Source organism: Diceros bicornis, chromosome 32 (genome assembly GCF_020826845.1).
Source record: "Diceros bicornis minor isolate mBicDic1 chromosome 32, mDicBic1.mat.cur, whole genome shotgun sequence".
NCBI lineage: Eukaryota > Metazoa > Chordata > Mammalia > Perissodactyla > Rhinocerotidae > Diceros > Diceros bicornis.
Genome location: NC_080771.1, coordinates 34,673,555 through 34,744,863, shown reverse-complemented (window position 1 = coordinate 34,744,863; position 71,309 = coordinate 34,673,555). Strand labels below are relative to the sequence as shown.

The 71,309-nt window shown below is 50.6% G+C and overlaps 1 protein-coding gene across 3 annotated transcripts; it reads right to left on the bottom strand.

Moving 5' to 3' along the window:
* Window positions 1–29,238: 29,238 nt before the first annotated feature.
* IRF8 (interferon regulatory factor 8) lies at window positions 29,239–53,048 on the bottom strand. Of its 3 annotated transcripts, none has more exons than XM_058528422.1 (9): window positions 52,996–53,048; window positions 49,378–49,552; window positions 43,783–43,966; window positions 41,211–41,299; window positions 39,635–39,740; window positions 38,400–38,450; window positions 33,074–33,460; window positions 32,167–32,282; window positions 29,239–31,573 (listed from the first exon to the last, which is right to left on the bottom strand). In XM_058528422.1, exons 2-9 carry the CDS (start codon window positions 49,549–49,551, stop codon window positions 31,397–31,399), a joined length of 1,284 nt encoding a protein of 427 aa, XP_058384405.1. In that variant the 5' UTR covers window position 49,552; window positions 52,996–53,048; the 3' UTR covers window positions 29,239–31,396. The 3 variants fall into 3 exon arrangements, with proteins under 3 accessions (XP_058384405.1, XP_058384406.1, XP_058384407.1); XM_058528423.1 differs by having other exon boundaries at window positions 38,400–38,447; XM_058528424.1 differs by lacking the exons at window positions 49,378–49,552; window positions 52,996–53,048 and adding an exon at window positions 44,117–44,272.
* Window positions 53,049–71,309: the final 18,261 nt, after the last annotated feature.

Here is a 71,309-nt window from a genome sequence, read left to right as displayed (position 1 = left end):
CCCCCCACCGACGTTTCGGGTTCTCTCACCACGGCCTTCTGGAACCCAGCCAGCCTAGGGACGCTGTGCCCAGCCCCAACCCGCCACATGGATCCTTAGGAATGCGAGAATCCTGCCCCCGAGCAGCCGCCTTGCCCGGTGTGTAACCAGATGTCTAGAATGGGGGGAGAGGGGCACGTGTCTGAAAAAACCTCGCCCCCAAACACCTCCCTGGCTTCGACCTGAAATCCCACTATGTGAGACTCATTTGGTCCCAGGGCTTTCCTCCTAACCCCTAATGGAGGTAATCCGCCTCTCCCTCATGTCCCCTATTCAGTAGATGTGAGGCCAGGCCTAGGTCCAGCCCGAGGTCCCTGCTCGCTGTCTCTGACCCCGATGAGTTAAACAGGGTCCCAGCCGCTCTCCTGCCATCCCCAGGCTCACAGGCAAACTAGAGGCTGCTGTGTCCCTGCACACGCCCTGTGAGCCTGCCCACTGCCCTCAGCACTGGGCGCAAGGCCCTGAAGGGATTCACAGGGAGTCTTGTCCCCTCTCCCAGACCTCCCCCCTCCCACAGGAACCTGCTGACCCAGCTAGCTGCTGTTTCTTAAATGACGTGCTGCGCCCTGAGCTCAAAGCATCCTGCCTGCCCAGCTCTGTGCTTGGCTGAGCCCTGACTTTCAGCTCAGACATCCCTTCCTCCAAGCAGACTCTCCTGACTTCACACATCCCAACGTGGATCAGGAGCTGTCCTGGGTCCTTCCACCCTCCCCGGGACCCACCACAGCAAGCCACATGCCCCCACCCCACGTCCCCTTCCCCCTGGGAGCAATGGCACAGAGTGGTGATGCTTAATGCACCCAGGCTGGACCAAGAAGGGAGCAGACAGGGTGGGGCCCCTCAGGGACAGATGAGGGGCCCAAAAGGAGCTGGGGTCCCCGAGCAGGCCCCTGCTGGGAAAGCCAAGGTGTCATGGGCTGGAGTGCAGTCACCAGGCCGGGCTTGCTGGGGAGAAGCCCCTCTGGCAGCCAGGAGCACAGGAAGGCAGTAGGAGTCCCCAAAGCCACCAGGGGGATGAGCCAGGCAGACCCCAGCCCAGGCCCCTACTACTGAGAGTCTCTTCGCCTTCCACATCCCCGTGGGGCATGACATCCACCAGCGGGGAAGGGCCCTGGCATTTGCTAAGTGAGCCCCCCAGAAACGGCATCATCTGAGCCTGCGCTGGCTAACCAGCTCCCCCGTGGGGCCTGTGCGCCCAGCCTGAGGGCCGTGTCGGCAGCTGCGGAAGAGACGGGTTTCCTGGACCGGCCTTCACACACAGGCGTCCATATGACAAGAGTCTGGGCTTTTTTTTTGTTTCAGTGAAAATCGTATATAAATTGTGTCCTCCTGTTATTTAGAAAATTGCTTAGTGAAAAAATAAATTCAGAACACACGGAAAAAAATACAGATGAAACCCAAAATTGGACTCATCCTACACCCACCCTCGGAAGGATCTAGAAATTTTAAAGAGAACTTTAAAGGGAGATTCTCAGCCATGGACGCACGTTACAATCACCCGGGGAGCTTTTTAAACCACAGATGTCCTGGCCCTGCGGCCAACAACAGACTCGAGTGCAGCAGGGGCCTTAGGACTTGAGCTTCCTAGGTACGAGGACCGGGGAGGCGTGCTGGGCATTGCTGACGGGCTCCCAGGTTCAGCTTCCCAGTAAGGCCCTCGAGAGGGGGGATCTCAGGTGACCCAGTGTTTCCACCTTCAAGGGTTTGCTTTCCACCCATGCTGGAGTCTTGGGAGGGGAAGCACGGCTTCCAGAGAGAAGTCCCTGAGAGAGGAAAGGGGAGACTGGAGGGCGACTCTTCTGAGACATGTCACAAGGCTGGCTAGGTCCCCCGCAAGAGGCACGGCTGTTGTGAAGCCGCGGAGGAAAGGGTTCGGGTCTCAGGGACCACCCCTCCCTGCGTGGCCTGGGCGGGCAGGGCCCCTGGGGTCTCCCTGTCCTGACAGACGCCCGGAGGTGGGGGCTCCAGGGTCTGTCTCTAACGAGCCTTCCAGCCCGAGATTCTGCTTCACTTTCTATTTTCCTGACTCCCTAGATGTCGACACAGCACAAACACAAATCATCTTCGGTGGAAACGCCACCTCATTGAAGATTTTGCTCTAGAATTTCAGCTCACTGCCTCTAGACCTCACCCCTCACCCAGAATGCTGCGTGAATATTGACCCCCTAGCTTTCACTCCCAAACCCACCTCAGATGGACCCACAGATGGAAAACCAGTCATCAAGGAGGCGAGGGCTTCTAATTAGTGAATCTCCAAAATTAAAAATAAAAAGCATCGAGAACCATTCCGGCTAGGTTCCGGAGTCTTAACGGTTTCTTATTTTTGCCTCCCTCTATGTTCCCAGCTGGTCTCAACTCAACACGCAGCGGGTCCAATTAAATGAACAGAAACTGACTTGGAAAGGGTGTGGCGAGGTGTTTGGTTGAAGCCCATCTGTGCAGCAAGGGGACTGGGAATGGGGGGGAGTGAGGGGCCCCTCCCCCGCCTCGAGTGTGGTTTCTGCATCTGCTCAGGCTACAGGAATGGGATGAGCCTCTCTGTCATGGAGAACGAAAATGCGGAAGTACATAGCCCGAGTTAGGCCTGCAAAGGCTGAAGATAGAGGAGGGTGGTCCCCTGACCTCCACACGAAGGGTCCAGGAAACTTGCTAGAGCCCTCACTCACTGTGTGGTCATAGGCCACTTGGCCACTCTGAGCCTCAGTTTCTTTATCTATGAAATGGGAACCTTGAGTAAAAAGTAGAGTGGTAGGCAGTGGTCCTCTCAAAGATGTCCACATCCTCATCCCCAGTACCTGTGGATATGTTAGGTTACATGGCAAAGGGGAATCACTGTTGAGGACAGAATTAACCTTGCTAATCAGCTGACTTAAAGATGGAGAAATTATCTTGGGTTACCCAGGTGGGTCCAGTGTAATCACAGAGGTTCTTAAGAGTGGAAGAGGGAGGCAGAAGAGAGAAGGACTCAAGCTGCCATTGCTGGCTTTGCGGAAGGAGAGAGGGGCCGTGAGCCAGGGAACGCAGGCACCTCTAGGAGCTGGAAAAGGACAGAAGGTGGGTTCTCCCCTAGAACCTTGAGAAGGAACACAGCTCTGCCAACACCTTGTTTTAGCCCAGACGGCTGATCTCCAGAACCGTAAGAGAATACATTTGTGTTGTTCTAAGCCACCAAGTTTGTGATAATTGGTTACAATAGCAATTGGAAACTAATTCAGGTACCTCGCAGGGTTGTGGGTATGAAACAATGTATGCACAAGCAGTGCTCAGCATACTGGAAGCACTCAACAACTGTTAGCTATTTTCATGTGGAGAGTGATTCAAGGTTTGATGCCGACCGCCTCCCTACGATGCCCTCGGTTCCCGGGCTTCCGGGCAGCCCTGGGAGCAGCCAGCTGGGTGCACCTTCTAGAGATGGCCCTGGTCCCCATGAACAGATGGTCAGAACCATCCGTTCTCACTCTTTCAGCAGAGCTGTGTAGATTTAAGTGGGAGGGAAGCCATGTCCTGCTTTTCTCGGCACCAGGTCGAGAACAGCTGCTCTCAGCCCTGGCAGCACCAACTCATTCCTAACCTCAGGGTGGGGTCTGGGCATCGGTACTTTTTAAAGTTCCCCGGGTGGTTCCCATGGGCAGCCAGGGCTGAGAACTTAATCTAATCTAGAAAGATTGCTGACCGAAGATCTCCAGAATGGACCATTATTATTCAGATAATAATAGCAATGACAGCAACAGCAATGGCGGTCACCGTTTGCTGACGGGGCCCTGGGCCAAACACTTTACACATGCTGTCTATTAAATCCTTAAAAGTGAGTTGTGGGTGCTAACAGCACCCCCACTTTACAGATGAGAAAACTGAGGTTCAGGAATGTTAAGAAAGTCACCCCAAGTCACCCAGTTATTGAGGGATGGAGCCCGCATCTGAATCGTAACCACCGCCATCCCCGTGCTTCCCCCTAGCCAAGGACTCGTCCATCCTCACCCAGCTCTGCCCCGAGCTGCAGGGCGGGGCCGGCCCTCCGCCTCCTCTAGGCCCCACTGCAGACGTGGACTGTATGGAAGAAGCTCCCCTCGGGTTTAGAGAGACCTGGGTTTAAGTTCGGACTTGGGGAGCGGGGAGTAGAATCTTTCTATCACTCATTGTGTATGACTTTTTGGTCTGTGGCTTGCTTTGAAAACACAGTCACTCTGAGTCGAGCCTCATCACAATGAATATCTTTGCAAAATAAATTCCATGTATTTTCAAAAGGATGCTTCAGTTATGAAGGAAAGGAAATATGTTTAGTTCAGAGGACTATTTTTAGAGTGTCAGGGCCCTCCAGCCAAGACCCCCAGGAGTGCGCCCGCGGGGAAACGATTGGGTTTGGTCCTGTTGCCGTGAGGGCGGGGGGTTAGAGGATGGGGGTCAGAGGAGCCTGCTGCGGGGTTGGGGTTTGGGTGGCCGTGTGGAGAGTGTCTGGGAGAAAGTGGGGTTCCCTCTCGATTGGGTGCCGTCAGAAAGGGGGGCACTTCTCTGATGGGGGATCTCAGCCAGTCTCATCCACAGGGCAGGGGGCACACCGGGATGAAGCTGTAATGGGTAAAGATGGTTTTAGCTCCTTGAGGGGAAAGCTTGGCACTGCGTGGGTGGCACAGTGACCTTTCTCATCTCACTTTCTCGTGGTCTCGGGGGGACCTTATCTGAGGCTGGCGTTCTGTGAGGTGGGTTACACCCCATAGGAGGACGGCGCAGCCCAGCTAGGCGCCCGGACAGCGCCCAGGCGTCAGGGGGCTTTTTGTTTCCTCAAGAGTAGTAAGAGTGGACCCTCTGAACAAATATTCTACAATTCCTGCTTGTCACACTGGCCTTCCTCTGTGCAGGCCTGCTGGGTGTCTTAGACGTTTCCCCGCCCCACATCTCAGCTGGCTCGTTTGCAGGATAAAGCCGTGTTTTCCAAAGCATTTTCCACACAACACTAGTTTCATGGGAGTAATGGAATAAAAGTGTTCCCTGGACTAGTGAGTTTGGGAAGCACTGGGTTCTTTGCCACAGGACTTCTCAGAGCCTTTAAACGGCCCCTGTGCCTTGTAAACTCCACAGACAGAACTGGGGTACTTTCAAAACTTCTTTGACTACAAAACTTTTGGGGGATTTTTGTTCTGTTTTTCGGGGGGGGGAGGCAGTGTTCTATGGGACAGAGTTTATAAAATGCTGAAATAAAGGGAAAGCTAAAACAGTGGTGTCCAACTGGTAGGACATGGACTCCTGAGCAGCCCAGGGAGTCCTCACAAGGGGTTCCCATCGCAGATACTCTTTCTTCACACCTGTACACGGTTACTATTAATCAAGGACAAACCTGTTGGCTGAAGCGTGTTAGAGAATTAGGGCAGCGTCTGATAATTGTGGAGGTCCCCAGTGCATGGAGACCAAAACGTTGACCCCTCTACGAGCCCCTCATGGTCTGATCTCACCCCACACACCCCCGTGGGCTTGTCTCTGCCCTCCCTCACTTCCCTCCAGCTGAAAATGGGCCTTTTGCCAGTCCTGCCATGGAGCAAGCTCCTTCCCGGCAGGGCCTGCCCACGTGCTGTCCCCTCTGTCCGGGGCACTCCCATCACCACTTCACCTGCAGACGCCTGCCCCACTCCCTGGGCGAGGTGAGGCCCTGCTGCATTCCCTAGTGGCTCCTTCCTAGTCTCTTTTCTAGCACCTTCCATGCTGTCATCTACATGGACTCCTCCCAGGGTGCTATTAGGTCTGTTTCCACCCCTAGAAATAGGTCTGTTGCAGCCACAGCTCCTGGTACCAGGCTTGGCACACTGTAGGTGCTCAGTAAACATGTGTTGAGTGAATAAATGACGGTGAGGCCTCTGCAGAGTATTTTAATACTTAAAAGGGTCCCCAATACTCAAAAACGTTGGAAACCACAGGTCAAAACGTGTAAAAGTATTAACAGTCCAAAAAAAGGTATTAAATAGGTGAGAGGTGACAGCCAAAGTGTTTTCTGGGGAGAGAGAGTAATGAAAACATCCTAAAAGTGGCTGTGGTGCTGGTTGCACAGCTCTGTGAATACACTAACGGCCAGTGACTTGTACACTCTAGATGAGTGAATTGTGTGCTATGTGAATTACATCCCAACCAAACCGTTAACAAAAAATAGGTGAGTCTGGGTAAAAAGTATGAGAGTGTTCTTTGCACTCATCAATTTTCTGTACATTCAAAATTATTTCCCAGTAAGTTTTTCAGATGGACATATCAGATCCCTCTGTTTTAAGTGAGCAGGATTTTAAGAATCTTTCCTTTCCTCATTCAGTAAACATTTACTTTGTGTTTATTCTGTGCCACCCTTGTCACTATGATGAGCACTGTACATCATTAATTCACTCATCCCAGCAGCCCCCCTGAGAGGTAGGTCCTATCAACTGACCCACTGTATATATGGGTAAACTGAGGCCCATGGAGCAGAGGAGCTTGCTGAGATAACCCAGCCAGTAAGTAGAGGAGGCAGGACCCGAACCCAAGATGTCTGACCAGAGTCTAGACTCTTTGCTTTTCAACTGGCCAGACCCAAGGGCCAGATTCAGGCTCGGGAGTCAGTTATGGGGTGTGGGTCCAGAAATGAGCCCTGCAGAAAAACAGGCTGGGTGGGGTTTTTTTCCAAGGGGGTCTAATTCGGTCTCTGGCACATGTCTTGCCCACAGCACCTGGGCTGCCTCCTGACCGGAGGGGCCACAGAAACCTCAGGGGCTCGTGTTGCAACAGCGTGGCCCAGCCACACGGCAAAGACAGCAGCTGCTCAGGAAGATGCAGCCTCTGGCTGCCCAAACAGGTGCCCGCGAGAGGGACAGGGCCACCCCAGCAAAGCGCAGCGTGGACTCCGGCCTCGGGGCCCCGGGCAGCAAGATGCTCCCGCGGGTGAGGGGGGGACCCTCCCTGAGCCCTCACCGGCAGTGAGGTGAGATCCTGAAACCAAACCAGTTCCCCCTCCGTCGCCAGCGAAACGTGGGACTTCCACTAACGATTCCTTTTTGGGAGGCGCTCGTTCCTTAGGGCAGGACGTGGAGAACTGGATTCAGGAAGTTGCAGGGTGTCTTCAGTTTTCAACTTCGCGTTTTCACTTTTCTTATCAGAAAGGTGTGTGACTAATCCCGTGAGCCAGGCACCTTGTCACTGTGGAACCACCTCGATGTGCAGGGTCCCCGAAACTTCGCTCGTGTCTCATATGTGTGTCAAGGTAGCGCCCTGAGGCGAAACGAAATTCAGATTGAGAAGAGCTGGAACAGAAACCAGAAGAGTTGGGCAGAGCAGCCGGTCACATGGTTCCCGAGGCTGATGCTGTCCCTCTGGGCAGGGTCTCTGCACAGGGCCAGGCGTGCTGCATGCAGAATCCAGTCTCAGCGGTCTCACTGGGGAACAGCACTGTCCCCGAAACGACCCAGCTTCTGAGCCACGCAGACCTGGCTCCACCAGCGGGCTGCTGCCTGACACACGAATTCACTTCTCATCTCTCAACCTCAGTTTCCACATCTGTAAAATGGAGCAACAATAACACCCACCCACCAGGTTACGGAGGACTAGGTCTGCACACCCACAAATTGGCACTATTAATTCTAATAATAACTATGATTTATTGAGCACCTATTTATTCTATCAATCAAACGATATTGTCCAACACTGAGGAATTCCACCCCATCACGCTCCAGGTATTATGCTGAAAACTGCCCCATTTCCTTATGTGATCATTACAGAGATCCAGTGAGGTAGGTCTTATTAGTCCTATTTTAAAGATGAGTTTATGAGGGCCAAGTAGCCCGCCCAGAGTGGAACTTGGTTCGTGGGCCTGCTGCTGAAACAACTTAGGGTCCGTCTTCAGGATAAAGAGAGCAGAATTCAGCACACAGCCCAGTAACAGACCAGTGTAAGAGCGGAACGCAGGGGCTTAACCTGCCTCATCCCATGGTGCATCTGTACCTGAGCCAGGACCCCCCAAGACGGGGTGACCCAGCACCTGGGCCTCAACCTCCTCCACGTGCAAGAGAAGAACGCTCACGGTGCTGAGCGCCAGCAGAGGACGAAGGGCTGTCTTCCTGGGGCAACCAGCAAATATGTCACCCTGGGGCCTCGCAGGAGGAGTAAGGGAGGGGAGAGGATAGAGGAGGACACCATGCAGGTGTGGAGGTGTCGAGGGAATAGCACGGCAGGGGCGTGGGGTTGAGGGCAAGGTATGCGGGAGGGAGGCAGGGAGAAGGAGGCCAGAAAAGTGAATGAGTGGCGGCTGGGAGTGTGAGCCACAGAGTGCGGCAGCCACTGATAGTCAAGCAGAAGGTGGGAGTTGAGCACTGGCTCCATGACAGCCAGGTTCTAGAACATTCTCTCTGCCTCTCGTGTGGATGATGGAGCAAAGCAGGCAGACTGGAGACCAGCTGGGAGACTATCACAACTTAATTTTAATTTAAATTTATATGGCTACATGGGGCTAGTGGCCGCCATACTGGACAGTACAGCACTGAGTCATGATAGGGTTTAGGGTGGGGAATTGTGACATGATCAGATTTGTGCGGCTAGATGATGGCTCTGTCTGCTGGGAAGAGAGCAGATTAGAAGGCAGGCCAAAAGTGTGCAGGGAAAATAGTTACCCCACTGTGGCAATAATCTAGGCAAGAGATGATGGTGGCCCAGAGGGAGCAAGTTGGCAATGGTGGCACTCAGTGTTCTAGTCTCTGCAGCTGTCCTTACCCAAGAAATAGAAGCCAAGAGGGGGAGCCAGCTTTGGGGGTGAGGGCAGAGGTTGAAATAAGGAATTTGGGTTAAGGCACTGAGTTTGAGGTGCCTCTGGGCCATCTTGGCAGAGAAGTCAAGAGGGTGTTCCTTAGACAGTTCCAGAATCTATTGCATCAGTGCCAAAGATGTGGGTTTAGAAGTCGTCAGCCAGTGGTGGTGGCTTCATCATGGGAGTAGACGTGGTCACGTGAGAACACCCGGACCTGACCTGGGGAAACACAACCCTAAGGGATGGCGGACAAAGTAACAAATTCTCATCTGGAAATGCCGACCACACAACCGAGAATGCCTGAGCACCATGAAGATCGCTTCTCCTGAACCCGGGGTGCTGTCCTAGACACCCTGTAGCAGTCTGGGGGCCCCCACACCCGCTCTCACCCCTCCAGGGCCAGCTGGGCCCCTGCATTTCTTCACCTGACAGCTTTCTCCAGCCACCTGCGTCTGCTTTGCTGCCTGGGCCAGAAGTGCCAGGGAACTCATGCCCCCTGGGAATAGCTCTTGTATCTGTGAGCACCCCTCTTACCCTTAGAATAACCCCGAGAAATGGGTGCCATCAGAATCATCCCTCATTTACAAATGAGGAAGCTGGAGCACAGAGAGATGGAGCCCTTGCCCAAAGTCACACAGCTGGTAGGTGGCAGAGCCAGGGTTCCAGCCAGGCCACATGTCACTGAGTGGCATGTTGCCCCCATGTTCCTGCTCCTTATGTCACCCCTCGATTGTGACACCAGCAACATGCTCAGGATAGCCAGGCTGCATTATTGAGCTATGTCTCTGCTGGACCCTGCCCAGGCTTTCTGCGGGCATTCCATCCCCACTGCCCTACTCCGAGGGGCCCCTCATCCCCACCTCCCGCTGCAGGCCCAGGGCTGAGGCTGCCACTTTGCTGGAGGAAGCTTCTCTCTTCTCACTCTAGACTCAGTGTTTAAAAATAAAGAAAAATAAAGCTGGGTTCAAAATTAGCACAAGACTCGCTACAAAGAACACAAGACACGGTTTCCTGTGTGTTTTTTTCTTCAGTTTTTTTAAGACTTCCAGAAAAGTTTCCTCTGCAAAACTGAGACCAAAAGGGTAAAAAATGCAAATGTGATGGTCCAACCTTGAACCATCATCTGTACCCAGCCCAGGGCAGCCACAGAGAGACTCAGGAGAGAGAGATCCAAGACCTAAAGTCTCAGAAGCTCCAAACTGGAGCCTGCTGGAGTTGTGTGGGGTCAGCAAGGCTGTGGGCTCCTTTGGGCAGGGGTGACTCCTTTGACCCTGTGTCCCGAGCCTGGCACCATGCTTGGCTCAATGCGTGGATGGGCGGAGTGATGATGGGTGGGTAGACGGAAGATAGATGAGTGGGTGGATGGATGAGTGGAAGGATGATGAGTGAATGGGTGATGGATAGGTGGGTGAATGAACAAGTGGATGAACAAACTGTGGTTCTGGAAACTCCATCACTTGATGGCTAGCAGAACTAATTTGAAAGGAAATGTAGCCAAATGCTTATCATTTCAGATTCAGAACTCACACAGACCCAAACCTAGAGGTGAGCTTCACTCTGCCCTCAGCTGGAGGGTGACCTTTGGAAAGAGCTCGACCTGCCGAGCCCCTGTGACCTACACCCACAGAATGGAACTGCTAATCCCGGTAGTTCCTACCCCATGAAGCCGAGAGAACACGTGCAACCTGAGGGCACAGGGGCCCTGTGCGAGACTCGAGACACGTAGAGGTTGTAATTAGTGAAGAGAGTTCAGGTGAGGAAGGGTTCCAAATGGCCGTCCTGGGGAAGAGAAGGCAGCGTCTGTGGGACTCAGGAGGACAGGCCCAGACAAGCTTGTGGGACAGCAGGGCGGCAGGAATCCACTCGACAGAAAAGACAGACTCTTCAACATCCACGTCTCCCTGCGACAGGACAAGCAGCTCTGCATAAAATAGCGAGCTCCACATCGCTTCAAGCATTCAAGGACGTGAATGGCCAACTGTGGATTAAAGATGACCACAGATTCTCTGACACCCATCCAATAAGTGTTGGGGTCTAGGTCCTCTCCTTCAATCCCGTGGGCGCTGCGCCTGCTTTGACTAGTAGATTAAGAAGTGATGACGCTGTGTCCACTTCCCGGCCCGAGCTTAAGAATCTGGAGCTTCCTCTTGCTGTCCCTCGGAACACTTGTTAAGGTGTTCTAGAGCCGCCCCGCAAGAAGTCCATCTGCCTTCCTGGAGACACCGCATGGAGAGGCCCTGAGGCTGCAAGGAGACAGAGAGGGCCCAGCAGAGCCAGCTTTCCTGTGTCCCCGTCCATGACGCAGGCGAGTGCGTGAAGCCACCTGGGGGCCTCAGCAGCCTCCCATCGGCCAGCTGAGTCCACTGAGGGCCCCTAGGTGATGCCACGTGGAACAGAAGACCCGGCCAGCCGGGCCCTGCCCGGCCCCTGACCCCCAGAGTGACGGGTCAGGGTAAAGTAGTGGCGCTTTCACACCACTGAGCTGGCGTGGGGAGGGGTGTGTTTACAGCAGGAGAGAGCCGGCACGCCGACTGCCGGACACGCCCGGGAAGCGAGTTCTTCCAGGGAGAGGAGAAGGCCGACCATGCGGTCCATGAGGCACTGCGAATCTGTGTTGAGGATCAAGCCCTTCAAATTTTGCTCTCACTTTGATAAAACCCAGACTGAGGAGGCTGGGACACAGGCTGAAGACTGGAAATCCCAAACGTGTTGACTCAAAAATGTCGTTTCATCCCATTTGAAATGTACTCGCAAATGCTCCCCAAGGGAAAGAAGAGGGGAGAGAAAGACAATGTGGACTCTGACGGTGAGACTTGTCCTTCCGGGGTGTCCAAGACCGCCGAGGGCCAAGGCTTCCTCCTCCACTCACTTCATCCAAGAGAGATTTACCGAGCCGAGCACCAGCTGGATGCCAGGTGCTCCGAGACACAGGCTCTGGGGATGCAGCCGCGAACACAGACAGAGTCCCGTTCTCCTTGAACTTAGTGTCCTGTGGAGGAGACATGCTAGTGAAAAAGAAAAACTAGCACATGACTGTGTAGGTGCTAACTGAGGTGGTGTGCTCTGTGAGTGTGTGGGGGGGGAACAGTCCCTAACCTGGAGGGGGGTCAGGAAGGGTCTTCAAGGAGTGGTCCTTAAGAGGGAGTCTGAAGGAAGCAGGAGTTAATTAGTTCAGGAGGAGAGGAAGCAGATTCCAGGCAGACGAAATGGCCTGTGCAAAGGCCCTGGGGTAGATGAAAGGTGGTGGGACATGCTGGAGAAAGTCCAGTGTAACTGGAGCTTGGTCGTCAAGGGGGAGCATGGACGGAATAGGGCTCGGTGGTTGGCAGGGCCAGAGCACTCAGAGCTTTACAGACCACACAGAGAGTTTGGGTCCTTCCCTGGGAGCAACAGGAAGCCACAGAAGGGATTTAAGTAATGGAGCGACAAGCTCCTTGGCTTCTGAAAAGATCGCTCAGATCAACTTTCTAATGAATAGCTGCTAAATGAAGGGCATCTTGTCTACATCAAACCCCTGGAAGGCCAGTGCTGAAGGGCCGTAGAGACTGTCTTGGCCGCTGCCAGTTCCCAAGGTGGGGAGGCCAGGGCCGAAGCCCCTCCACCACTTCCTGTCTCTGTTACCGTGGGAAAGCCCCTTAGCACATCTGGGCCTCAGTTTTCTTCCAGAGCACAGGATAGAAAGGGGGTGGGGGGAGAGAAACCGTGCAGTGGAGAAGCCTGAAAACCCCACCTCAGCCAGCTGATCAAGGTCAACGCCAACAGAGAGAGGTCCTGGTGAGAGCACGCACCCTTGACGTGACATGATGAGAAGGGTACCTCACCTCTCTGGTCTTCCTCCGCAGACCCGTGACCCTAGTCTCGCCATGACAGAAACAGCAGACAAACCAAAACCCAGGGCCAGGCTACACAACACCCGACCTGTGCTCCTCAGACTTCAGTGTCATCAGAAACAAGGAAAGTCTGAGACTCTGGCACAGCTAGGAGGTGCCTCAGGAGACACAGTGACTAACGTGGGATCCTGGGTGGGATCCTGGGGCAGAAAAAGGACCCAGGTGAAAACAGAGGAAATCTAAGTTTGGACTTGAGTTTATGATAACGTATCAACATTGGTTCATTGATTGTAACAAACGTACCCCACTAGTGGAAGATGTTAACAATAGGGGAAACGGTACGGGGTACATGGGAGCTCCCTGTACCGTCTTCCCAATTTTTCTGCAAATCTAAAACAGCTCTAAAAAGTAAAGTCTTTTTAAAAAAATTTGGATGTCCGGGCCCCATCCCGAGAGACCGACTCTGGCCTGGATGGGGCACAGGTCTGGATGAGTTTTGAAGCACCCTGCCGTGCAGCCGGGGCTAAGCAGCCCCACTTTGTCAGGTGGACGTCGGTGGTCCAGCCTCAGGAGAAGGCACAGCCATCCCGGGCTGGGTCCCTGACAGGGCTGAGCTAAGCGGCGCTGGGCCCGCGAAGACTCTGAGTAACCGTTAGTCACGGCGCTGTGGTCGGGATCCCTGCCCCCAGGGGAAGTCGGAGCTCTATGCTCTGAGGTCCCTGTCAACTGCACGCTTCTATGGCTCTAGAAGGAAAAGGCCACCGGGTTCAGGAGACCTCGATTCTAGAGCAAGAGACGTGTCCTTGGCTTAGTGATGTCCCGGCTCATTTCCGACTCTGCGGAGGGAGAGGGCTGGGCTGGCTTGCTGCCAGCTCTGCTCCCCAAACAGAGCAGCATGACAGGCTAGCACCTCTCCCGGGAGGGGGCACGCTGCCAAATTTTGACCCATGTTAAGTTTAATACATATATAGCATATGCTATAACAGCAGTACATTCTGCAGTGAGCATCAGAGGAGATAAAGGTTAGCACAGGAGCCCTACATTCTGATGGCTGTGCCATGGAGGAGCAAGCTGTGTGACCTTGAGCAAGCTGCCTAACCTCTCAGTACCTGGGTTTCCTCATCTGTAAAAGGGGAATGACAATAAAAATGACCCCACAGCATAGTTGTACAACTAGAGAAGATGATACAGGAAATCCTCCAAAGATGATAACTGTTGTCCACAAGCCGTGGACCCAGGCTTCGCACATGGGTATTTAGCAAACATCCATGGGATTGTTAAATAATTAACCAAATATCTGTAAGATAAGACAATGAGTGTTCTGTAGGGGAACATGGTGTGATTAGCTATAAGACATAGAAAGAAAGGAAAGAAGGTGTATTTCCTGGATTTGGGGAGAGTTTTGCCTTGTCGAGTGTGGTAGGCAGAATAGCAATACCCTTTCACTACCCTAAGACACCTATATCCTAACCCCAGAACCTGTGGATGTGTTAGGTTGTGTGGCAAAGGGCAATCAAGGTTGCAGGTGAAATTAAGGTTGATAATCAGCTGACTTTAAAACTGGGAGATTATTTGGGACTACCCAGGTGGGCCCAATGTCATCATGAGAGTCCTTAAAAGTGGAATTGGGAGGCAGGAGAGTGGAGTGACGGGACATGAGGACTCAACTGGCCATTGCTGGATTTGAAGATGGAGGAGGGGCCACAAGCCAAGGACTGTGGTGCCTCCAGAAGCTGGAAAAAGCAAGGAAACATTCTCCCCTGGAGCCTCCAGAAGGAACCAGCCCTGCTGACACCTCAACTTTAGCCCCGTGGGACCTGATATTGGACTCTGCCTCCAGAACTACAGGAGAATCAGCTCGTGCTGTGTTAAGCCACTCGGTTTGTAGTCATTTGTTTCTGCAGCTGTGGGAAACTCATCCAGGCGTGCGAGGAGTACGGTCAGCGTCCGGAGCCTTCCGCTCAACCGTGACGGGGACGAAAGATGAGCAAAGGGGCTGGAGATGTTTTTTGGACAAACAGAAGGACTGTTGCCACTCGATGCTCTTTTGACCAACGTATTCGCTGTTGTTTTGAGGCTTTTCGTCCTTCAGGTGATTGGCCACAAATTCCAGCGTTCAAAAGCAGAGAGAGAGAAAAACCAAGAGAGAAACACCAAAACCCCTGATCTGAGTTTCTTTCTGACCCCTACAGTCTCAGACGCGAGACGGGCCGTCGGCCAAAGACATCCTGGAGGTGAAGAATGGCTGACTTTCACTCATCCAATCAACACAGCTGGGACACCCACTCGCTGTGTTGAGGAGGATATCCGTCACTGATGTGGGCCACCCAGGCTTTAGAGCCCTCTGGCTGCTTAGGGAATTTCTTACCATGGAGAGGAAAGTAGAAAATGCTAGATAATCGCTTTCCAGCCTCCTTGCAGCTAAGGCACAGCCATGTGACCCGGGCTCAGGAATCAGATGCCCCCACAGCCCCGTGATTCAGAAACAGGACACAAGAAGCCAGGGGAAGGGACCGGCTGCCTGGCCTCAGGCCCCCTTCTTCCGCCCACCTGGTGCCCTTCCAGCAAGCTCCTGTTGACTTAACTCAACCACAGGTGGTGCCTGCCATTTACGACTAACACTTCTGCCTGATTCCCATGTGCGAGGACCACACTGTGTCTCCCACGGGGACACACAAAGTGGCCCTGCCCTCCTCGAGGATGGGGCCAGGCCTGTTCAGGACTGCATCCTCAAAGAAGCAGGACTGAATCCTCAAAGAAGCATTCAGGCCACCACGGGCCCACCTGCTCTGGCCATCCTCTCCCAAGGAGCATTGGGGAAGGCATGACATTGTTATCACTAATTGTAGTTAATCAGCATTAAAACTACACAGACCGTGGAGGGAGAATTCAGAAAAGATACCTGAGACCCATCCACAAAGGTGCAACTCCCCAGGGTGCGAGGATGTGTGTCGATGGTAGAGATGGCACCATTAGGAAAGTGGAATCACACACCCTTATGTTTTCTGGCACAGTGACACGTCTGAAAGTGCCCTACTTTGCATGTGACACTTCACTTCCACTCCGGCCACCCTGTGCAGTGGGCGACCCAGGAGAGCCCCACGTTGCAGCGGAGCAAGAGGAAGCCCGGGGCGGTGATTTCTGTAAATGCAGGCCTGGGCCAGGAAGGTTAGGCTACAGAGCCCTTGTGTTCTTCCAGCTGCAAAGGGAGGGAGGTTGGCAGGTGATGAGGAAGAGGAAGCAGGTATGTCCCCTAGAACGCTTTGGGCAGCAAGAAGCAGAAAACTCGGGATTCAAGGGAATGTCTGTCCTGGAAAATAAGGAATCCTAGAGCGAGGCAGCCCGGGGCTGGCACTTCTCTGCCACCCTCCCTCTAGGTGTCAGTGTTACCCGAAGGCTGGCGGCAAGATGGTGGCGGCACTTCCATTGCCTCCCCGACACAGCCACGTGCCGAAGAAGGAGGAACCTGCCCCCTCCTAGGGCTGAGGAGACCCTCCCCAGAAGCCCCCAGCAGGTCTTTTCCTCCTAGCCCATCAGCCATTATTTGGTTACATGCCCCTCCCTGACCCCATCACTGTCAAGGGCAATGAGTGAGCATCATTGTCGTAGAGAGTGATCAGGAATGATGGTTGGGTCTGAGGATGGGGACCCCTCGTCCTGAATCACATAGGGAAGAAGCAGATGCCTGAATGAAATCAGGGCTCTGTGTGGGAGGAAGAGGGAGACATGGATGTCATCGGTCAAACAGCAGTGTACCCGTCCCTGGCCAACTTTGAGGCAAATTCTGGTCATCACCCAGACCTGAGGCAATTTGCTTACCTGTACATCGCTGAGTCTCAGTTTCTTCATCTGAATAATGGGAATAATGCTCTTATAGGTAGTTGGGAGGGGCAGATGAGATGATAGGTTCTCCACAAATGTGCATTCCCTTCTCAATGAGGAAGACACCCTATTGTCAACACGATACACCTTTATTCCCCCACACGCTGAATCCCCCGCAGAGCCTTGGTGATCATTGCACACTTAGTGAGCCAGAGCCTCGCTATCTGTTTCCTCCAGACTCAGAAAGCTTGCTCCAGCCTGGCCCTCTGGCCCAGAGAGTTTGGGCTCCAGTGAAATGCATCATGGTCCCCATTCAGCAAGTGTTACAGCCCCCAGAAGACTCTTGAGGTACTTAGCTCTCACCTGATAAACGGTTCAAGTGAGAACACAGGATCCACATTAAAGGAAGAGCATGAGGGGAATCTGGAACATTCTAATTGCTCTGGAATTCATTGCTCACCCACTCACACATTCATTCATTCCATTGTTCGTTCAACAAACGTCCCTTGAGTGCCTACTATTTGCCAGGGAGGAAACTGGACCCCTAGTTGGCAACTATTAGGTTGAGTCTGTGATAAGCCCAGGCTTTTTTTTTTTTAACATTTTTGACATTTTTGAAGCACTCCCATCTGAAATGAAACAGAAATTGTGAGCCCCATTTAGAAAATAATTCCCTTCCTCCCACACAACCTAAGACAATGTGTCTGGTGATGTTGTTCAGATTTTCCAACTGTAGGTAACCTTTAGGTCGAGCCCAAGAACTCAATGGAAGCTCAGGAAAGTTTCTTGAGAAAGCGCTGCACTAACAGTGGTTTTGAGTGGAAATATCTTCTTGACTCTGACAGCATCATGGTTGAATTTCACACCAGAGAAAGGAAGCACCGACTCTAACCTCAAAACAAGGAAGACTAGAATAGTCACCAAAAAAAAAAGCAAAAAGCAATCCTCTAAAGCAGAGACCCTCAGTCTCAGCCTGGCCGGGGAACATGTTGGGGATTTTCCAAGGAGAGAGAGATACTTCAAGGGGTTCCCCAGGAAGGCTGAGAGTTGGGCTTACGGAGAACTTGAGCTGGGTGGGAATGGGAGAGAAGGGAAATGCCAGTGAAGACGAGGCTGGCAGAAGCGAGTCAGGAGGAAGTGGCTTTGTGACTCGTCCGACCTCAGAGCGGGCCAAGAAGCAGAAACTTAACCACGCAGGGTACAGAGCTATTTTCATCCCTGGGGCCTTCACCCCACGTCCCCAAAGTTCTCTGGGCAGTGGAGCTCCTGTACAACACCGTCGGGACCCCAGACTCTCTGAGAAGGACCAAAGAGAGCCCAGGCCTGAGAAGGAGAGGCAGAAGACAGCATGCAGTGGTGCAAGCCCACGATGGAAACGTGGCCACGTGACACCCACTCTCTGGGCCTCGGTTTCCCCATCTGCTCACTGAGGTTCTGTATCAGTGTCCTTTTGCTGATGTAACAAATGATCACAAATTTAGTGGCTTACAACAACACACTTTTATTCTCTTACGTCTGGACGTCAGAAGTCTGACGTGTATCTGTCTTTTCCAGCTTCTAGAGACCACTGCATCCCTTGGCTGGTGGCTCCTCCATCTTCAAATCCAGCAGGGTAGCATCTTCCGGTCTCTCTCTGACTCTGACTCTCCTGCCTCCACTTACAAGGACACTTGTGACGACATTGGGCCCACGGGATAATCCAAGATCATCTCGCATCTCAAGATCCTAAACTTAATCCCACCTGCAAAGTCCCTTTTGTCATGTAAGATCACGTATTCACAGGTTCCTTCTGGGTACTAGGATATGGACATCTTAGGGGCATTATCCTGTCTACCACAAGTTCCTTCCCTCTTGAACTTTCTAAGACTCTGGATAAGAGAGATGAGTCCTCTACGAAACTCGCTGTCAGTTACAACGGTGACTAATGTTCATCAGGGTCTCCCTCCCCTCCACCTCCTGTTACTGAAGTGTCCCATCTAATCTACCAGCATCCCCACAAGTTAGGTCCCATCCTCATTTCCTGTCCACAGAGGAGGGAAGGAAGGCTTGAGGTGGGGGGTGGTAATTGACCTGTCCACGTTCACACAGAAGGAAACAGCAAAGCTGGAAAACGGACCCCACATCTTGCCAGAGCCTGGACCCTTGACCACATTGACATACTGCCGCCCTGGTGTCAGAGGCGGGAATCACACTTACCTCATCAACCCAGATGGATCAAGGGTTTAAAAAGCAAACTTCTCAGTGACAGGAACTCTCACTCATTGCTGGAGGGAATGCAAAGTGGTACGGCCACTTTGGAAGCCAGCTGCGCAGTTTCCTCACAGAGCTAAACCCAGCTTACCGTACCATCCAGCAACTGTGCTCCTAGGGATTCACCCAAAGTTGTTGAGAACGAAAGTCCACACAAATGCCCACACACAGATGCTGTGGCAGCTTTATTCATCATGGCCGGGCGAGACGAGCCAGAGCAGCCCAAGAGGCACAGAGGTTACTGAGATGCCATCAGTGAGCATCACGATGCCAATGAGCTGCTGAATTAGGACAGAGTCCAGGCAGAAGAGGCCACACCTGTCACCGTGGCGACCCAGCTGCCTCTCACCACCCTCCTGGCTCAGCATCCTCCACCCTTGCTCATCCTCACGTCCCACATGTGCAGACTTGGACCTCAGTCCTTTGGCCTTGGCTGCACCTTCTCCACCCCCCCACCGCTATCCTGACCCTCTGTGTTCATCACATCCTGGGGCGAAGCGCTCCTGGCCTCCATCAGTCTCCTGTGGCCCTGAGGGTGGGTAAGGAGCCCTTCTGGCGATGGGCGTCTCTCCATCACAGCACTAGCCCACTCCATGGTCATGGTTTCCTTTTCCTAGATGCAAACTGGGAGGGCGAGCAGTGACGAGCCCCCACTGGCCCTGCGTGCGTCCTAGTGCCGAGCTTGGGCTCCCCGAGCCCTCCGTGGACGGCCGGGACCACTCCTGGTTCCTTACGTGGGTTCCCAGCCCTGTCCCTCCTCTCTCTGATCCAGCAGCCCCACACTGCCCAGGCGGCCCCTGAACGCACACCTGCCCTCCCACCCCAGCCCCTTCGTAGGGACAGGGAGCACTCGCCTCACCGAGAACCGAGGGGGAGGCAGGTGCGCGCCCTACTCTAAGAGCCTCGTGTGTGCCCCGACACATCATCTCCACCGCAGCCCTAGGAGAAGAGACCATTACGACCAAATCTGTTTTGCAAGGGAGGAAACTGAGGCTCAGAAACCCCAGGCAGTTGGCTCGCTAAGCTGGAAAGCGTTGGGGCCCACGTTCACGCAGTTGGTGCCCTCCCGAGTCCTCGGCCTCCAGCACTGACAGCGCCCCGCTGTCTGAGGATAAATCTAACACACACACGTGGCTTTCAGGGCCATTCCCCACTGCAGCTCAGGCCACAGGCCTCGACATGCGAGCACACGGCAGCCCTCACCCCCACACACTGTGGCACGTGTGGCCCCATTTCTGCTCATGCTTTTCTCGATTCCTTCCTTTCTCCTCCTTTTTGCTCACTCTCAAGGCCCAGCGTAAATATCCCGTGTTTCCGTGCGACAGTCGCGGTGCCCCGCCCCGAGACAATGGCCTATCATCCAGGAAGTGCAGACCTGCTAAGCTGACGTTGTGGCCAGATTGAGGGGGACAGGGACCTGGCACTTGAAGGTGACTGGATGCCTCAGTCCAGGGTGGGCAGCAACGGGCAGACGTAGCAGGGGAGCCTCCAAGACCCGTGAATAGATGCCAAAGTGAGCAATCACCAGTTTCTCTGGTGGAATTCAAAATACTTGACATCCCCCCAGCCCCAACCACACAGAGCTGACGCCAGCTCTACAGAAGGGGCCTGAGACCCCATCCAGAACCCATGAGAACTCCCACGAGGCCATAAGGAGAAGACAGACAGCCTGAAAACGTGGGCAAGAGCTTAGCCAACGGCACTTCACCAAGAAGCTGTCTGATAAATACACGACGAGGAGCCCAATTCCCTTAGCCATTAGGGAAATGCCACGTAAAACCAAAATGAGACATGAGGACACCCACGAGAATGGCTACAATGTAAACAGCTAAAAACCCCAAGTGTTGGTGACGACAGGGAGCATCAGGCCCGCTCACGGTCCGAAGGGAGGGTGGGAGGCGGGTTCGCAGCGCGCGGCCAAGCTGGCCAGATGCGCACCTGCGACTCAACGAGCAGAAAGGTGTGCGCATGCGCATGCCAGTCAGGGCAGCCGAAGACGGGAAACAAACCAGCGCCCCGCCCATGGAGGAAGGGAACGAGAGGGAACAGTGGAGTCACACCAGGGGATACAACACAGCCGTGGAAGTGAAGGCACCACGCCAGCTGCACAAGACAGCAGGGTGACTCTCTGCGTAATGGTGAGCGTGGAGGTCAGACACGAGGGACCACTCGCTGTGTAATTCTATCAGTGTGACATCCGGAAAACGTCAGGCATGTGTTCAGGGGCTCCTTGGTCGTAGCAGTGAAACAAATGCAGGGACCTCGTTACCCTAAGAGTCAACACAGTGCTGTCCTTCCAACCAGCACCTTCCTCTCGGTGGGGGAGGGAAAGTACTGACCCCGCAGCCGTCAGAAGCCGGCGGCCCAAGGAGGGGAGGGGGCGTTTACCCTGGGCTGACCTTGCAGCAGCCAAGGCCCTTCCACAAAACATCTCACTGTGGCTTCCCGCCTGTCTGCCAGGTGAGGAAACTGAGGGTCAGAGAGGCCCCACTACCACAATGTGGCAGAGGTGGGGCAGAGCACGTCTGCTTCTCCAGCTCTTCCTGGCCCCTGGCTGGAGGCAGGGGCCAGGGTCTGAGGGACGGCTGCTGCGGACCTCTAATGCCCACAGGTTTTCACGCCTGAGAGGGAGGGAAGTGAACTTAGTTAACATCACACTCGGGAAATGAAAGATGCACTTTTGGGAATTACCTTGAGTTTCAGAATCGCCCAAGTCCCCGCACCTTTGCCCGAGACTTCCCAAAAGCAGGCTCGTCTTGAGTAAAGCTGTCTTAGCTGAAAGTCTGGCAGCGTTGGCTGGGCCAGGCAGCTATTTGGACCCTGTTGTTTTCCTTATGGCTTTTCCAGAAGAGCAACCCATGCACAAAGGTCCTGGTTTGCCTTCTGAGACCTTCAGATGGGCCCCCATCTGCCACTCTGGGGGGCATCTCACCCCCATCTCCCACCCACACCAAGGCCAATCTCCAGGCCCTGGCCTCAGAAGCCTCCCCACTGGACTTCCCTGTCCTCCTCCTCCATCAGGGTCAGCCAGTCCCCCACATGGCACCCTCCGTCTCCCTCCTCTGAGCCCCCAATGCCCATGTCATGCCCTGGCACATGGACCACACAGTGCCTTAGATGTAGGAAGGGTGTATCGCCCAGTTGCTACTGGGTGGTAAGCATTTGCTCATTCATCAAGAACTATTGACTGAGAGACTCTGTGTGTTGGAGATTTAATGGTGAGCAAGACAGACACTGCCCCTGCCTCCCTGAAGATTAATATCTACTGCAGGGCTTCTGCACCTGGACCCTGTTGACACTTGAGGGTGGATAATTCTAATTGGGACAGGGTGCTGTCCTATGCACTGTAGGGTGTTGAGCAGCACCCCTGGCCTCTACCCACCTCCCTAGTCGTGACAACCAGAAATGTCTCCCGACATGGCCAAGTATCCCCTGAGGGGCAGAACCACCCCTGGTTGAGAACCACTGATTAGTAACAAGAAAGGATACTAATGAAATAATGACAGGAGAAATGTACAATTACACCTGCTACATCCTTATCAGACCCCGTTCCTCTAGCCCTACCAGGAGGAAATGGCTCCGAGGTGCCTCAGGAATGCCCCCGCTCACACTTAAAAAGGGGCAGTATCGGGGTCCTAGCCGTGGCTCCTGTCCAGCTCCCTGTTGGCAATGCGTGCAGGAGTCTGGGGGAGAGAGGAGTATCGCTGATATACACAGGCTTGGGGACCCTCTCCCCAAGAACTCGGAATTCATGAAATGGGATTCCTCTGCAGAGGTCAGACTGTGAAATCAGCACCTGATGCAACAGAGACGTGCAGAGGTACCTTCCAGAGCCAGAACTTGCCCAGGCCAGCAAGACGTGAAGGTGCGTCTCAATTCTGAGGGGCTGGACACAGAGAAAAAAGGGGAAACTGAATCAAAGGCTGGCTCTGCCATGCTGGGCACTGCTGAAGGCGTCCTGGCTGAGTGGGCACAGCTGTCCTGAGAGTGGTCAAGACAATTCCAGTGAAGAGGCACTGGGGTGCACTGGGGACACCTTACTCTGGAGCTAGACGCCCTGGGTTTGGATCTCAGCTGACCCCTAACTGACTGTGTAACTAACCCTGTCCAAATTATCTGGCCTCTCAGGGCCTTAGTTTCCTCATCTGCAAAATGGAGAGAATGAGAATCCCCACCACACAGGGTGTTCTGATGATCAAATGAGCGCCAGCCAGGGTCCCGTGGGGAGGAGATTTGCAAAAGGACTAATCTCTTAGGTGCGGGCAGGATCTAAGGCAGAGCCTGGCGAACTGCTCTGAAAAGCTATAAAGGACCAGACAGTAAATATTTTAGGCTCTGGTGGTCATGCAGTCTCTGCTGTATCTATTCAACTCTGTCAGTGTAGCACAAAAGCAGGCACAGACAATAGGTAAACAAATGAGTGTGGCTGTGTTTCAATAAAACTTTATTTGCAACAATAGGCAGTGGGCCGGATTTGCCAGATTTGCTGACACCTGGTCTAAGGAAACCGGAAGAGGTAGTGCAGGAGCCAGGACTGGCAATGGCAGAGCTGTCGCCACCCAAAGGTGGTGGTGCCCAAAGGGACAAGGGGAGGGAGTGGTTACTGGAGCCCAGAGAGAGTCATGTAGAATCCACTGCCTTGGGAGGGACGCAGCCAACTCAGGGAGACACAGGGAGAAAACGGGTGTAAGCACCCTGCCCGTCTCTCCTCCCTCCCTCTGATCTCCTCCAGGGGCTCTCATTGGCTGAGCTCGGCTAGAAGCCAGAGGGAGGGGGAGCCTGTTAGTGGTCCACAGAGGTCAGCTTCTCTGGGAGCGAGCAGGGTGGATATGGGGGACAACAGAAGACATCCAGTAAAACAAGCTTAGAACAGTGTCTGCTCAGGAAGATGCTCAAACAGTATTAACCTACCTCCTCGGAGAGGCTCTTTTGACAGTCTCTTAATTCCTTCTGTTTGATTCCACACTCACTAAGCTGTCTCCCGAATTGCTGCCCACGTCACTGGCCTCAGGGAGAGGCTGACTCAAACCCCCTACTCAAATGCTGGGCCAGGTTCTCCCATCAGCCCTGTCGTTAGAACGATGGCTTTACAATCATGCCAACAGCTGACATTTCTCCAGCACTTACTGTCCTGGGCCGGGCACTGGTCCAGCATTTTACGTGGACGACCTCAATTAGTCCTCATGACAACCCACAGGGTCGGGGCAGTCAACCCTCACAGCATCCATGTGAAGCAGGCATGATGGATAATCTATAGCCAAGGATACTGAAATCGAGAGAAGGGAAGTCATTTACCCAGTGTCTCACAGCTCATCAGCAACCAAGTCAAGATTTGAACCCAAGTCTAGGTGACTTCTCGGCCCGTGTATATGCCCTTTGCGTCAGCCCATACTGGACCTGGCTAAGAATTCAGGCCCTTTTCCAGCCCGTGTCCTTCTCCCCTTCTCCTGTCCAAACACCAGCCTCCCCTCCCCTCTAGGCCTGCCTCTGGACCTCTGAGCCTGTCACCCAGCGGTTCAGCCCCCTGGGGTCCCTGCCTCTGTCCTGTGGCCCTGCCTGATGCAGTGATGCAACAGCCCCAGCCAGCCTTGCAGTTGAAATATTCTGAAATGTACAGTAGGCCAGGCCATCTGCTTCCTCCAGCGTCGCCCTCTTCGTCTGTCAGGCCCGGAGCAAATGTGCAAGGACACCAAAGCAACAGTCGCTTTATTTCTGGGCTCGGAATTTCTAACTGGCCTGGATTGCTCAATGCTGGTGTCAGACGGAGGGAGCGGGGAGGGGGTCAGAAGAAAGGCTTCTGCAGATGCTGCAGGAGGGGAAATGCGAATGGAGAGAGAACATCTGGTCTGCTAAATGCACTGTGATTTTTCCCTCTGAGAGCTCTTCAAGAAAACAGCCAGACTCCCTCCCTCTGTGTTTCTCTGAGAGATTTTTATTTTCAAGATTCTTTATTCTTTCTACCTCCCTCTGGTCCTGTAATTTAGTGAAAAGGTGAAGGAGAGGATATTACTACATAGCAGGTACTTGACATATGAGTGTAACTTTATAAACCCAGGAGCCATGGGGCTCGGTCTCAGAAACGTCCCTCTTGATAAAATAGCTCCACAACCAAATGTAATTTCCAGTTAGCTGAACCCCCCTCTTTTCACATCTTGACAACTATGAGGGGGACCCGCACAGCTGCCCCATCACTGCATCTGTAAGGAGCCTTTTCCTCTCCGACGCACCACCATCCACGAGTCCTAAAACTCTTGTAGTCCTTTCTCTCCGTCCCTGGTCCCCCTCCCTTTCTGTGCCCAAGAGATCAGCGCAGTCCCTCTCCAGCAAGAACCCACCCATCTAGGAAGGGAGCAGAAGGCAAAAGCTGAGCTGACAATTGGAGTTTTCTCTCTGGAAGGCTGCAAGGAGGGAAGATGTCTGTGAACGCTCCCACAATCATTTCTGCTGCAAGGCTTTCCTGGTTCATCTGTGATCTCTCTCTTGGTTTTCCATGTTTCTAGGGAGGAAGGGATGGGAGGGAGCTAACAGGTCTTCAGCCTCTACTACGCACTGGGCAGCCGACGATGCTGTTTCCTGAGCCCTTTCTTCCTCTCAGGGGCCCCGCAGTTGTCGTCTTCATGGTCCGTGATGGCCTCTCCACTAACTGCTGCTGTCACCACCAGGGCCCTGACCTAGCCGCACTCACACATCCGTCACTCACTCAACAAACACTAACTGAGCACCACCGTATGCCACACACTGGTTTGAGTGCTAGAATCAGAGTGGTCGCAGGGCAGATGGTCCTTGCCTTCACACAGAGCAGAGTAAACAGGAAAAGACATTATGATTATTTAATATTTGCATTATAATTATTTAATTATTTATATAATTATAGTGACTTAATTGAATAATTAATATCGTTATTTATAAAGTTAAATAATTATAATGAAAGATCACCAAATAATTATATAAGTATATAATTGATCACATTAAGTATTCAATAATTAGCAATTATTAAATAATTGCATATAATTGTTTAGTTATAGTTAATATAATTATAATTATTTTATTTATAAGACATCGATATTTAATAACAAAGTAATTTAATTACATAAATGATAAATATAAATCCTTTTTTTAGTACTTACTATGTATCAGTTTTAAACTCTTTAGACTTATTAAGTCATTTAATCCTCACAGTGGGTAATATGATTACTCCCATTTTACATATGAGGAAACTGAGGAACAGTTTAAGTGATTTTCTCAAGGACACAGAGCAAATAGGTACTGAGCTGGAACCTGAAGCCCAGGCTCTCTGGGTCTGGGGGGCTGCACTGCGGCCCTGGCACATATTCTCTCTCTTGATGGTTGTGACAGCACTTCACGGAGCAGACACCGCCAGTGCCCCCCCACATCCCTCCCCCTCCCGCTCCAGTGTACACCCCGACTCCAGCTGCCAGCGCCTGCATCAGGGGCTGAGGCTTCCTGCGGGCAAGGACAGCCGGAAGTACCAAGAAATTCGTGCCCCCTGGGAGCAGCTCTCAGCAACAGCTGATGGAGGTGGGCTCCCTCACCCCTGGGGCTTGCTCTGCAGGGCTCATGTGCCTCGCCATTTCCCAGAGTCCCGGCAGGAACACGCCTCACAGCCGCAGGGTCACCGGCTTGATAATGCACCTTCATCAGCTCATCCCCTTCCCCTGCCAGCCTCTCCTGAGATGACCCCCACGTAGACCACTGACACTCAAATCCTTGTGTCTGGCTCTGCTTCTAGGGGAATCCAAACCAGGACCCTGCCCAGCCAGCTTCTCCATGACAGCTCACACTATTTACCAAGCACTGTTCTAAGTTGCTTTGATGTGTTGACTCACTTAATCCCCACAAGCAGCCTACACATGGGGCGATGCAGGCATAGGGGCCTCGGCTAACCTTCCTTCATTCACGCAGCCACAGGTGGTAGGCCTGGGAGTTCAACCCGGGCATTCCTGGCCCCACGAAACCGTAACCGACGGCCCGATCTTTGCTTATGCCTCTTGCCCTCATAAAGAAATTTTGGCAGAGCCATAGAGTTGGGGATGAGAGGACAGAAAGGTGGACTGTCTTACCCTGAGAGATCATGAGCAGAAGGATGGAAGGAACCAGGGAAAGTCCACACAAGGCTCTTGCCATAGCAGCCAAAATTAACTTTGGAAAGCTCCCTGTCACCACCATCCTCACCCCGGGTGGGGACGGGATCTTTTCACGTAATAACGTATCAGAGTCAGGCCCGGGTTGGTGGTCAGTGTTCACAAGAGAAGGACTACATTCTGAAGAAGGTAAGTGTCCACTGTCATGCTCCCCAGATGGAGTGAGGAAGAGAGCTACCTACCTGGGACTCAAGGAATCAGGCCAGAGAGGAGCCAGGATTTCCGGGGCGGGGGCAGAAGATTTAAAACAAACATGGTAGGTGGGATGAGAAGCAAAGGAGAAGATGCTCCTGGGCCTCCTTGGCAGTTTGAAGACATGGCTGTGAGTTCCTTGACACTCCTGTCGTGAAGAGAGGTGGGGTCTCTGCCCACGCTCCTGAGTCTGGGCAGCCTTGTGACTGCTTTGACCTATGGAGTATGGAAGAAGTGATGCTAAATGGCGTTTGAAGCTGGGACACAAACAACCATTCCGCTTCTCCTTTGTCCACTGGACTGCCTGAGGCCGCCATGTTGTGAAGAAGCCCATGCTACACGAGAGGCCACGTGCCAACACTCCAGTCAACAGTGCCAGCTCTGCCCAGCCTTCCAGTCCTCTCCACCCAGGCACCAGACAAATGGGTGAAAAAGCCTCCAGACGATTCCACCCCTAGGCACTCAACTCACCCTCAGCTCTTCGAGTCTTCCCATCTAAGACCCTAGATGTTTTGGAACAGACAAAAGCCGACACCGTTGTACCCTGTCTAAATTCTGACCCACAAAATCCATGAGCAAAGTAAAATGTTTTTGATACCGCTAAGTTTAAGGGTAGTTTGTTACACAAAAAGAGATGAATAAAGCCATCCACGTCCCCGGCAGACTCCATCTGCACTGAAAGGCAGCCCAACCAGGACAGGAAAGAAATATGCACACTTTCCTCTCAACGCCCAAGGTCGTTCAAATTGGATGAGGCACTGCTCATCCACAGACACACTGCAAGGCATAGTGTCAGAGCAAATAAGTTTGGAAAACGCAGGATTAAATGAGTTTCTTACCGTGAGAGAGAGTTGTTAATATGCCAATGCCCAGTGCGCATGTTCAAGAGGAAGATATAGATTATGAGTGAGTAGAGACAATTGCTGCTTCCTCCTACTTTTAGTAAAAGCAGCCAGACTTTCCACTGAGAAACCTCTCCTCCCCACTCTCAGCCCACTGAGCTATTAAAATTACAGTCATTAGTTATAAATCATTTTTAGAAAGAATTTCTAAAAACTTCTGAGTAGTTGAGTCGCAAAACTTTCTATTATGAAGAGTCTGAATCCTCACACAAATAATTTCTTCCCGATAACCACAGTAGCTTCTTTGCAGAGACAAATTGTCCCTATAGCACACAGGGATGCCTGCACAGCCAATCCCTTTCAGGATTCTCCCAGGATTCCCAGGGCCCAGCAGATCCTGTGGATGCTTAACCCAGGGGTCATCATCTTAATCCATCTGGACATTACAGAGGAAAGAAAAAATTTTGCATCGCAGATGGATTTTGCAAAAATTAGCGCACTAAGTGGCAATCACTCAGAAAGTGATCATTGAAATATTTTAATTTCTTAAAATGCTTTTAAAATACAAAGAGTGAAGGCTATTTTCCAGAATGTCACATCAGCCTGTTCTCACGAGCTGCCCTTCGGGTGCCAGAAGCTAATTGTCCAGAGGAGGGTCAACATCTCAAAAGTTAGTTCAGATCTAGGGCCCTGACCACCGTTTCTAGAACCCCCAGTCACTACTGATGCATCTTGTCCCTGAATTCCCTCCTCTGCAAAGGCAAAGCTCCCCCCCGCCCCCGCCCGAGGTCGCTGCAAGGAGTTGAGTGAGAAGGGTTTGTCAACGGTCTGCACAAGGGCGTTGACCTCTGGGGAGCAGCAGACTTCATCGAGTTTCCACATTTGGCCCTGAACCCACAGGACAGAAGAGGGCTTGCTTATAAACAAAACTCCTAGCTGCAGTGTGCGGGAATTAACGTGACTCACTGCAGGGATTTCTAGGACAGCCAGCGCTCCCCCTGGCTGCCGCCTCTTCCCCAGGCCGGAGAGCTTGAGCACTGCAGCCACATCTCGTCAGAATGCCTCTCAGACTGAGCTGTCAAGTACAGGCCTGTGCCTCAGTCTCCTCATGTGTAAGCTGCAAACAGGACAGTCACAGTCCCACCAGGCTCTGGGCTCGCCTGAGGCTGGAGAGCACGCGCATTGCCTTGCAGCCAGAGTGTGCTGGGTGACACGGCTCCGCCTGGGTTGGCCGGAGTCCATCTGACGGGCTTGTCCTGGGTTGTTCAGCAGGGAGCCCCATGAAGCAATCTCCATGACTGGAGACTGGGTGTCCCTCGTGACTTAAAAAAAACAGAGCACACGTCAGCTTTTAAAAAAGAGCACTTTATTTTAATAAAGAATAAAAGAGATCAATATACTTTTTAAATGGATACAAAAATAAATATTCATTCAGCATATGAAAGATGTGTGCTTTAACATTTCATTTGAGCAAGAGACTAAAGCCTATCGTTATCTGACAAAATTTCAGAAAACAGGTCTGTTATCCTCAAAAATGTAATGCTGGTTTTGTTGGCCAAAGAGGAAAAGCCACTTTCTTTTACTGGAGTTCTCCTATATTGTCATGTGAATTCAAACACATTCAAAGGCCCTCTAAGGATTGAGTCTTGCTCCGCGCTACACCCACACGCCTTCATAGCAGGAGCAGTGGGAAGAGTGAACGGGTCTTCCTAGGCTTTTCAGTTTTACATCAGAGACTCTTATGGTCACAAGGCCACAAGGCTGGCTGAGCTGAGGCAATCTTGTCCCCCAGACCCCAGCTTCTCCCACTTCTCAAAATGAGGGTCAACAGGCGAGGCCCCTTCCTGCCCTTTCACTGTGAGGTTGAGTCAGGGGTGGGGTGACCCAGGCTGGGTTATGAAGGAGAAAGAACAGAGACAAGACTCTCCTCCCCACCGCCCCTCCCCTAAGCTGCCCGGGGTCTCCACGACTGCGGAACTGACTCAGCCACACCAACAAACAGCAGTGCTGGAAGGGGGCTGCGTAGGTGCTCAGCACGCACTGTCCAGGCCCAGTGTATCACGCAGGACACAGACGAAGAAGAGGCACCCCGATCTAGCAAAATACAATGGTTTTTTAAAAAACGATGTTCGATCCTGAGGTGATCGTACAGCGGTTGTGGAGGTGCACAGGCCTGGGCACTGGGGGGGGGGGGGGTCGCTGAGACCACGTGAACTGCCCTCACCATTAAGCCAAGCCACTGTTGTCAGCCTTCTGCCCTAGCTTTGGATTAATATCATGATTCAGGGCAAACATTCTGACACATTTTTGGGTAGTAAATGCATCCTATTTGCTAGTAAAGAGGGTAAGTTCTTCCTAGGCTAAAACTGGGACTTTCCAGTTTTCCAAGGGAATCCCATGTATGACTCTGTTGAAGAGCAGACTTTGGGGTGGACGGGCCATCCTGAACCTCAAGGACTAGGGATGGGAAGGCGTTCTCCCACCACGGCCCACCCCGTGCCCAACGCAGGGGTGAGAAGCTAACACATCGCACCCACGTCCCCAGCCACTCCAGCCTCACACCCAACACCACCGGCTGATGGATGGGTTGGCTGAATCAAAGCCACAATCAAAATGCTCGTACAATCCACATTATTTTTTGAACTTGTGGTTTATATCCCGCCCACTTTATATTAAAAAAAAAAGATTCAAAGCAGTTTACAAGAGGACATGTAAAATAGGACAATTAAAAGTATCTTTAAAACAGGTCAAAACCATTTAGAAAGAAGAAAAGAGAGGTGTCTGGGATGATTTAATTACAGAAATGAAAAAATAAATTTAGCTCTAAGCTTCCTGGCAACAAAGGCCCAAAGGGAAAAACATATTGTCTGAAGATCAAAACACACCGTGCGGCTGGCGATGGAAAGGCTCTCCTGGTGCCTGAAGTCCAGGAAGAATATATGTTCTTCTAACAAGCCAAGAGTTTCACTTTCACTTATTAAAGGGAGGCTGGTATCTAAGGATTTTCAAATCTTACTAACATGCTTAAAAGTAAAAAGACACTTCACATCCAATCAAGCATATGAAATCATAAATCTATAGCTTTAACAAAATATAAACACGAAAAGCAGTCTTCTGACAAGTTGATCTTAAAACTCCAAATTTCTTTACCGGAAGTAGCTATTTGCTAGTAAAATTGAATGTCTTTGGAAATATCAATTATCTCCAAACGCTGAAAGAATCATAGTAACTAATAATAATTTGGAAAATATGCAGGAAATACATGTTTTAACCACAGGTGATAGCTGCAGCATCCAGGCCATTGGGTGTGAGTCTCAATGTTTCTATCTGAACAGCAGGTCTGTGACACACTTTGTTCTGGATGGCGAGTCCTCAGAGAAGGCCCTTCCTAAATTAAGGGCAGAGTACGGCGTCCCACCCCGGTCAGAGGGATCCACGTCCTTAAATAATTACGACAGTAATTGTAATAATGAAAGGCGAGACATGCGTGGATGGGGTGCCCGAGAGAGAGACTTAAACAGTGATCTGTTGGTTTTCTCTGAAAAAGGGTCTCTGGTGTGAGGCACAGATATCTGGAAACATCCGGAAGACCTGGTCTGGCTGGGGCTCCTCGGGAGCCTGCATCATGGACCCAGCACTGCAGCTCTTCCCAGCTTCTTCCACCAGCTGCCGGGCGTAGAGCTGCTCAATCTAGAGGGATGGTGCACAAGGTCAGAGACGGAGGTGGGAGGTGAGATGGGACTTTCTTTGACTCTAGCCAGGTTCTGATCACCCCAACCCAAAGCTATCATTCAGAAGCTCCACACGAGTCCCAAATGAATGGACCCAGAACAGGCAGATGCCAAGAAAAGGCAAGCAGTATTCCTTCAAAGACTCCTATATATACTCCCCCAATATTGTCCCAATCTGGCTAGCCCGTGTCCAGAATTCCACCATTAGAGTTTCATTCCTTTGACTAGAGTTAAATAAGGGCTTGCAAAGCCCTAATCTGTCACTTAGACCTTAAGGCAACTGAACAGGTGGAATCTTTCTGGAATGGAGGTTTTGATTTAAAAAAACAAAACAAACAGAAAAGGGAGGGATACACATATTGTGAGAATCCTGAAACACTAGAAGATGGTTCAGAGGTGGCAAGCATCCACTTCCCCACTTGAAGATCCCGCCCAGGCCTGCCTCTGCATGCAGGTGTAGCATCCAGTCCTGTTCTCCAGCCCAAGCATAAACAGGGGCCCGACGTGCAGCCAGGAGATCTGGCCACAAGCCCAGACGCTGCCCGTTCTCACCTGCACGAGAATGAGTTTGGAGCGCAAGGGGGTCATATCTGGAAACTCCTCTCCGAAGCACAGCACCACCCTGCTGTCGGGAAGCCGGCCTTGGCTGTTGTAGAACTGCTGCAGCTCTGTAAGACAGAGGGGGGCGTGTGGGCAGCTCTGGGCCTCACCACCCTCCTCACCCAGAGGACCCACGGCGCCTTCGCCCCTGAGTGCACCCGCCACCCCGCCCCACTCCAGGGCCCCTTCCCCAGGAGTTCTCAGGCGGGGTGGCAGGAGTGACCTGACACCAGCTCCCAGGCGGTGCTGCTCCAGGGCAAGGAGCAGAGGGCTGTGGGGGCAGAGGGGTAGCCGGCACGCAGCATGAGAGGGACTGACTTCATACCTGCTGACCTTGTAGGAGGCACGCACGGGGGACCCCGATTCGCATGCCTCATGGAGCAATGACAGCCACCACACAGCCCTCCTTTGTGTGGCTGCTGTCCCCAGGACGCATGGGCACGAGGACAGTGTGTCTCAAAACGTGCACACCTGTCCCCGGGGACCCTGCCAAGATGCAGATCGTGACCCTGGAGGCCTGGGGGGGGGGCCTGAGACTCGGCACTTCTAACCAGCTCCCAGGGCATGGGGACAGCGCACCACGGAGTTGCAGGGTGCTAAGTTCCTTAATCCTCCCGACAGCCATGCGAGGAAGGTGTACCTGCACCCCCATTCTACACACGGGGAGGTCGAGGCACAGACAGCTTCCCCAGGATCGCTCAGCGAGAAAAGCGCAGAGCCGGATTCAAACGCAGGGGCGCCCCTCCTGCACCCTGCGCCCCTTGCTCCTCTAGGGCCCTCGCTGGACTCGAGGGGCGAATGGCACACGGGGAGGGGCGTGACCTTTCAGATCAGGGCAGCGGCAGCCGGTGGCACAGACCTCGGAAGAACTGGCTGGTGTCGAAGACCTTGACCACCTCGTCGCGCTCCAGCTTGTTGGGCCTGTCCTTGCACAGCACGGCGTTGCCGCTGTAGAACACGCGGCCCTGGCACAGCCGCTTGACCAGCACGCCCTGCCGGCTGCTGTGCAGCAGCACGCCGCGCTCCAGGTGCCCGAACAGCTTCCGCGTCACCTGCCTCTGCCGCTCGCTGGGGATGGCGTCGGCCGGCGGGAAGCGCACCAGCTCCAGGCCCTCGGGTCCGTACAGCTTGGCGCTGGGCAGGCCCGGCTGGCCCAGGGACAGGCGGCAGCCCTCGGGGCAGGTGGTGGTGGTCTGGCCCACCAGCTTGCCCCCGTAGTAGAAGCTGATGACCATCTGGGAGAAGGCTGCAGAAAGAGGGGGATGGGTCAGGGGAAAGGGGGCTCTCTGGTCCTTTCTGTGCAAATGCCCAGAGCCTTTCTTTCTCCCAAATGGGGGCTTAACTTTCTGTGTACCTGGGACCTCTTTGGCAGTCTGGGGAAGGTCACGCACCCCTTCTGAAATAATGTTTTTATAAGCATGAATACACACACAGTTCAAAGAAACAAATGATTCAAAATATCAGAACTGTTACCATGTTCTCCACACTTCTGGGGAAGGTCTCTAACTACCGTAACTTACAAGTTGTGCTGAGGGTAAAGGATGTTTTGACAACTTATTTTCTTAGGAAAATAGTTCCATCTCACTGGCACTGGTACAACACCGTGATACAATGTTATATACCCCATATATTTTTATATATGCATAACATACCATGTTATACTATAGATATATACTGTTTCATATACTATAGAACAATGTGGCCTGCCCCCCGCCTTCATAATGGAAGGAAATGCTAGATTTGAATTCCAGGTTAGTACAAACAAAGATGTCATCTTTTTCTTGACAAATTCACAATCCCCTTGGGGTTCCCTGGATTTCAAATTAAGACTCTCTCCAAAACCCTTCATCCAAACCTGTCCTCAGGAAAGAGTCTGAAAACACTCCAATTAAGGCAATGTTTCCCAAAATGTGCTACACATAAGATGAAGGGGGGGGGCCACAGCATTGAATAAATGAAAAGATTATCCCATTTTTAGTATTCTCTCAATCTCTCATCACCTCAAAAAGAAAGCCCCCCTTTGGCACTGATGGATCTGTAACACCTCATCCTGACACCCCCCTTTAAGTAAAGGCTGAGAGCAGGGGCTCCGAGCCTCGGGCAGGTGGGAACATCCCCAGAATTTCCACAATGTGTCTGGTTTTTGCTGCATTCGCGTCGACCTCTGACTTCCTACTTAGAGCAAGAGGCACCGGTTCTCCTTTTGCAGGCAGTGATAGCTGGTCCCCATTTAAAATAAACTTCAGTTTTAAAAAGTGAGATTTAGAGAAAAATACTATGTTTACAGTCCAGGTGGTACACAGATATGAAAAAAGACTGCAAAGGTGAGGCTCAAGTGACTACAGTTTGGGAACCTCTAAACTAAGGTACGAATGAAGACAACAGCTAAACTCGGGGATGCTCCCAGAGGAATCTGCATTTTAATGGCCTTAAACTATAAGAATTACACGCACTATCAATGAGCTTGGTAGTTTGGGGTACCTTCTAAGTGCCCCAGACCAGTGCAGGGCTGCCCCCTGGAGCCACATAAGCTGTGAACTGCCCAACTTCATGGTGCCCCTAGAGTTGTGCAGTGCACCATCTGCACAACTGTCAGGGGCGGCCCACCTGCCTCGCCTGGGTTAATGCTGCTGTGCACTTATAATTCCTCGGACCCTCCCACTGGGCTCTGCTCCAGAACATTTGCTCAAATAGTAAGACTCCCTGCCTACTGTTCACAGGCTCCATTTTCTCCCATGTTGGAGTTAAACGGCATTCTAAAATCATGCGGGGTTGAGAGTCAGAGGTTCAGATGCCTGAGTCCAACTCATATTATTTGGGGACACTGGGGCCCAGATGGGGTCAACGGCAGGTAAGCAGCAGCACCAGCATCTGACCCCACGTCCCATCATTCCCGTCCCCATCCCCCGCCACCCCAAGTCTGTAACGTCTTCATCACCCGATGATCTGACACACTTCAACCCTTCACTCGAGAACAATTCTGAACTTTGTCCCAAATGAATGAAACGCTCCAGATGACTCTGTCGCCACTCTGCCCCTCTGCCTTGTCATGGCTGAGGCCTTATCTCATACTAGCGCCTCTTGGTCATGTGAACTGGCTGCTTCAGAGGCAGCAGCAGAGAAAGCGCCCAGAGACGCCCAGGTGGGCCATCCTAGTGTCCCCACTCCCAGGGACAGCTCGAGCCTAGGGAACGTTAGAGCTGGAAGGGCCTGAGCAACGACTCACCGCACCCTCCAGGTGAGCAGTGAGATCCACGGAGGAGAAGCGACTCACCAAGGCTGCCAGGTAACTCAGGGTGGCCCTTCTGCAACTCTAAGGGCCCTGCAACCCCATCCTGCTCCCCACATAGCCACTCGCCCACCAAGGACAGCCCTGCTGTAGGGCAGAGCAAAGATGCCAGGAGCACAGACTCGGAGCCCGACCCCCTGATGTGTAAACTCCAGCTGTGTGACCTGGGGCAAGCAGTTTCACCACGCTGTGCCTCAGTCTCCCCATCAGCAAAGTGGGATAATAACAGCACCCACGTCACCAGGCAGCTGTGAGGACTGCACGAGCTTGTATTTGCGCTCGGCACACGTCAGTGGCACAGAAGCAGTTATTACATAAACCGGGGCAACAGGACAAAAGATCAATACACAGACGAGACCCCTGAAGTTACAAAGCGCAGTCGCCAGTCTACGCAGTATGGACCAAGTGCTCCCAGTGCTCTGGACCTAGGAGCACACCTGATCCTCACACCAACCCCATGAGGTAGAGACCATTAGCAACTATGCCCATTTTCCAGGTAACGAAACTTAGGCACAGGCAGGTGAAGGCGCCTACCCGCAGTGCCTGGATGTGCCCCTGCCTCCCCGGCAGGCAGCTCCACATCTGCGTTCTTAAGCACGAGCCACACCATCAGGTCCCAACACCGCCCTTCACCCCATCATTTCACACGCACACAGTCGAGAGCACAGACGGCAGCACAGTCGAGTTTGGATCTGCCAGCACAGCGGGCATTGTGAACACCACCTCTTTAAAGGGGAAGATTTCACATAAAAATCCAGACCTCTGGCTTCTCGAGAAAAGTGCGGAAATCGAGCCTGGCTGGGTCTGTAAGCCCGCAGGGCACTCACCACCGCTGAGCAGCCCGGGGAGCCTGGGCTCTCCACTCGGCCACAGTCTCCACCACTCCCTGCTGTCTTTCACCAGCCCATTTCACTCAGCACCTCGTCCCTTCAGGGTGAAGCACCGCAGACCCCTGACATCGACTTATTTACACAGAGGGGGTGTGTGTGAACTGAACAGAGGTACCACAGTCCCCCAGTTCTGGAAGAGCGTTTCAGGATTTTCTGTGCATGAGGCAGTGGCTGAGCCACCTCCCCTGCTGTGCGCTGAGACAGCTCTGGGATCACCGAGGAAACTTCCTCCTCAGATCACGCCTTCCCTCACCCTGTGCCCGGCCATTCCCCTGCCCCCAGAAAGCATCGGTCAGCAGACTCCCCGGGCCACGGCCCAGAGCTAACCAGGTCAAAGGCCGGGTCCCATGACCCAGGCCTCCTGGAGCTGGGCCTCGGGGAAGCATGGCAGCCGCCCAGCGGAGGGCAGTCTCAAGAACAGGCGTGAAGCCAGGCCCCAGGGTGCAAACCCAGCCACGCCGCTTACTAGCTGTGTGACCTTGGGTGAGCAATGGAACCTCTAACTCTTAGCTTCCACCTGTGGAGCCAAGTTATGACAGGCCCCAGCCCACAGGGCTGCTGTGCAATGGGTAAGAGCTCTACGAACAGGGCGGGGCACGGTTTTCTTTATACCTTTCTTGCCTGGGTGAAAGCCTGCTTCCACCACCCCAAAAACACTCGTCCGGAGAGGGCCTGGGCCAGGACACTTCTCTTCTCTGAGCCCCAGTTCCTCCTCTGCACCAGGAGGCCCCAGAGCCCCGCGCCCTGACGCTCTGTGGCCCATCTTGGTGAGTCAGGCTGGCGGCTTCTTGCAGAGCCGAGGAGCCACTGGGGAAGACATGCCATCAAGGAGCCTGAACATACATTCCAGGGGCCACTGGCAGGAGCACAGCTCGAGTCCCCAGAGTAATTAGACAACAACACAGCACAGAGGCCACCTCTGCCCGCAGGTGCAGACAGGACAGGCCTAGGCCCATATCCCACCTCTATAGCCCACAAGCTGCATAACCCAGGGCTTCTGAGCCTGTACAATGGCAACAATGATGGCACCGGCCTAGAGGTGGTGGGAAGACGGAATGAGTCTCAGCATTGATCCCGGCACCCAGTTAGCATTCAATAATGTCAGACACCACCGTCATCACCATCATCACCACCACCATCAACATCATCACCACCATCAACATCGTCACCATCACCATCGTCATCGCCATCACCATCATCACCATCATCATCGTCACCATCACCATCGTCATCACCATCACCATCATCACCATCATCATCACCATCATCACCATCACCATCATCACCATCATCGTCACCATCATCATCATCACCATCACCATCATCATCATCACCATCACCATCATCACCATCACCATCATCACCATCACCGTCCCCATCATCATCATCGTCATCATCACCATCATCACCACCATCATCATCATCACCATCATCACCATCACTATCAACATCATGATCACCATCACCATCACCATCATATCATTATTATTGTTATTAGCATCATTATCATTATAAACTTGGGTGTGGGAGAGAGTAAAGGAAACCGACACTGGTGACATTCATTGGCCAATTACATCCCTACCAGAAAGTTCTAACAAGACCTGTTTAATCCTCACAACACTCCAGTGAGGTAGTTGTTGTTATTGTTCCTACTTTACAGAGGAGGAGCCTGGGGTTCCAAGTGGTTCAATTACGCCACCTGGGGTCACACAAAAGGGGCAGAGCTGGGCCTTGAGCATGTCTGTCTCCACCCTCTTTCTCTTGCATAGTTACACCTGCAAAGAGCTCTTTGGATCTATTTATTGGTCCAATCCAAGAAGAGGCTCAAAAAGGCCAGCAACTTCATTGCTCCCAAATCAAACAGTGAGAAGGAGGAATTGGGTTCCCACCTTCCAACACCAGACCATGCTCATCCCAGGACCCTCACAAGCCCACACAGGTCCTTCAAGCTCTGTCTTCAAAGAGCACCCAGGCCCCCTCCCCACCCAGCCCAGAGCACCTCGTACCTGAATGGTGTGGGTCATAGGAGGTATACCCCGTCACCAGCGACAAGCCTGCTAGATAAAGAAAAGCAGATTCAGACCAGCCAGAGCCAGTTGTGTGCGGTGAACCAACCCAAACGCTCCCTCTCCAAAAGTTTCTTAAAAAGCCACACATGGCGTGCTCCTGAGGCCCAGCCACAGGCTTCCGCTAAATTCGGTGTTTTTCCCTCCCAGCTCGGCGACCCATGTTTCATAAACGCAGAAAACCTCAACCCAACCAGCATGAAGGGGGCGGAGACTTCCTCTGAGCTGTGGGATTTCTGACCATGTGTCAGTGTGACACTGTGGGGCCACATTTCCTTCCCGCCCAAGGGCCTGCTCCTGAAACATCACTGGACTACGCGCCCCCATCCAGGCCTTGTCTCTGGAGGGGAGCCGAGGGCCCGAGCCAGCTTTCCCAGAAGTGTTGCTGCAACACTCCCCCAGGGAGAGAGGGGCTCTCCCAGGGCCCCTCAGTCAACACTGCCACCCCACAGCCCGGAAACCTTTGAGGCCGGCTGGGCCGGCTGTCATCTCCCAGTCTCCCACAGGGGACAGTGGGGAGAGGCCAGGGAGGAAACAAGGTGCTCGTGCTCACAGAGGGAGGGCTGGTCCAGGCACGGGGGAGGGGAGGGTCAGAAGCTAAGAAAAGTGTGAAGGCCTCATTCAGCCCTCATGACCCCTGGGGCAGGTCCCGGAGTCTCCACTTCATAGAAGAGTAAATTGAGGCTCAAATAAGATAGGCAGCTTCCTGACATGGGACTCAGATCCAGGGCTCAGAGTGAGCAACTGCCCATGCCAGGCCCGAGCTCCCCTCCTCTCCAGATGCCTGGGCCATCCTTGGCTCTGAGGGGGCCCCTAATGTCCTAAGAGACTGGCTGGTGAACCTATCGGACCTATGACCTCCATGGCCGAGAGCTGCACCCTTCCCTGGTCTTGGAGAAGTTCACCACACTCCCTCCCCTCGACCTCCGGGAGCATGGGGGGAGAGCAGACACCTCCCATGGGAAGAGCATGTGTGTCTTCCTGGGAGGCAGCGCCTAATGGGGCTAATGGCATGGCTGGGCTCTGCCCTCGTGGTTGGAAACCGGGCACCTCTCTGGGCTCAGTTACCGTCCATAAACAGGGATCAGAGTAGTACCACCGCCCCCGCCCCCACCACCCTGGGCTGCTGTTAGGCTGACAGGAGTGAAGGAGGAGTCCTGGGCTCCAGTGCTCACCTGCGCTGGGCTGCTGTGTCCACCACTCTGGGAGGAGCTGATTCCTGCAGGCCTCTGGTGGGGAGGGACTCCTCTTGACCATCCCCATGTAGTCGTCCACGGAAGGCTGTGCAATCGGGGGCAGGAGAGGAAAGCAGAGCGGTCACTGAGCGTCCAGAGCGGGACTCCAGTGTTTGTGAAGACAAAGGGCTTATACTTAACTAAAACCACATCATCATCTCTATTTCATGAGACAAAAGGAAAACGACCCTTTGCATCTTGAAAGATCCAGGACAATCAATCCACCAGGCTTAGTGATCAAACCACGTGACCAAACGACCAGCCCCTCCAGGGCTGCTAATAAGTTTACTGGCTTTTTACATGGAACCGCCTGTCACAAAACCAGACGGCCCAGTCATCCAGCTGCCCTGATGCCCGGAGAAGTGGAGAAGTCCTGGGACGCCAGTGACCAGTGACTCTGCACAAGCTCTGCCGTGCTTTGGCCAATCTCACTCAATACGCCATGTCTGTTTTCCATCTCTGACCCATTCCTTAAAGGAGGTTGATAACTCCAATTAGGAAACGCTTTGCAATCTGCTTTTCCCGTGATCCTGGCGTGCCAATCCAATGATCTCACCCTCTTAGCTGTGTCGGGACAAAAGCCTTGAGTGGAAAATGGGACACTGCTGGAGAGTCACGAAGCCAGGAATTCAGCCGGTCTGAGCCAGAGACCGCCGGAAGCTTAACAGCTGCCATCTGCAGGAGGCAGGCAGCTCCCAGAGGTTCCACTGCTACCTGCATCCTCTGACAGCCAAGCTACTCCTAAGGACTCGATTATTGCCGTGTTGGTATTAAGAAGAACTTCCATCACACCCAGACCACCTTTTGTGAGGGCCATGTGGGAGTATTTTAGCTATGCAATGTCTACCTTGAAATATCCATAAAAAACATAGGAAAGAGGCTAAAGGTAGAAGAACATGCATCCAAATAGCTAAAATTGGTACTCAAAAACCCATGTGTTTTGCCCAAGGAGACCCCATTAAGCCTTTATTTATAGCCTATAAACTGTGGGTTTATGTACAATTCTAACAAGCTTGGTTATCTGGCTTTCTGGCCCATCAAGGACTAAAAGCTGCATATTAGGAGACAGGCAGCCCACAAGCCGTGAGAGCCACCAGCACAACAACCCACGTCCTGGCAACAGCCCCACGCAGCAAGGGAAGTGTACACTATGTCCGCTGCAGCCTGCCTGCGAAGGCCAGGGAATACACGATGCAATTTCAAAGACTGTCATTCGAAATGTTTACCATATGAAAAGTTCAGAGCTTGAGGAAACTTCACTGACGCAGAGCAGGCAGCTCAGCCCCAGCCCTCGGGATGAAGGAGGGGATACAGGTGAGGGGGTGAACAGGTGGCGGAGGCTGGCCTCAGGAGGTGGCGCAGTCCTTGCCTTCCATCCGTCAGGGTGCAGGCGCCGCATCCTGGGACAGCCAAGGTCCCGCACCCCTTGGCAGGGCAAGAACAATGCCACTGCCGCCAAAACACATGCAGCTGCTGCTGTCGGGGCCAGACCCCCAGAAATGCCGTCCCCACTTACCTCCTTGATCAGCTCGTCGATTTCAGAGCGCCCGCACTCCATCTCCGCGACTTCATTCACACAGCCAGGGGTCACGGCGCCTAACTTGCCTACGGAAAACCAGACAAGCGCATGACAAACGGCACTGAGGCATCACCATCACCAAGGCCATAAGCAGAGTTTTCTTTAAATGCTGAGGTGAAGGAAACAAAATTCAATGAGTGTCTACATTGGTTTTGGAAAGGCCTAGATATTTTTTTCCCATGCTTCTTCAGTCATCTGATCAGCAAAGTCAAAAGAGAGAAGTTGGTCGTTGCTGTTTCTAACACTCAGAGGACAAAGAGCACTCTGGTCTCTTCCTTCTGTGTGCCAAGATCTAAAATGAATTCCTATCAGATACCCTCACACCAGGCGTTCGCCACCCTACAGAGGCTACACTTACAAGCTGGGGCATTTGAAGACACCCAGAGATTTCCCGGAAAAATGTGTTTGCAGGTTGGAGTCTTTTTTTCGAGTTAATTGGCAGGAAATCTCTTTTTGGCCTTTCCAAATACACATCTGTACACACACACACACCACGTACACACACAGCACACCTTAGAGACCGGCCTTCACCAGGAGTCTCCTGAAGGCACCTGAGTGTTTCCACAAGTGCCTGGACCCGGCTCCTTTCTCCCCCTCGGGCCTCTTCCCCGGCCAGAAACTCCCTCATGGAGTCCACCAGGTGAGACGTGTTCTGACCAGCAGACACTGGTCTGTTGGAACGCATTAGTCCAACCATCTACAGAGCTGACCCATCGTTTCATCCTGCCTGAATCTTGATTCCATTTTGATAGATTCAAGAATTCACTGAGAAGCTGTTGGCGGGGGAAGTAGGGGGCAGGTGGGGCACCCTCACTGTAGCCTGCAAACCACTGAAGTACAGAGCAGAATGGGTCCATTTAGACCTTATGCAAATACAGCGTTTCTGTGCCCCCTGAGAACCTGCTGCTTCTTTAACATCCACCCTTGCAGGTGATGCGGGCTGCACCCCACACTATAAACAAGCTAGGGTCACCTGCCAGTGCAAGCTTGGCTGATCCTGGGGGAGGGGGATGAACAGAAACTTCTCTATTCCTTCAAATCACAATTTACTTCGTGATAATGAAAAATTATCCAAAACTGGGAAATAAGGCAGAAAGATGACTGCTCAGCCTTTCAAAGCCATCCCAGAGTATTCTCTGAGAGGTGTCCCCCTGAGGGTCATGTGATTCTCCAGGGGAAGGTCAGTTTGTTTGACTTACTATTGACTATCGATTAGAGTTTAGACTCAATAAAGTCAGGTGTTAATTTACAGACAATCAAGCTATAAATGACCAGTAGAACATATAACCCCCGGACTGTGGTTGTACTGACTGGGTCGGACACTCACCGGTTTGCTCAGCTGCCTGTCTTTCAGTGACCACAGAGCAGTGTCTCATATTCTCTGTCAAACAACCTTTGCCACCATGTTGGCTCCCTCATTAATGAGTTAAATGACTCTGACCCAGGCTCACTGTATATTTGTTAGAGTCACAATTTTAACTTTTTTTTTAATTATACATCAACATTTTCAACCTCCCCATAGTGGGAAGAGCTCAAACTCAGAATTTCTGCACAGCCCTAAGCAGTCTCTGAGGGTTCTATTTCTTTCAGGCATTACTGGACTACCAATAAGATTTTAGGGGGAAAATGATGCTGAGCGAATATTCTAACTGCTACATCCAATGGCTAAGAAAACCAATGTATCACAAGAATTTTTAAAGCGGTGATGGTAATTAGATTTTATCTCATGGGCCAGCTCTGATTCACAGCAGCTGCATAGCACACCATTCTGAAAAGGATTCTGAGGCCAGATATGAGCTCAAAACATTCCGACTGATTAGTGATGTCTGAACAGAGTGCAGGATGCAGGACTAGGGGATGTGTGGCAGGCTTTGTTATTCCTGCTTTAATCTCTTCACAAATGCTTTCTTGGGATTTTAGAGCTGGAAGAGACTTCAGCTAGTATCACATCCCGGAGTTCCCAAACAACAATCAGGATCTAACAATATATCGAGGCATCTCCAGCAATGAAGCCAAGAGTGCCAGCAGCTGCAAATTCCTTCAAGAACTTCATCCTCAACCCTTATCATCCACCCTTTCTTTGTCCTGCTGATTTTCCCCCAGCCTCCTCTGTGAGTTGCTAAAAAACAAAAGGAACTCCTGATCCACACTGTCGGAGGGTGCTCACTCCTGTCCACTCCTGTACTGAGCCCATGGAGGTCCTGCAGCGTGTTCCCGGTCTCACAGTCAGGAGCCGCAGAGCTGGCTGCAGCCCAGTCTCCCCGCCCTTTCCTCCCATTGGCCGCCTCTCACTCAACTGGAGGCTGCCACTTGGTCAGCAGATGGTGGGTGAGGTCAGTGGAAAGAGGCCTCACTATCTGCTTACACAAAGGCGAGAGCTATGTTGTTTAGCTAACACTACTCGCCCCAGACCCTGCTGGCGGCGACTTCAACCCCAGACCAGGGCCCTCCGGTGGGGCTGCAGGCCGGGCCGCCTCTGTTGGGCTGAGTGCCCGTAAAGGATAGTTACATTTTTGCTCTTCCTCGGGGACGATGCGGTAAACTTTGTATGGCTCGGAAATGTCCAGCTGGGACCGGTCTGTCACTTCCTCAAAATCTGGGCTCTTGTTCAAAGCACAGCGTAGCCTCGTCTTCCAAGTGGCTGGTTCAGCTTTGTCCCCTTCCTTAAACTTCCCTTTAAAAACTGCCCAGGCCTGAAGGAAGAAAAAGAAGCACATGAAATACACAGCCTGCCTCGAGACCACCGATATCCACGGCCATGGTCGGCGCCAGCACATTCTCGCCCTCCTGAAGGTCATTTTTGGCTGTCAACTCTCATTCAAGCAATTTCAGGACTTAGAGACCTCAGTCAGACCACTTTCTTTGCCGGACGTGAAAAGATCCGGGCCAGGAAGGGCTTCCCCCAAGATTGCCCAGCTGAGCTGAAATTCGAACCCAGGTCCAAGGCTCCTCTCACAAACACACACACACACACACACACACACACACACACACACACACGTTGGATCTGCCTCTTGACAAAGCCTTCCCTGGACCAGAGGCCCAGGAGGAGCCTGAGGTCAAGCAGCACAAAGAGGAAGTCGCACATGGTTTCACTAGAATGTTCAAAACAAAGAACAACTTGTTGCTTTTTCAAATCAACCCCTAGCTAAAATTTAGCATGAAAAGGGAACATTTGCAAAGTCTGAATGTGGTCATCCACTGCCCTGCTACTTTTAATAGAAATTTTGTTTTGCATTTTGGCATTTATTCTAACCCTCCCTGCCCCCACCCCCACCCGGGGCGCTGTTTAAAATGCAGTGAAATGTTCTCCCTCTCTGTCGGGTTTTCGCAGCTCTGTTTTCTGACCTCTCCAAACCTTAGGGCCTGAACCAGGACCAGAAATTCAAAGCTGGAAACTTAAAGTCAAAATGTAGAATGGGGCAGTACTAAAAAAAAAAAAAAAAAATCAAACATGTAAATTGGGATGTGAACAGTTTTAAGATTTCAAAACTGGAATACAGACACACCCATTAGGAGGTTCCTACTGTCAGGTGAAAATAACCTTCGGTGTTAAGCAAAGTCAGACACGTCTTCCAGCCTAAAACAATATGACATCTGGAGGGAATCCTCAGCCCTCACTCAGGAAAATGCAATTCCAGAGGTAACTTTCCCAAGGTGACCCAGTCTGGAATTAAGCGCCAGCTGTCCTGACTTCCAACCCAATGGAGCTCCCTACAGCAAGCGTTCTCAAGCTCAACGCACACGCCAACATCCTGGAGAGCTCGTGAAAATGCAGATTCCTGGGCCCTGCCCCTCAAGATTCTCATTCAGTAGGTGTGGGGTAGGTCTGGGAATCCGCATCGTTAGCCAGCATCCCAGTGATTCTGACTTAGGTGGCCCAGAGGCCACACTTCCAGAAGCTCCATAACCCCATGAGTCACGGCTCCATTGCAAACAGTCTCAGCTTCTTTCCCGGCATGTAAGACAAGACCTCACAGCCCAGGGCCAGCGCTCTCTCCTCTATTGAGGCCCTGAGCTCAGATTTTGCATCTCTGCCTGAGGTAAAGAAACTAGAAGAACATTCCTATTAATGAGCATGAGCAGTCATTTCCTTTTCTGACATAGATGCAAAACTCCCCTGTAGAAATATGTTTAAAAGTAAATAGTTTTCAATCCTTTCCAATCATTTATTAACTGCATCACAGATCATGTATTGATTTACTTTTTTTCAAAGAAATATAAGAGCATGTACACATTGAACAGTAATTTCAAATTTTTATTACGTGAAATCAGTTTCTCCACCTTGGCACTATTGCCATGTGGGGTTGGATCGTTCTTGGGGTAGGAGCTCTCCTGTGCATGGACAGATGTCTGAAAGCACCCGGGCTCTGCCCACAAGATGCCAGTAGCACCCCGACCACACTGTCACAACCAAAAATGTCTCCAGACATTGCCAGGTGTCCCCAGGGGGTAAAATCGTGACACACACACCCCCATTTGAGAACCACTGGGTTCATCCATATTACAAATGGACCTGAGGAGCACGGATGGGGGCAATGTAAGGACCAGCTGGTATTCATCCGGGGCGGGCACAGCCTCCGGGGCTCTGTGGTCATCGCTGGTTCATTCAAGGCTCACACTGGCCCGTGGAGACAGCCAGGACATCCACAGAGGAAAGAGGCCCGTACTCAGGAAGCGCCTGGGCAGCCTCAGGTACTCTGCTTCCCACCTGCCCCGAGCCCTTTGGGGGCTCTCTGGCTGGCTCTAAAGTATCAGCTTAGCTGACCGATTTCTCAAGACCCTTCTAGAGCCAACACTAGACAGAACAGAGTGATCCTGAGGCCCCCAAAACAGCCTGCACCGTGACGCGCGTCTCCTGTCCGTGTGCTGCTCTGCACTCTCAGCAGCAGCCAGCATGAACCAGGACCACCAACTCGTCCTGCTTGAACATTATTGTCTCATCTTGTGTTTTAAAAATCAAATGCTATTTTTTTCCTCGAAGGCCTACTGAATTTGAAATATCTGTGCTACTAAGTCAGGTCTGGTTCATGAAGGCCTATCATGATGCCCAGTCAGTGAGAGGAGAGACAGCCAGGGAATCAGAACCTCGGTCAACCAGACCTTACCCCTCAACTTTACGACAAGGAGGCAAAATACTTTCTCAAACACAAACATGAGCAATATTAGGGCCCCAACAGTATACATAGGGATGGTACACAATGAGCTAATGTCTTTGTTTCCTTTTTTTTTAATTGAAGCATAATTGACATACAGTATTATATTAGTTTCAGGTGTACAACATAGTGATTCAAGCTAAATGTCTTTTTCAATCTCCCCTCTCTGGTCTACACCAGGAAGCTGACCTCAGAATGATGCTGCAGACAATGAAGGATCCTCTGGTATAAGTGGCTTCTCATGATCCACTTACTAAGGCAGCAAAACAGACTATTTTTTTCTTAACTCATAAATGAAAGATTTTCTATGACTGTTGGAAACAAAATGGTTCTCTATTAACCGGAAATCCCTAAGATGGCTCCATCTAACCAAGGCCTGACGGCTGACTTCTCCCAACAGCAAAGACACACTCGTTCAGCAGCGCACAGACACGCCCCCGAGGATGAAGTGAGCAAGCGCAACTCAGGGAAGTGCCACATGGTTCTTCCCATCTGTATTTTCACCAGCCCAGTCTGTTGCCCTCCCCGCGGCCGCTCAGCTCTGGGTGGGCACCCGTGTCTCCCTCCCGCCCCCATTCCTGCTGAGATTGTAGACTCATTTCAGATTGCCACATTGAGCGACTGCGTAATCAACGGAAACATTGGGAATCTTGCACATTTTTCTCAACGCTGTTGAAACGGCCATGAAGCACATTGCATAAGTGCATAAATCTGGGGCTTTATTTCATTGCCTCCACGGCATAAGCTGAAGCAGGGAGCAGGGAGCAGGGAGAGGCCTTGCATCTCGGCCAGCAAGCCAGGAGCCAGGGTCATGCAGCCTGCTGGTCCAGCCCCTCTGCTCTCCTCCTAGAGGTTTTACTGATGGTCGACCTGCGACTGTGCCCTCAGCACCCCACGCCTCTGCTTACAGCTGTCCATCCTGGCCATGGTCAGCTCCCGGTGGGGTTCTCAATGGGAAGGGGACAGTGTGGCCCTGGCGGGGGAGGCATCTAGCAATGTCAGAGGCATTTCTGGTTGTCACACAGGGGAGAGGGTACTACTGGCATCCAGTGGGTCGAGGCCAAGGATGCTGCTGGACATCCTACAGTCACAGGACGGACCCCCAACAAGGAAGTATCTGGCCCTAGACGTCAACAGCGCTGAGGCTGAGGAACCCAGGCTTACAGCTGTCTATAATCTGGAATTCGCAACCAATTGGGTGGGACTTGGGCACTGTTTGAATTTAGCCAGAGTCATTCCCAAGAGAAGTCCACCATGATGCCAGAGGCAAAAACCTTCCACCAGAGAGGACTCCAGAACACCACCAAGAACGAAAAAGGAGGCACCAGCACTGCAAAAACCTGCAGTGTCCAGGCTCCTGCCCCGGGTCCTTGATGGGAAGAAACCTGCCAGATGTGCGGGCCACATGGGGCCCCTTGAAGGTGAGTGCAAAACACCCGTATGTGCCCATTTTTTTTGGAAAGGGCCATTAACTGGCATTAGACTCTCAAAGAGATCCGTGACCCCGGATTACAGAATTAACAGAATTGCTAAAGTGTGCAGCCCCATTGCAAATGTCCGGCAGAGACTTGAAGGCCTGAAATGCCTCGTAAGCCAACTTTGCCCTATTCATGCTCTACTCTGAGGCCAAGGTATGATCTTTTGTCATTTTCGTTCTTTCATATCAGAAGACAGTGGTCCCTGGCATAGAGTCTGGCACTGCACTGGGTCCCCCACGCCTCGGCCCGCCTCATTCATCCATGGTCTTGGGTCTAATTCTTGCCCTCCACAACTCAGCCTCCCTCCTGTCCCCCACACTCACTCTCCCCTCTCTACCCCCGGCCCCCAAATGCCCACAGAACAAGCACACACAGCAGCAGTTTGCAATCTCGGCTCTGAGTCAGACCAGCTGGGCTGCGTCTCTTTGCAAACATGGAAGCCTGGGCTCCCCCTGACCAAGGGTCCCAAACCTCCCAGGGTGGAGCCTGCGCTTCTGGAGCCTTACAGAAGCCCACAGAGGACTCTAATGCCCCACAGGGGACTCTGAGGACCCACATGGGATTCTGATGACCCACCAGGAACTGTGATGACCTGGCTGGGCTGCAGAGCTGGGCTGCCCTGGCTCCTGGCTCCTCAGCCTGGATCTAGATGTAACGGTAAGAAATCTGCTCATCAGAACCGCTAGGGGTTGGGAGCACAGGCTCATGGTCAGGCTGCCTGGGTTCAAATGCTGGCTCCATCATCCAAGAGCTGTGAGATCTTGGACAAGTCACTTCTCTCGGTGCCTCTACAGAACAAGGACAAGGCCGGCACCTACTGCACAGGACCGTGTGAGAGGAGAACAAACAAAACACACAGGGCCAGGCCCGGCACAGAGCAAGCTCGCAGCGCTGGCTGTCACAATGCAGGTGGGAGAACTAAACAGCAAGGCTCCCATGCGTGGTGACTTATTACTCTCAAGGGAGGCAGGACTATTTCAGACACGTGCTGCAGGTTCAGGACGTCCCACGTGACCCGGGCCCAGAAGTCAGGGCAGACGGCATCTTTCCCATTTGAGCAGAAGTAGTAACTTTGAAAGAATGATGACTTAAACCTTGCCTGGAATTCTAAATGGAATTCAGATGGTAGCCCAGAGGATAAAGTCTTAGTCTAAAGGCCTCAAAACAGTATTTTCTCTCCGCATTTGCTAGTCCTCGTGCCAAAGAAACGGGAGGTGAAGGAAGTGCCCTCAATTTCCTCCTTGGAAAAATGCCAATGATACAACTGACCCTAAAAGTGATTAAATCATATAACAGATGGAAAATCACCCAAAAAATATTTTTTAGACACATTCAGCATTCAATCAATGCTTGTTTAAAACAAGTGGGTTAATTTTCAAGGTTATAAGAAGACGCCACCCCACACCTCCACCAGCCGCCGAGGGAGGCAGAAACTGCGCTCGCTCTGGGGGAGGGGGCTCAAGTCCTTACCTTGAAAATGGAGGCATCCACTTCCTGATTATAATCTTGTTTGCCAGCGTGTTTCCAAGGGATCCGGAACATGCTCTTCTCATCGTTTTCCCAAATCAGCCCTGGATACATGTTGCTGTCGATTTGCTCGATCAGCCACTGCCGCAGCCGCCGGCCGCCGTTCCTGTCACACATCCTTGGAAAGAAGGAAAATGTTCCGTGATATTACAAATATTGTCTCATTAATCACAGCAACCCATGTACTTAGCCAAGAATTGCTAACAGGAAAATCAGAGAGTCACGACACAGGTGCCGCGTGGGGGAAACCCACAGCTCCAGGAACTCTGGGCCACCTGCCATGAGAGGACAAGGCTCACCTCCAGGACCACAAACCCCTGAATGGAAACTACAAGCTCCCTGGGAGATCTGCAGCTGCCCGCCAGCCAGACGTTGGCCCCACCTAAGGTTCTGGCTGTGCTCTTTCCAGCTTTCACCCCACGCTCCATTTCAGGCAAACACAGCCACATCTAACAGCATCTTTCCATTTTTAGCACAAGATGAAGAAAAATCACTTTTACATTTTCAGGTCCCTTCAATGAGCAGCCCATCATCTAAGAGCCAATTCCACTAGGTGATGTCCAGTTTGAGCACTGTTAAGTGAGCAAATATGACATTTGTGCTCTCCAAGAAAGAGGAAATCCTCAAGGCTATCCCTTCCAGATTGTTCCTTCACAGCTGGTTTAGTGATAAGAGCATGAGTTTGGGAATGAGACACAGCTGGGGTCCCATTCGAGTGCCGCCATCTCTCAGCTGGGCGACCTTGGATCCTCACTTGGCCTCAGTGCATCAGCGACGCTGGCTGAAACGTGGGGCTAACTGTCGGTACTTGGAGTCACTGTCGTGAGGACTCAGACGACATGCACAAAGCACCCAGGACAGGGCCTGGACCTTGGAAGATTCTCTCTGAACAACAGACATCGTTACTATTGTCCCAACTTTCTTCCTCGGGAACGTATACGACCACTTGGGAGACAGTGGACAAGACTGCGGAAATCCACTGTGGCTGCAGAACAGAGTGAAGTTAGCTGGGCTAGACTCTTCTAAAAGGCACAGAATCTGGGGACCTCGCCATCCCAGGCACCCAAAGACATCCTTTGGCAGAACTTTCTTGCCAAAGCAGGCAGCTTTCCCGACAGCCCAGAGAAAGAGAGAGAGCGATCACGCCAGGCCGACTCACAGCCCACACTTACAAGAAAGGGGTGGAAATCCCCTAGGCAGTTGGACAGACGCCCACCCCCAAAAAAATACATTTCTATTCTTCCAGTTAAAATCTGACCTCTTCAGGCAAACAAGTTTGAAACAGTCAGCAGTGACAAGACACAAGTCCCCAAGCATATGGTCACATCCAGAGTCACATGGTCCATAAAGTAAGAAATACGTGTTTTGGAAACTCCAGCTACACTGGAGGTGGCTGTGGGCTTGGAAAGGGGGTCCAGGTCCCAGGGAGAAAGAGGTGAGGTCTGACGAGGGCCAACTGTAACTTTTTCACCCAATAAGCCCAGCTGCCCACTTGTGGATTTAAAAGGGGCAAAGTGTGGGAAATAGAAATTGGACTTCAATTTGGAAACTACAGACTCCAGCAAAGGCTTTTCTCTAATTAGACCTCAGCAAAGTCACCTGAACTGCTCTGAGGCTCTCCTCATCTGAAAAGTGAACGGGCCCCAAGCGCCCCAGATTCTAACATGGTCCCTTATGTTTATAAATGAAAACGGACAGATTGTGGAGGGGCACCCAGTGAGAGAAATGAAACACCACCAAGCACCCTCCAGAAAATAACTGAGCCGGGTACAGATTCCTACGTATCTTTCCTGAAGGCAAGTCAGGAGATTCTCCCCTTGCTTGAGGAATGAGCTGCGTAGAGGAGGGCGAGAGAGGCCAGAACACAACAGAGGACTGGGGTCTGCGGATCTGTCAATTAAACGAGATGTTCCCATTCCTCAGCATCTTGCTCAGCCCCTTAGTCCAGGTTAGTAAAGTCGAGTCTGTGCTCCAGGAGCCTCCTGACGTGAAAAGCAAAATTTTGTTTGCATGGGCATTTTTCTAGAAAGCAGGTCGACACCATCTCACCAGGATTTCTAATAAATTCATAACCCCAAAATTGTTAAGGACAACTGTCTTGGTGATTTATAAGAAATAGAGAAAAGAAAGTAAAAGAGATGGCATGGAAAGGAAGAGTGAGTCACAGAACACGAAAGCTGGAAAATGCTTTAGAAATCATCTAATCCAGCCCCTCATTGTTCACAAGAGGAAAAACTGAGGCCCAGAGAGACACCCCGACCCCCAGGCCCGCCAGCATGGTCTGATTCCACTCCTTCTGCAGAGAAGAGCAATGGAGCACAGGGACAGCCCCACCTGAACTCTCCCTGAGACCACCTCCAAGAGTCTAAGCAGCATTACAAGCCTAAGATTCTATTACATGATGATCCATAATGATTTATTGAACACTAACAAATTAATTCCACCAAATGCCGAGCCAGGAAAAATTTATAAGCCCAGTCACATGTTTATAACTTCCTCTTCCTTGATTTTTAGGTAATAATTCTCTTTACGGGCCGAGTCCTATCTGGAGCTAATCTGCATCCCTATAAATGGGTCCGGGGGTCAGGCTTCCCAGGCGGGAGGTGATAAGAGGCTGCCCTGGGCCCACCCAACCCGGAATCCAGGATGCACCCGAGAAGTGGTGCAGGACTCACCTTCTCCCACCCTCAGAGCCCCTGGGCATTTGTCCTGGCCGCCACAGACCCCCATCCCCAAAGACCTAAAAGCATCAAAGCTGTCTCTCCCTCCCGCCTCAATCCTCCTGAAAAGACTAAACCACCCCTAAATCTTTTCACGGAGGAACCTGCCATAACCCAAAAGGACACGCTCAGAACCATCGTGTAAGTACCGGCTCCTAACCTAGGTCAAACAAAAGTGTATATCCCCCATGTGTTGGGGGGATAGGTTAAAATTCTGGAAAATTCAGTCTCCAGTTTCCACTCATAAAGCACTTCCCAGCTCTGCGGAAGGAACATATCTGGCCCTTAGAAACTCTGCCCTTCGCCTTAGGGTTCATTTTACAGCAGAACGCTCTGTGAGCTGGGACTCCTACACAGACTTTCCTGCCCGGGACGACTAGGCTATGATGGAAGCAAATTACCTCAAACCCACTCAGAAATCTGTCATCAATCAGAACAAAAAAATCCAGTCTGCCCCCTTCGCAGAACGCCGCTGGTTACCAGGCGGTGTCACAGTGTCGCCCTCCAAGCGTGACTCCATGCGGTGGGATCCGAGCGGGACCAGGATCAGGTCTTATAATAAAGGAGTCAGTATTTCCCTACATTATATGAGCCATTCTAAACTGTTGCATGCAGACCAGATTTTTTTTTTAAGGAGATTCTTTTTAAGCACAAGACATTCTTTGAGAGCAGCCACAAGGATCACCGACTTGGGCACCCGGTGTGGATTCAGGAGAAACAGGAGGGAAGGACACAGAGACCCCGCCCGGCCCGGAGACGGGGCGGCCGCTGCGCTCGGCTGGCCGCCGTCTGGCCCACTCGCCCAGGCCCCGGCTCCGGCCCCTCCCGCCCCGGCCCCTACCTGCCGCCGCGCCGCCCGGCCCGCCGCCCGCCTTCGGCCGCCGCCCGCGTTCCCACGCTCGCCGCGCTCCAGTCTGCGGCCGCGCGCTCGGGCGCCGCCGCAGGTTTAAGGGCGGGGGCGGGCCCGGCGCGCGGAGCGACGGCCGCGCGGGCCAATGGGCGCTGGAGGGCCGGCGGGGCCGCCCAATGGGCGCGGCCGCCCGCCCGCCTTCTTCGAAGCGCCGGCTTTCCGAGAAATCACTTTGCGCAGAGGCGGCGGTGGCCGGACGGTCCGGGCGTCTTCCGGGTCCGCGCCGGGGGTCCCGGAGGCGGCGCGGGGCGGGGGTGCCCGCAGGAAGTCCCGCGGGCCGCGGGGGCGTCCGCCGGCCCAGGTCAAGGTCCGGGCGGATGGTGAGTGTCAGATGGCAGAGGTCGGGGCCGAAGTGGAGGTCAGATAGCGGAGGTCAAGGCTGGGATGGTGGGGGCCCAGAGGTCAATGCTGCAGACGGCCGGTGGTCCCCGCAGAGTGACCCCCGGGGACCCACTCCGGCCTGATCAGGCAGTCATCTCAGCGAGTGTGGCCGAAGCCCCTGGAGCTGCGTGGGAGGCATCTCCGTCCCGACGAAGCCCCTAGTAACGCGTCCAGACAGTAGCTAACCGTCCACCCGAGATGTGATTGCGGAAAGGACCGGCCACTTACAGCCGGGTCCTAGATGACCAGTCACCTGCGATTGACAGAAGAAAATGCCCAGCTAAAAACGTGTCTGAAGCCCCTGCCCTCTGAAAATCAGAAATAAAAACATGTCTAGCATGTTAGTGCTACAATGTCCAATTAGGGAAATTTTCACCATAAATTCTTTTCCCCAGAAAACATCAGTGGTGTTGAGGAAGGGTACCCAGTGAGTCTGTGTCTTCAGTTCCCAGCCTCTCCTGGATGTCAGCTGGCATTTATTCTAAGTATGGGAGAAATACTGGTGAAAGCAAGTCCTGGAAAAAGACGCATTTTCCTATGTTCCATTCGTGGGGTCGCCTTAGCATGGAGGAAAATGAGTCTTAATTGACTTTTATTGCCTGGCTGGTCAATCATAGACAAGGAGCAATGTTTATGGGCCCATTTTATTCATTAGGCTTTTCAAGGACCTATGAAAATGAGACTAAAAAAGAAATTTTATTGGCCCCAAAATGCAAAAAGTACACTGCAAATTTGAAATTAATAAATGTTCAATGAAAGATCCCCAAAACATAACATGTCAAATTCATAATTGTAATTTATTCATTGATAAACATTTCATTGTATTTGAAAACCATGTGTGACTTAGAAACCACTTGGTAAGAATTTCCTAATGCCATAATTGCGGGGAAGTCATAGCATTCATAAATTAAATGAGCTCCCCGTCGCCAAATAATTTCAAATGAAAACTATTTTTTTAAGTTCAATTTCTTTAGGAGTATTTAGATAATGTGGGAGTATTTTAATATGTTTGTTACAATATGGGATGAGCTTCCAGAACTCAAAGTGCCTAGGACCTAAGAAATTCTTAAAACAGTCTGCTGTATGTTTATACTCATGTCTTTTCACAAATGTGCCCCTTAAGCCTACCCAGATTTACTTACCTACGAATGCTGTCCACTGCACAAGGATGTGGGCTCGGGTGTCCGCTCAGCACTCCACTTGGGTAAAGACGGGAGAAGACGAATATAGAGAAGTTAGCAGTGGATGGGTCACAGTGTACATTATTGGCAGTAGGTGTCACTATATACATTACAGGAATCGTTCACAATACACTGGCTTGCATTAAAACTGCTCCTGAAACCCCGTATTTTCAACGTGGTGATTCCTCACTGCCTAGGAACAATTTCTAACGTCATCTGTTTAGTCTGTTGTTGTTTAATGAGCATTTATTGAGCAACTACTATGTGCTAGATATGGTGCCAAGGACAGGAGACCCAAAAACCAAAGCTTGTCTCTGATCAATCCTTCCTCTCCAGTTACCTGTCAGCATCTCACAATCCTGGTAAATTTCATCCTGGTTTCCACAGCAGCCCACTCGCCTTCCTGCGTCGGTATCATGTCCTGGTGTATCCCACTCAATGCTCTCCCAGCTTAAGCCTTTCTATCTATGATCGTTTCCCCGTGGCTGCCACAGCAGGTCCCGATGCTCATCCTGGCATCTAAAAACCATACACTTCCAACCGTCTCTCTTACCATCGTCCACAGGAGCCCTGTCACCACAGTTAGCACGGCGGGTTGTGGATTCAGGTCCCCAGTTCAGATCCGAGCTCCCTGACTCACCAAATTCGTGACCTTGAGCAAATAACTTGACCTTCCTAAGCCTCAGTTTCATCATCTGTATAATGGCATTGATGATAATACCACGTGAAATTGCCAATATGCAATGGTTTTTTGATTTACAGAAGGGCAGATTCATATGGTTCAACCTAATCATTCCTGCCTCTTAGGATTAGTGAGGATTGAACGAGATCGTGGGCAGGGGGGTTGGAGGGAGGCAAAGTAAGGGAACTGGTGACGAGATTTCTTGGGAGAGAGCTTTTCCGTTTTCTAGTCCTCCCCCCTCCCTTTGCACTTTCCAAGGCCAAAGCTTGGCGAGGGGGGTTCAAGAGAGCTCTGAAATGTGTTTGTTGAGAGGACACGTGTCAGCTCACTCCTGAGAAAGCCAGACTCACCTACAGTGGTGACTTCTGCCCTGGAAATCTACAGGGCGAGGGAGGCACTTGGTGGCAGCACGGAGAGCCTGCCAGTGTACGGGAACAGCCTGCAGCACCATTCCTTTTACTGCTCTTCTCTTCATCTAAAAAAAAAAAAAAAAAAAACTTAGGGGCTAGCCCCGTGGCACAGCGGTTAAGTGCGCGCCCTATGCTTCCGCGGCCTGGGTTCGCAGGTTCGGATCCTGGGTGCGCACCGATGTACCACTTATCCAGCCATGCTGTCACGGCGTCCCATATAAAGTAGAGGAAGATGGGCACAGATGTTAGCCCAGGGCCAATCTTCCTCAGCAAAAATAGGAGGATTGGCATCAGATGTTAGCTCAGGGCTGATCTTCCTCACACAAAAAAGAAAAAAGAGAAAGACTTACAATCCTCCAGTCATTTCCTATGGCCGCTGTAAAAATTACCAAAAACTTAATGGCTTAAAACAGCACACATTTATTATCTTTCAGGTCTGGAGGTCAGGAATCCGACCCAGTCTCACCAGGCTACAAGGGAAGTCTCTGCAGAGTCGTATTCCTTTGTCCCTTCCAGCTTCCTTCAGCTGCATTCCTTGGCTGGTGGCCCCTTCCTCTGTCTTCAAAACAAGCAATGGCAGTTTGAGTACTTTTCACATCGCATCACTCTGCCCTTCTCTTCTGCCTCCCTTCCAGTGGGCTGAATGTTTATGTCCCCAAAATTCCTATGTTGAAATCCTAACCCCCAAGGTGATGGCCTTAGGAGGTAGGCCTTTGGGAGGTGATGAGGTCCTGATGGCGGGGCCCTCATGAATGGGATTAGTGATCCTATAAAAGAGACTACAAAGATCTCCCTCACTCCTTCCACCATGGGAGGACACAGCAAAAAGACAGCCATCTAGGAAGCAGGCCCTCACCAGACACCAAATCTGCCGGCACTTTGATCTTAGACTTCCCAGCCTCCAGAACTGTGAGAAACAAACCTGTGTTCTTTATAACAGTCTATATATTTTGTTACAGCAGTCCAAACAGACTAAGACATCCCTCTCCCACCTTTAAGTACCCTGTGATTACACTGGGCCTCTATACATATCCAACCTGGATAATCCAGGATACTCTCCCTGCCATAAGGTCAGCTGATTAGCAACCTTAATTCCATCTGCCACCTTAATTTTCTTTTGCCAAGTAAGGTAGTGTATTCCTAGGCTCCACACATTAGGACATGGATGTCTTTGGGGGCCATTATTCTACTTGCTCACCATCCTTAAGATCCAACTCAAATCTTCTCTTTTTTCCTACTCCAGGCTTCATTGACCCTCATTCTAAAAACACTGGACTCCAGCCACACTGAAATCTGTATAACATAATTTGGGACTTAGTGTATACATTCATGAATTATTTCACTGAATTCTTCTTGAGATGAAGAGCAAATCTTACTCTGGCTCAGGCCCCGTACCTAGCACAGCACTGAATTAGGGGGCCTTAAACAGACAAGTGTCAGTTCACTGCCAGAGGCCGTCCCAGAGGAGCAGCAGGAAAGGGGCTGGAAGGGTATGTCTTCATCCCTGTGCTCCAGCACCTGCGATTCTTTATCCTCTTCTGAGTTGGGGGTCCCCAGGAACACCCCCAGGTTTGCTAATTCACTAGAGGGACACGTGGACTCCGCATCTAGTTGTACTCACGCTAAGATTCATCACCGTGAGAGGATGCAGAGTGAGATCAACAGAAGGCACAGGCGGTGGGGTGGAGTCCAGAGGAGACCAGGCTCCAGCTTCCAGAGTCTTCTCCAGGGGAGTCACACAGGACATGCTTAATTCCCTCAACAACGAATTGTAGCTAAACCTGTGAAGTGCTGTCTACCAGGGACGCTCATTAGGGACTCAGTGCCCAGGGTTCTGTGGGGGCCCGTCACGTGAGCACCCTCTGCCTGCACATACCCAAATCCCAGACTCCCAGAAGGAGAGCAGGTGTTCAGCACCGACCACGCTGTTTGCACAAACAGTTTAGGTACTGGGAGCCCCTCTTATCAGTCTGGGAGTGGTGGGGACCCTCCCCGTCCAAGTTCCCAGCCGAGGGCCAGCCTTGCAAGCAGGCCTTTCTGGGAACCTCATTCTCAGGCCCGCTGTGTTAATTCTTTTCTGCACATGCTCCTAATACTGAAGGGCTTTTTGACATGCAAAACCTGCCACACTGGCTCCAAAGCTGCCTGTGGCTGTATTGACCTGCCATTAGCTACCTGCGTGTTTACCTGTCATTAACTAAGGTGGGTTTTCTCGTGCTTCACTGGGACTGAGGGCTCATGCTTAAGGACAAAGGAGCCGCTACTCGCCAGCATTAGGAGGATGGTGAGCGGGAAGACGGTGGGCGGCATGCAGTCTTCGGGGACGGGCCTCACCCCAAGCTGAGGCTCCACCATAGCGATCTCTCCACCCGGAAACAGGCTCTCCCCGGCCTGAGCATTCATGCTAACCTAATCAGATACCAAAAATGTAGGAGGAGTGGAAGCTCTTTTCCTCTTTTAGGCTTCAAAGTTCTCAGTTTTACCTGCTCTCTGGATTGCCCGCACTGTCCTGTCTGCTGGCTCCCAGCTCTGTCAGCCTCGTGGATCCCAACGTGATCCTCTGGTTTTTCCCTTTTCCCAAGTGTGACTCCAGTGCCCTCCAAGTACAACTCTGGGCATAGGAAACATGCAAATTTTTGAAATTTTTCCTAATTGCATATTTCCACAGAGACTGGTAAATAACAACACTAATGGAATCGGTTCCCTTGGATACATCATGTTGACTCTAAATTGTATTTTCTGCTTAAGACCACATCAACACAATGACACTGCTTTCCTCCAAGAATGCTAGCACCAAATCAGAGAAATGATAGTTAATTGCAAGAAATGGTACTAATGCCAAAATTATGAACGGGCAAACCAGTGAAAACTGGATAGACAGGCCCAAGAATCAGGAAGTGATGAGATCCATCAGTCAGCAGATCACTGATCTGGAGAGATAAGACAGGCTTTGAAGAACAGAGTGTGTGGGGTCAGGGCAGGCCGTAGGTCAGAAATATAGCATACGAAACAGGACATTTGCTAAGAAATCATCTAACAATCAAGAAACCAATAAGGATGTAGGCGAAGATTTCTTATACAGGACAGAGAAAGCACTAACCATAAAAGAAAAGATAGATAAATTGGACTTCATTAAAATTAACAACTTGTGTTCACTAAAAGACAGCATTAAGAGTGTAAAGGCAAGCCGAGGCTGGGAGAAGATATTCATAACATATATTTTCAAGAAAGGACTTATATCCAGAACATAATCAATGAGAAGAAGATCCCCCCTTAGGTCTCAAGCAGAGGCAGTTTATTGCATGGTTCTTCTTTGCTGCCAGATATCCAGGCCCTTTTAAGGTACAGAAGGCAGTGAGAACAATGACTACTACAGAATGCACTTTGCTCAGGAATATTTGACTTGTTGCAACATTTAATTATCCACTCAGTCGTTACAGAAAAATTCTCAACTGTAACTGGTGGTTGTTGCTGTATAGTATATTGCCCATACTTCTATCTCTTGTGCTAGCTTTATATGCAAGGTTTTAATATCCTTGAGCCTGGGCAATTCCTCAGGCTTTTTAAAAGAAACATGACTTACTTGCACAAAGCTGATCGGTTTTGACAGATCATTAATGTCCTTGAAGTGGTTTTGTGGGTGTAGAACAAATGGTAAATTTGAATTGGTACCTCTTATAAGAGTATTGAAATTAAATCTGCTTAACTTAGGAAGTCATGTTCATGCCCTGATTTTATATACTAGTGTCTATAAATAAACATTGCGATACTTGAAGAAAAAGAAAAAAAAAGATGAAACAGCCACTGCACTAACAAAAGAGCCAAAAAGCATATGCAAAGGTAATGAAAATCATAAATCAGGGAAATGCAAATCAAAACCACAATAAGCTATCGCTACACACCCATCAGAATGGCTCGAATTAAAAAGACTGACAATAGGAAATGTTGGAAAAGATGTGGAATAATTAGAACTTCCACACACTGCTGGTAGGAGTGCAAATTAGCACAATTGCTTTGAGAAAACATAGGTTAAACCTACGCCTGTCCTAAGCCCTGAACTTCCACTCCTAAATATATCCCCAAGAGAAATGAGTGCATGGAGTCCCCCAAAACCCACATACAAGAAACAGAATTGCAGCTTTATTCCTAATAACCCCAAATGTTGGACTGGAAACAGCCCAAATATCAATCAGCTGGAGGCCAGGTGAACCAACTGTGGTCTATCCATACAACAAAATACTACATCACCAGGAGAGAGAACAAACCCGCGCCCACTCATCCGCAAGGAGGAAGCTCACGGACGTTATGCCGAGTGAAAGAAGCCAACGCAAAAGAATAGCTAGGAGTCTGATTTCATTTACACAAAGTACAAGAACAGGCAAAACTAAAGTGATAGGGGTCAGAACAGGGGTCACCTCTGGTGTGGAGTGGGGTGGCAGGTGGGTGGGAACTGACTGGGGTGAGCCGCCAGGGGGCCTTCTTGGGCTGCAACGCTCTACATCTTGGTCTGGGGGCGCACAGGTGTGTGCACATGGAAAAGTCATCCTGCTGCACAGGTAAGGTCTGTACCACAAAGAGAAGACAGTGGCAACTGGCAACTGACAAGTTGAGGGCAACTGACAAGGTGTTGGCTCAAGCAAAGACTCCTAACATACGTTCACCAGGTCAGGCTCTAAGACCAACGACATGCACAGACAGTCGGGGGCCCACAGGTGCAGGGTATGTGATTCACCTGGGAAAACCAATTAGTACTTGAAGGTTGGCAGCTTATCATGGTAGATAAGGAAAAGATTCATTCATTATTTTATTCAGCACAGAACAAATGGCTACAGTTTATCAGGCAGTTAAACACACAGGGTGTGTGTGTATGCACAAGTGGTCAATTTTTTCACATAGGAAGCTATCTTCCAATAAAAGTGAGATTTCTTCAAAGTAGTGAATTGGGGCTGACTCAAGGGCCTTGGGAAGAGAAACACTCAGAAATTGGGTAAAATCTGTCTGCTCTAAAGATGTGAACTTTGACCCTGTTGGCTTACGTGTAGTTTCTCTTTCACAGAATCAATCGCTCTATTTGTTCAAGGTGGATTTAGATGATAATTTACTAGCTGCTAACATTGCCCCACAGTGGTCTAGTGGTTAAGATTTGGCGCTCTCACTGCTGCGGCCCAGGTTCATTTCCCCGTCAGGCAGCCACGCCACCCGTCTGTCGGTTGTCATACTGTGGCCACTGTGTGTGGCTGTGATGCTGAAAGCTCTGCTGCTGGGATTTCAAATACCAGCAGGGTCACCCGTGGTGGACAGGTATCAGCAGAGCTCCCAGACAGACTAGGAAGAAGGACCTGGGCACCCATTTCTGAGAAAAATGGCCATGAAAACCCTTGAATAGCGGCAGAGCATTGTCGGATCCAGCGCCAGAAGGTGAGAGGATGGCGCAAAAACACCCGGCAGGGCTCCGCTCTGCTGTGCACAGGGGCACTGGGAATCAGAACCCACTCAATGGCACTAACAACAAGAAAATACTGCCCCAATCTGCTTCTCTACTCTAGCAGGATAATAAATAAAAATCTGAGATAAGTCTATGTTTGTTTACATCCTAAAATTCACTACTTTTAAATGCACTGTTCATTCATTTATCAGATGTTTATTAAATTCCTGCAATGTGCTATGTACCTAAGTCATACCCATCCTCGGGGCGGGGGTGGGGGGGTGGTCAAAGCTTATATAAAACTGTAATGTAAAGATAAAGAATTGCATTAAGCATTCGATAAAATTTTGCCTTTAAAATGTAAATTTTAGGGGCCGGCCCCGTGGCTTAGCGGTTAAGTGCACGCACTCCGCTGCTGGCGGCCTGGGTTCCGATTCCGGGTGTGCACTGACGCACCGCTTCTCCGGCCATGCTGAGGCCGCGTCCCACATACAGCAACTAGAAGGATGTGCAACTATGACATACAACTATCTACTGGGGCTTTGGGGGAAAATAATAAATAAATAAAAATTTTTTAAAAATTAAATAAATATGTAAATTTTATTCATATTTATTACTAGTGGAAGAGTTTGAAACAGTCCTGAAAAAAGAATAGCTCTTCAGTGTAAAAGGATTCTAAGAATAGATCAAAAATATCTATAATATTTGGGGCTATTGCTAGGAGATACTGGTTTACCAAAAATATAAATTCTGATATGTAGCATAGATGAGTGTTTTTAAATTTTAATATGCATAAGTAACCAGAGGCACTTTTTCAGAACATCTAGTTAATAAGCAATGCCAAATAATCCAGAATAAGTTTTTCCACATCCATCTCCAAGTTACCTTTGCAGACATGCAACAAATATATCTCTGACAAATATGTGGCTTAAGCGCAGAAAAAAAATTAGCACAACAAGAATTATTTAGTTCTAAATAGAATCACAGATTTTGAGGATTCTGAGAGACCTTTAAAATGGTATGCTAGAACTCCATCTTTACACTGGTTCTAAGAGACAAGACGAAGCCTTGGTAATCTTCGTTGGTAAATAATCTTCATTTCAGACACCTGCGGCATGTGGTAGTTGCATGTCAACGGGCAGAATTTGCTCCCGTGTTTACCTCAATCCACTTACTAATGAGCGGTGCATGAATCCTCTCTCTAAAAGGGGAGGGGGTGCCGGCGTGGGGGGAGCGGCCTCTGCCTGGCAGCACGAAAGGAACGAGTGCTTGATCACCCACGAGAGACTTCTGCAGAAAGTGGTCCTGTGTCCCTCAGGAGCGTGCAGTACTTAATTCATAATGTCCAAGTCCCTTCCAGTTTTAAGCTTCCATGATTCCAGTTCAACTTCACTGTCACCTAGTGGGTCTTGGGTGAGTATTTCCTGAACTGAAGCAGTCAAATTCATGCCGGGTTGTGATGTCTTTGCCTGTAATTGCGCAGTTGGCTGTAATGTGATGTGCCACATAAGTACCTACAAAGGAGGGGCGTTAAGAAGGGACATGAGGCAGAGCTTGTTCCCAAGGCCAAGCCATAAAGGAAGACCCTTTGATTCCCAGCACTGCATTCTAGAACCCAACGCAAAGAACGAAGGAGAACTAATTTGCTGTGTGGTCTCTAGCGAGACCAGCAATAGCAGCTTCAGTCTGCAATTTGCTTTCTCTTTTACAAAACACTTGCTGTCCCGTCTTCCCACTTGGTTCTCAAAACAACCCTGTAGATGGGACAGGTGTGACTGTCTCTATTAGACAGATGGGAAAACTGAGGCTCCGGGAGGTTGAAGCCTCTTGACTTCCAGTCCAAGGCTCTTTCCACTCCTCCATGTTGCTTTGCTCAAGGGACGGAGGTGCAGCCGGGGCAGAGGGGTGTAACTCACACCTCTGTTTCCTTTTCTGGGAAATGGAAGGGTTGAACCAGTTAGGAACTCGAGCTTCTTCCAGATCTAAACAAACGCCTAATTTCTCCAGGCAGAATTGTTCTACAAACCAAAAAATGAGCCAACTGGGAACTTGGTGGGGGAGGTGCTGGGAAGAGGACACAAATGGCTGAAATTTCTTTACAAGTTAGTCACTTCCTTCCTGACAGCCCTCTTCTTGTTCTGAGCTCTTCATTTTCACCCCTGTCCCCCAGTCATGCAAATAAACGCATCATCACTTGCGAGTCAAGCTAGAGATACGTGTAAACACCACCTGCTTCAAGCTCGGCCCCTGGAATACATGTCAAAGTTACACTGGTGAGAGGGCCGTGTAAGTTCACGCAGAGCTTCTGGAGTCGCATAAACTCTCCGTCCTCACTCAGCTCCGATTCTTTGGGCTGCTGTCAGGGTCCCCAAGGGTTTGGGATTATCGCTTTGTAGGATAATTTCCAGGGATTTTTTCAGACTTAAGTAAATGGACACCCTGATGGTTTCATGCCCGGGTGCAGGAGTCCAGAGAGATGGTGTGTGCTGCTGGCTACTGCTGAGACTCCCCCACGTCTAGTAGGCACGGTCCCCCTTTCAAGCTACGGATGTCAGACGTCTTTTCCCTGAAGACTATTCTCATGCTTTTATGTCCTCAGTTGTTGCTTGGATTAGGTTATTTACTGCTTCAACACTTAAGTCTCCCTGAGTGATGCTATGGTCTGAATGTTCGTGCCCCCCAGAATTCATATGTGGAAGCCTAACGCCCAACGTGGTGGCTTTTCGAGGTGGGGCCTTTGGGAGGTGATTAGGTCATAAGGACAGAGCACTCATGAATGGGATTAACAACTTGTAAGAGAGAATCCAGAGAGTTCCCTGGCCCCTTCCACCACGTGAGGTTACAGCTAGCAGGCACCCTCTGTGAACCAGAAATCGGCCTGCTCTTGGAAGTTACAAAAGAAAACATGACTGAACAGGGACTCTATACCATGTTCATGGACTGGAAAACACAGTATCAGAGAGAAAAGCCAAGACGATTTTGAAGATAACATGGAGGACATAACCCCCCGGATGTCCAGTCTTATCATAAATCTATTGAAATTAAGAGAATGTGACAGCGACACAGGTTAGAGGCTGAAAGCAATGGAACAACAGGATCAGCCTAGAAACTGTCCCCCCATATATGTGAAAACTTGATGTATGATAGAGGAGGCCTTAGAAATCGATGGGGGAGAGGCAGGTTGGTTAATAAATGGTGGAACGACATCAACTCTCCACAAGGAAAATATAAGAAAATGAGTTCTGTGTTGCACAACAAACATACAACAAATTCAGGTGGATTAAAGGTCTAATTGTAAAAGGCAACATGTAAAAATCATTAGAAGAAAATATAGGGAAATAACTTTATATCCTCAGAGTAGGGGAGGATTTTTTAGACAAGACACAAAAAAGCAGAAACCATACAGGAAATGAATGATACATTTAAATTTTCTATACCATGAAAAAAAAAGGTAAACAAGACCACAGCCTAGAAGATACTTGCAACAAAGAATATAGACAGACTGTTATCCAGAAAGTATAAGAATTCCTACAAAATAGCAAAAAAGCAGAAACACAACTAAAAGAAAAATATGCAAAAGATATAAGTGAAATGTAGAGTTACCATATGACCCGGCAATTTGACTCCTAGGTGTATCCCCAAGAGAAATAAAAACATATATCCACGCAAAAACTTTTGTTCACAAATGTTCATAGCAACGTTATTCATAATAGCCAAAAAATAGAAACAACCTAAATGTCCATTACCTGATGAACGGATAAACAAGATGTGGCACATCTATACAATGGGATATTATTCAGCCATCAAAAAGAATGAAGTCCTACCACATGGATGAACCTTGAAAACATCATGCTCAGTGAAAGAAGCCAGTCACAAGGGACCACATATTGTATGATTCCATTTATATGAAATGTCCAAAATAGGCAAATCTATAGAGACAGAAAGTAGCATTGTGGTTAACAAGGGCTGCGGAGTTTGGAGGAAAATGGGTAGGGTTTTCTTTCATTGGTGTTCTAAAAGTGATTGGGGTGATGGTTACACAAGTCTGTAAATATACTAAAAGCAGTTGAATTGTACACTTTAAATAGGTGAATTGTATGGTATGTGAATTACATCTCAATAAAGCTGTTTTTAAATATTTGTATCTAACTGGATAACTCATAGAAAAGAAAACGCCAATACGTATGTAGAAGGATGCTCACCTCCAATAGTAATGAGGAAAATTCAAGTCAAACAATGAGGTAAAAGTTCATTCTCATCATATCTGCCTCAGTTTAACAGTACCAAGCACGGCCCAGCAACTGGAGAACCAGGGAGCATCAGACACACTAGTGGAGTGAGGTGACATCCCCACATCAGGAAACTCGGGAATGTCCAAAAAGGGTGAAGACGCTCATACTCTGCGAGGCAAGAACTCCACTTCCAGGCGAAGACCCTGGAGAAACCCTCACACGCGTGCTCAATGAGATACAGAAAAAATATTTATTTGGGCCACATCTGTTACGGTGAAAAGGTGGAAGCAACGGGGATATACATCAAGAGGTGAATGGATAAACTGTGGCACATGAATATAAAGAATACCACAGTTCAAATGATAAACCTTAAAAATATAATTTTGAATCAAAACCACAAGTTGCAGACTAAATACGTGCAATAGCATGTCTTGATATAAAGTCTGAAAACATGCACAACAGAACTACATGTTGTTTATGGAATCGCACAAACGTAGAGACAAAGTTGAACGTGCAGGGGAGTGATAGACTCTGAATTCATGGCAGGAGTTACTGTGAGGAGGGAAAATGTCAAACGAGATCCCCGAGAAGAGTCCCGGGCCTCGGCTGGGTCTGTTACATTTCATATAATAACAATAATGCCAAATGAGTATCCCATCACATTGAGATTGATAAAACTGGAGGTAGATGTTCACTGAGTTATTCTCCTTTTCTACATGCTTCAAAATTTAACAACTTTTGAGAAAAAGCATTGGTATATGTTGCTACCCTGAAATGTTCACACGAACACACACACGAGATGAACACAGAGACTGAGAGGTAAGCTCCTCGGGGCGGCATCCAGAAAGATCGCCCAACCAGAAGCCTGGCTGCCAAGGGGATGTGGGGACAAGAACTCATAATTCAGAACTAGTGGGTATAGAAAGCCTGGAGCCAGGGCGCTGCAGCTGGTAGACCCCGGGGCACATAACGTGAAGGTAAGAGCGTGTCGGAGAGTGAGAGTCAGCAGCCAGAATAGCTCAGACTAGAAGCAGAAATCAGATGAAGGACGAATCCAGAGACGGGAACCAGGTAGAAAAGAGACTCAGGTGAGAATCAGTATGCTCACACTGAACCACAGAGAGAAGACAAATATTGCAAAAGGCACATCTAGGACAAGGAAAGAATTCCGCATCCCTCCTTGAACCAGGAGTAACTTTTAACCCAACTGTTTAGAAAACATACACATGCTGTGTATGCTGACTGAGGAGAAGGAATAAAGAAGAGTAACCATCTGCAAGGAAGGTCGGACAGGTGCACAAATCACTGTAATTCAGAGCAAATATATACGTGGTTAGAAGGATCTGAGCTGGGCCGGCACGATGGGCATCCAGAGGGAGAGATAATGCGCGTGTGCAGCGCGCCTCGATAAAGTCTAGGAAGCGCTTTCCCCCGGGCTCCTGCTGGAGCTTCTGGACAGTCTGGCAGGTGGACAGGCTGATACCAGCACCTCCACTGTACACACGCAGAAACTAAGACGCAGTGAGATGCAGAGTCCACCAACCAGGAAACGGAGGAGAAGGAGAAACACAGGTTCTCTGAGGTGAAGGACGTGTGGCTTACCCCCTGCATCAAATTCACCCCCAACTGGAACAATCAGGAAAGACTTCGAGGAGGAAGCAGCATTTGAAATAGGGCTTAAAGGTTGAGAAAGGCTTTTTACAGGTAGAGGAAGAAAAGACCCAAGCAGGAGAAAAAATTGTGCCATGGACCCCTGAGAGGGTACAAAGCCTGCTTTTATTTCTTGGAATCTACAATGCCTTGTGCATTTAAGGAGCAGTGTAATCATGCGTGTTGGGCATGCCAGGGGCCACTGGTGGTGGAAGGGGACAGGAGCCAACCTGAGAAGGGCCTTCTGCACCAAAACTGGCACGATGTGCTGTGTGGGCTCCGGAGTGGGGCTGGGACACAGATGGAGGGCCCCGTAGGAAGATCATGGGGTAGAGAGCCTCTGTGGGCATCTCCGTGTCAGGTTGGCAATAGGATAAAAGAATGAATTGTGTCATTTGGAAAAGTTTTCTGTGGGTGGTTGGTCTCCCTGACCATGAACCTGGGGGTTTCCAGAAAGGCAGTTCTCCTTTCCTGGCTCACAGCTTCCTCCGGCCATCCAGCTGGGCAGCGCCTCATCCATTGTCTTATCCCTCACATGTAGCTCTCCGAAACATCACGGACTCTATGCAGAAAACATTAATTTTTCATATCCTCAATTTTCTTAAATATAGTTTCAATACTGTGTACCTTAATAAACACTACACACTAGTGCCTCTGCAACAGCCAAGCATCTCAAACATCACTTGGGTCAACCTTGGGGACATACTAAAATCCACTGAATTGTGCACTTTAAAATGGTGCATTTTATGGCATGTGAATTCTAACTCAATAAAAAGAAATGAAGAGGAACAAGCATAAAACAGCAGCAGTGGCCTGGGAATGGAAGCATTTCATGCTCAGGATCATGGCCAATTTTTAGCTACGCTGCTATTTCAGAAAAATTATAATTAAACATTCAAACTAAAATCACCAAAATTTTGCTCTACACGTATCCTAAGCTGTTGAACGACACGGTTTTCACCCAAGGTTTGCCACTTCTCTCTTCTGGTTTCGACTGGAGGAAATTTAAAAATTATGTCATCCAAAGGCATTGGGGTTGCCTGTCTCCTCGCTATGTGGATAGCATCAGTAAAGGACGAAGGAGGAAAAAGAGAAGAGAAAATGCAAGGGATCTCAGGGCAGACAGGGTGGCCAGGCAGCCTTGAGGAGGTGACATTTATTTAAGTTGAGACCTGAGGAGCACAGAAATCAGCCATGTGAGCTGGAAAGGAACAAGGATCCCAGCCACACAGAGTCATGTGGGCGAAAGTGGTTTGTGAACTGCAAAGCTCCAGGCAGTCTGACCCTGCAGTGGCTTCCACGTCTCGGGAGAAGTGGCAGGGGCAGAGGAATGTGGGTGTCGAGCTACATGAAACAGATGAGCCCAAAGCTGAGAGTGTTCTCGCAAGCACAGAGGGAGTTTCCTCCCACCAAAAAGCATTTAGCAAGTGTCACGCTGCAGAATGTACACGGGAGAGATTTTAAGTCATTCCCATGCAGTGGTTTCCCAATTAGACAATTTTTGAGAGTGAAAAAAACAATGGGCTGGTCAGTCCTCACAGTAACTTAATCCTGTTCAGAAGCCTTTTAAAGAAAAGGAAAAAAATGCATCATTATTTTCAATTTGCAAGTCAGGAATGCAAGCAAGTTACAGCAGGAAAAATCATGAAAAAGTGAAATTTTGATGGGAAAGAGCAGTAATCCTCTAGCCAGGTCACAGGGGTTCTTGAACTTTTTTTGTTGAGGACTCCGTAGTGGGTTGAATGGTGACCCCTCCAAAGAGATATGTCCACGTCCTAAATTCCAGGACCTGGGAATGTGACCTTATTTGGAAAAGGGGTTTTTGCAGATGTAATTAAGTTAAAGATCTCAAGATGAGATCACCCTGGATTTTGGGAGTGCTTATAAGAAGAGAGGACACGGGCGTACAAGGAGGACATAAGAAGGTAGAGGCAGAAACTGGAGGGAGGCAGCCCCACGCCAAGGACCCCCAGGGTTGCCGGCAGCCACCAGAAGCTGGACAGAGGCATGGAATGGATTCTCCTTCAGGGCCTGTTGACATCTCTATTCCACTTCTGGAATCCAGAAATTCGGGCCTCCAGAACCATGAGAGGATAAATTTCTCTTGTTTTAAGCCTCTCGGTTTTTGGCAATCTGTTACAGTAGCCGCGGAAAACACACACAAACTACTTTGGCAATCTGGTGAGGCCTCATGGGTCTCTTGTCAAGAACAAGCCTTTTGAAATGCATATAATGAAATGCATAGGATTGAAAAAGATAATAATAATTGTATTGAAGTACACTTCTCTCCATGGACCCTGTGGGCCCCAAGCGAAGAGCTAGGAGAAACTTCCAGGGCTCTCACTGGAGAATTTCTTGGTGCTTATCCCTATCTGGTAACAGAAGACACCCCAGGAATCCTGCTAATTTAGTGAGATCCATGTATCAGAATCCCTTAAGAATAGCCACTGGCCAGGGGAGGGGACATCTGTCACTCATGGCCATTTATGCATTCTGCCACAGATACTGTGGTGTCCTGTGGCTTCTTTTCCAGGAAATCAGACTATGATGCAACGCCCAGCTTCAGTGCCACGTAACTAATGGGAAATGTAAAGCCCCGAACAATGACTTTTAATAGGGATAAAGGAATATAAACCATTTCTGTTCTATATCTTCTATTTAACTGGATAGTAAAAGGCACAAAAGCGTCTCACCACATTTATTTCAGGGAACAGAAGCAGTGACGCCAGGCTTTTCAGATCCCAAGTGGTCCTCCATCATAAGGTCTGCTCAAATTCCAGCTGTGCCAAGACTGAGTCTGCATGCCTGCTGTGGACCAGGGTTCCTCTCCCCACAGTGGGATCCAACCCTCATAACCTAGAAGAAAAAATTGTGATGACCAGCCTTTCAACAAACATTGTTTTTGCTTCCAAAACATTTGAGATAATCTTTCCCTAAAATCACCAGTGCTTTCAACCTCAGAAACACAAAAGGACCACAAGTGTTAGCATCAGATCACAGTGCTCCCTGATCTATATACTTAGTGGGAGGACCGGTCACCACTTGGCCTTGGTCAAATGCTTGGAAAGATCGTTAGTTCAGAGAAAAAGAGAGAGCTCTCTGGAGCAGTCGCCAGATTGCTGACTGGGAATCAGCACTAGATCAAACTGAAGTGTGGGGTCTGCAGATCCTTCACCCCTTGGCACTTTCCCTTTCCCCACCTCCAGAGAGCCATGGCCTCAGACTGCCCCATCACCCTTACTGTGACATCCAGACCAAGGAGGCAGGAGAGCCTGCCATTGACTGAGCCTCATGCTTCCATCCACCCCTACTTGTAGTAACGAGGTGGAAAGACCCAAGATTTCATGCCTTAATCCCTGGATTATGAAGGTGATGAGATATCATGCCCTGATTATATTATGTTACATGGCAAAAGGGATTTTTCAGGAGTAATTAAGGTTACTAATCAGTTGACTTTGGGTGAATCAAAAGGGAGATTATCTGGATGCCTCTAATCTTACCACACAAGCCCTTTAAAGGCAGAGAGTTTTCTCCAGCTGGTAGCAAAAGGGGAAGTCAGAGAGACAAGATATGAGGAGGCCACATGGAAAGCATGAGAAGGAATGTGGGTGGCCTCCAGGGCAAAGACTGGTCCCCAAATAACATCCAGCAAGGAAATGGGGAGCCCCAGTCCTACAACCAAAAGGACCTGAATTCTGCCAATTCTGAGTGAGCCTGGAGGCAGAGTCTTCCCCAGTCGAGCCTCCAGATGAGTAGACAGCCTGTGAGACCTGAGCAGAGAACCTGGTTGAGTCCACGTGGACTTCTGAGCTACAAAACTGGGAGAGGACAAGGGGTGTGGTTTGAAGCGACAAAGTCTATGACAACTTGTCACACAGCAATAGGAAACTGACACAGTGACATTGCATCAGGAGTGTGCTGGCTACTTGACCAGCTGGAGCTGGTAAATTCACAGCGGGTGGAAGCCGCGAAGAGTCCACACAGCACCAGTTACCGAGCACTCCCTTCCTGCCAGGCCCCCTCTACTCCTGCTCTGTGCAATGTGGCAGTCGCTAGTCGCTTGTGGCCACCGAGCATTTGAAATGGGGCTAGTATGAATTGAGATGTGCTGTAAGTATAACACACCGAATTTTGGAGACCCTGTATGAGGAAAAAGAATGTAAAATACCTCATTAATAATTTTCATATTGACTGCATGTTGAACTGATAACATCTATGGATCTATTGGGGTAAATGAAATATATTATTAAAGTTAATTTCACCTGTTTCTTTTCACTTTTTTAA

Excerpts from the sequence above, each read along its gene's own strand:
- IRF8 (XM_058528422.1), bottom strand. The coding sequence starts at position 49,551 with ATGTGTGACAGGAACGGCGGCCGGCGGCTGCGGCAGTGGCTGATCGAG. Across the intron at positions 41,300-43,782 it reads CCCCGAGGAAGAGCAAAAAT|GCAAGTTAGGCGCCGTGACC; the intron begins GTAACTATCCTT and ends GGTTTTCCGTAG. Across the intron at positions 38,451-39,634 it reads GACACAGCAGCCCAGCGCAG|CAGGCTTGTCGCTGGTGACG; the intron begins GTGAGCACTGGA and ends TTCTTTATCTAG.